The sequence below is a fragment of the Cannabis sativa genome, chromosome 5, assembly GCF_029168945.1.
Source record: "Cannabis sativa cultivar Pink pepper isolate KNU-18-1 chromosome 5, ASM2916894v1, whole genome shotgun sequence".
Classification (NCBI taxonomy): Eukaryota; Viridiplantae; Streptophyta; class Magnoliopsida; order Rosales; family Cannabaceae; genus Cannabis; species Cannabis sativa.
The window spans coordinates 48,195,148-48,266,350 of NC_083605.1; the positions used below are offsets into that span (position 1 = coordinate 48,195,148).

Consider the following 71,203-nt stretch of genomic DNA (forward strand, 5'->3'; position numbering starts at 1 on the left):
TGATAATTAAGTTTCCTGTTTACTTAATTATTTGTTTCTCGAATTTAATACATTTAATTAAATTGAAAATTTCAATATCTAAGTTGATTTTCATCATGATACTTAAATATTGTTATTTTCATGTTATTTAATTAAAGTTAAAAATTATTTTAAGTTTGGAATCTTATTTCAGAATAACTTAAGTTTGAATAATTTTCAAAATATATTTTATTTTATTTTATTAATCATTTCCCAAAATTTTGAAATTGCATCACCTTGATGCAGAAATTTTGAATTTTATTTGAAAAATAGATTAAAGTTGAAAATTATTTATTTAATTTTGGACCAACTTAAATCATTGATTTTTTCATTTAATGATTAATTAAAATAAATGAAATAAAATATATAATAATTAGAAATTGAATTAATTAGTCTATGAAAGTCTAGATAGATATTATCTGTTTTGCTTGAAGTATTTTTCTAGTGTATTTAATTAAATAGAAAATTAATATTTAAGTTGATTTTTTAATCATGATACTTAAATATTTGAAATTTTTCTTAGATATTTAATTAAATAGGAAAATTATATTTTTTGTTGAAAATTAATTTTTATTAATTTTGGGCCAACATAAAATTAGAGTAATTTTCCAGGATTTATTTTATTTTATTTTAAAGCATTTTCGAAATGCAATATATATTTATAGAAAATTAAATTTGAATTGTAAATTAATTTAAATTAATTTTGAAACAACTTAAATTGAATAATTTTCAAAATATTTATGGAAATTATTACTAAGATGGAAATAATTCACGTTATGTATCCATCTAAGTATAATTTATAAATATTAAATTAAAATTTATATTTAGAATTTTTCATTCTAAATTGGAAATTTTAATTAAATAAATATATATTTAAAATAAATGGATTAAAATAAATATTAGAAGAAAATACAACCCTTCATTAAAATAATGAGCTTTATTATAAGGATATTCGATCTCCATTGTTGGTTTTACATAGCTATTGTTTTAGTGAGTAATCCTCCCTAATGGAGGAACGTTCATTAGCAAGTTAGCACCGTTTAATCTCGAAAGATAAGTAATCTTGTAAGTTTTTTATATAGTTTATGCTCACCCTAATGGTGGCGACTATATAAGACTTGCAAGAATATGAAACAATGGTGGAAGCTCATAAGATAGAATAGCCTTGACTCTCGCCTAAACGGGACAACGCGGATTCACATCTTGATCGAATAAAATGTTGCTAGAATGTTTGACATTTTAGATGAGCTGACAACTCTATTCAATGAATGATAGCTTTGACTCTCGCCTAAACGGGACACTGATATCAGTTTGTTGAAAACCTTGGAAATTATTTAGGATTGTATGTTTTAGTATTTTCACTTGTCATTCCTACTTGCTATGTGCTTCATAATTTCTGAATTGTGTATGAATTTGTATTGAACCATGTTATTTTCTGTTATTAAATTGTAGTTTAATTTCGAATCTTCATTGTTGGTCTAACTTGATTTGTTTTTCTAATGAGATAAATCCCTAATGGATTTTCACCATTAGACTAACATAATAGTGTTAGATCTCGAAAGATATATATTGTATATGCAACATCAAAAAATGCATTCATCAATTGATGACACCCTAGACTAGTGTTTTACAATATGAAACAAGAAGATTGTATAAATAAGATTACTTTGACTCTCGCTAATCGGAGCATCGTTGGATTCTTATTTAAAACGAAATTATCCTAATTCCTCTTAGCTTATTCATTTCGAATTAGCTTAATGACATATCATTGGATGAATGGTCTATAAATCATATAAAGTCTTATTTTCTCTAAATTATTTTCTATAAATCATTGGATGACGCATATGATTATATTCCCGGAATTCTATCCCTAAATGATATAAATCCTCAATCTTAGATATCTCCTACTTGTATAGGCAAATCATAGAGTTAGACTAGTAGTGGTGGTCCAAGAAAGAATTACTAATTATACAGTTACACTTTCACAAGTGTTTAATAACCATTTTCTATCAATGGATTCAAACTGTATGAGTTTAGTATTCTGTGACCAGAATCCACTTGCACTATTCTAAGAACTCTTTGATGTAACTAACTTAAGTCATCAAAAGATACAACCACATATTTTATAAATCTATGGCATTTGTATCTTGTTCATAGTGGTTTTGACAAGATCATTCTCTGCAAAGAGTTAATATGCCAATATCCACTGAAAGTAATTTCATCTCATTCGCAGATGGATGTACATTCAGGGGTGGATATGAGTTTTCGTTGTATTCTTAAAACGATCACTCTAGATTTTACCTTATGCAAAAGAAATTTGAAATGTTTGAAAAATTTCATGAATTTCTAGCAATGGTGAAGGTAAGTAGTTAAGGTTGTTAAAGATCTTGCGAACTGATAGGGGTGGAGAAAAAGGTAGTAGATATGCAGTTCAAAGATCATTAATTTGATTTTGAATAATATCCAAACTTACCTCCCCAGAAATTCGAGTTGCATATTGATGATTAGTTACTAGTCGTTGCCTAAATCCTTCTATGGTAATATAATTTCAGGATGATGTAATGGTTGTATACTTAATGTAAATCATTACTAGATTCATGGATGACCTAATCGAAATCTTAAGAAAAGCTAGAATTGCTAACCTTGGTTTGCATGTTTGTTAGCTATTCTAAGTGATTAGGGGTGGAGCATCCCATAGTCATTAGATGAGAAAGTGTTTGTTTAAACAAATACTACTTTTCTAAGAAAATGACTAAGTCTGAAAATAAAGTAGCAAATAAAGGAGATATTTTTTTTCTTGATTCCAAAAGTGTTCTATCATCTTATTTTACAAGATGATCCCACTGCCTCTGTTGTCTTAACACAACTGAAGAGGTCTATACCATTTAGTTTTCTTTGACATAGTTCACGGTACCTTGTTGTAGTGGGAGAGTTTCTAGGAACTCACCTTCTTATAACTTGGAAGACACTAGTGATTAAAATCCATTGTGAGTTTAAACAAGTAATGGATTGTCAAGATAAGAAACTAAGAAGAAAGCCAATAGAACTATGGTTTGATCCATTCACATGGAGTAACCTAAAGTTTTCTATTACAAGGACATGAAAGGAAATTTTCGTTCATAAGTCTATTCAATGGACTTAACAAAACTTCCTGTTCCTAGTATAATAGGTTTGAGTTTATCTAAACCTATGGCTTGTGGTATACCTGGTAATTACTTACTCTAATGCAAGCAACTTACTTTAGTAAGATGCTGGAGCATTTTCTTTCCAATGGCAATCTATAGAAGCTTCACAACTTCTTAGACATAGATTTTATTTATCTAAGGAAAAGTCTCAACTATTCCAGAGAAGATAAAGCCATGAAAGAATTTCTTAAATCAACAGTGAGAGGTCTCAGATATGCTTTAGTATGCCGTAGACCAGACACCTGCTGTTGAGTGGGAGTAATGAGTAAGTATCAGATTAATCTAGGAGAAGAACATTGGAAGACAATCAAGTAAATTTTAAGATTAAGAAGAGGAACTATATGTTAGTCAATAAGGGTGGTTTTGAAACTCTTAGACTACACCACATCAGATTTCGAGACTTGCCTGTGTGCTAGAAAGTCTGCTGATGAGATGGTGATTACTTTGGGGGTGGAGTAGCGATTTTGGAGAAGTGTAAAAACCTATCTGAAATCTCTTGGTCTACCAGAGAGAGACTGAATGTTAAAAGTTGCAGGAAAGATACTTTTTCAGTCTAAGGAAAGTTCTATACATTTGTGGCAGTGTTCCAACTTGCCTTAACTACTAGGGTTACTTCCTGTATAACAAAAGAGTAGTTGCCCAAAAGTATAGAATCCAAAAGATCCCAAAAGAGTAGACATATAGAGAGGAATTTCACATTATCAAGTATTTTGTGATTAAGGAAGAGTAATGGTGGAGAAGAGGTTGTGTTTAATTCAACCTGTCAGATCCCATTACGAGGAGTTTACTACTATTACACTTGATTGGTATATCAAGGTGTTAATGATTATTTGAAATGCACTTTTTGTTTTATATTAGTGCAAGTGGGAGTTTGTTGGGTTTTATGCCCTAAATAAAACTCATTTCATATAATCAGATTTACTTATTAATAAAGATCAGAAATAACATTTTATGTTGCATGGTTCACATGATTTATTTCATGATTATATGTGTATATAATGTATGAATTCTTTTTAAGTCCAGAACATATGAGTTGGTTAAAGATTATAGTGTTGTCAGCACAGTGGAATATAATCTTTATTATATGTTCAAAAGTTGATTCCCTGATTTGTCAGAACACTGGATTTAGACTGACATGGTATAATCAGCGATAGGTATTCTTACACCTTGGAAAAGTGTTATGTCCTTTCCAGGACATTGGCAAAGTTTACCAGTATCGGATGCATGGAGTATGCATTGGAATGGACCGATATTGAACTTTGAATTAGATTTTGAAACTTACCGTAAACATCTATTCAATTCAATATCATAAGTTGATCCTAGATCACATGATCGAAATCCTGATATGGTTAGGCTCAATTTCAAGAGTATTATTCGTGTTCTTTGATTTGTTAGTTAAGCCTAATTTTTAGTCTGGACAATACATACATTTTGGGAACACGGTAATACAATTGAGTGGGGGAGCGCTAACATAAATATGGAATCTATAGCTTCTATTTGGCAAATAGAAGTAAAGGATGATTTCCTTTGAGCTTAGCCAAACGAAGATAAATGGTGGAGATCTCATTTCACTTAGGTGAAATATCATTTATACAGGGTTAAGTGTTTTAAGGATAAAATACATTGTAGGGTGTTACGGTAATTTAATCCCTGTACAATGTAAATCATCTATATAGAGGATCATTGATCACATTAGGGTTATAACAATGGATAACTAATGACGTGTCTATATCGTGGAACATATAGAGCGTTTCTATATGACTGAGAGTGCAATTCCAAGTTCTAAGTGTGGATTCAATGAGGAATTAATAAGTTAGGGAATTTACTTGGTAAATTCGGTTCGACTTATTGGAAGCTCGGTTATATAGACCCATGGTCCCCATACTAGTTGAGACCATACTGCTTGTAAGACTCAGTTAATTGATTTTAATTAATCAATTATAATTCTAAAAGTTAGACTATGTCTACTTTATGAATTCTCACAGTTTAAGGATGAAATCGTAAAGAAAAGGGTTTCTAGGTTTAATTATTAATTAAGAGACTTTGTATGTCTAATTAATAATTATTTTAAATGACAATATTATTTAATAATCTATTTTAGTTATTAAATAATTAGTTTTGGCATTTAAATGATTAGAATTGGAAAAATGGCATTTTTAGAGAAATAGAAATAAAATTGAGGAAACTGCAAAATCCAAGTGAGGCCCATTTCCATCTATGGCCGAGCACTCCCTTTGTGTTTCCCAATTATTATTTTTATTTTTTAATTGCTATGTAATTGCTAATCAAAGCCTAGCTATAATAGGAAAGTGGTGGATCACACTAAATAAGGCAGTTAATCAATTACACAGTAAAAGAGGAAACTGTTTATTTGGAAAGTTGTGCTCTCCCTTTTCCCTATATAAAGCAACCTTGTTCTCTTCTCTTGCACATCATATGGATGAAAACCCACGAAATTGAGAGAGAAAAATAGAGAGAAATTTCGAAATCCTTGTGAGATGAGTAGTGCCCACACACATCAAGTGGTATCTCAATCATAGTATGGAAGACTATGGAATTTCTGCATCAAAGGAGGAGAAAAGAAGATCCAGGTTCAGATCTTGGTGATGCTCTGCTACAGAAAGGAATCAAGGGCTAGAGATCTGAACGGAAGGAGTCATATTATTCCGCTGCACCCACTGTAAGGTTTTCTAACTTTATATGTGTTTATTTTCATTGTTTTAGAATTCATATTAGGTTGTTAATCCAACATACTTGTTAGTAAATCTAGATCCTGGTAAAATAATTTCCAACACTTAGACTACACCAAATCAGATTTCTAGACTTGCCTTAGTGCTAGAAGGTCTGCTGATGAGATGTTGATTACTCTGGGGGTGGAGTTGTAATTTTGGAGAAGTCTAAAAACCTATCTGAAGTCTCTAAGTCTACCAGAGAGAGACTGAATGTTAAAGTTACAGGAAATGTACTTATTCAGTATAAGGAAAGTTCTATACATTTTTGGCACTCTTCCAATATTTCTTAATTACTAGTGTTACTTCCTGACTAACACAAAAGTAGTTGCCAATAGTAAAGAATCTAGTATCCCAAGAGAGTAGACATACAGAGAGGAATTTCACAATATCAAGTTTTTGTGATTAAGGAAATGTAATGGTGGAGAAAAGGTTATGTTGAATACAACCTGTCAGATCCTATTACGGAGAGTATACTACATACTACACTTGATTTGTATATCAAGGTGTTGAGATTATTTGAAATGCACTTTTTGTTTTATATTAGTGCAAGTGGGAGTTTGTTGGGTTTTGTGCCCTAAATAAAACCTATTTCAATATAATCAGTGTTTAACGCCCAAAATGTGACTTCCACTAGCGGTGGTTGTAGTATAGATCGGGCGGTCCATTCCACAGGGAGGTGATTATGGACAAAAGCGTTAGTAGAAAAATAAAAACAAAAGGTTAATAATAAGTGATAATAGTAACAAATGATTTTGTGATTTTTGTTTTGGTAATAAATATTAAAGAAAAGCAAATAAAGGTGTAATCAATAATAAAAGAGAGAAAGGCTTCAAGAATCATCCATATGCTTGTTTAGCTATTTTGTACATTTGATTCACTAAGTTGACACAAATGATGTAACATTAAAGTTCATTATATTTTGAGTATACAAATTCTTAAAAATAAAAGAAATAATTTAATCTTATGTAAAACCTAGAAATGACATTATACATCAAGCAATAATGCAATAAAAGATTAAATATAAAACTAAACATCAATATCATTTTTACTAAATAGTAACACATTGAAAGAGCATGACTAATCCTATATATCTTTAGTAAAAATAATGACAAAGAGATAGAGATGGAGATGAAGGTGATAGTGAAGGAAATGAACATTAATATTACTTTTATTAATTTTTAGACACATAGGGAGAGCATGACTAAACCTATATATCATTTAACAAAAAGTAAATAAAAATAAACATAAAAGATAGAAATGAGCAATACTACCATTACTATAATCACTAAATAAAAATATATAGAAAGAGCATGACTAAGTCTATATATATATTTGGTATATAATAGCATAGATAGTATAGATGGAAGAAGAACATAAAAATAAAAGTGGAATATGAACTTGCATTACTCAAATAAATATTACAACAAAAAGTGAATCAAAGATACAAAATAACCTCACTTTGCATATGGAATCATCCCTAACCTTCCAAGGAAGATTAGGTCATTATGTTAATCATTCTCATAAAATTTCTAAAGAGAAAAGATGAGAAGAAAAGTTGAGAGAATTTTGCTATAGTTTTTCTACACTAAAAATTACTAAAATAAGCTCCTATTTATAAAGCCATAAAAGGACTAAAAAATAAATAAATAAAAATTTGGGATTATAAAATAAATATTAGGATTAAATTTGACATTTCAAATCAAAAATAAAATTAATATTATTTTTGTTATCATTGTGATTTTGTCTTCTACTCTTTGGATGAAGGTTGAGTGTGGAAGAGGAAAATAGGGTTGATGATGACCTAGACTTATCATCATTGCATCACATGCTTTGGAAGAGACAAAATTGATGATGAGCTTCATCGGCTAGGCTTGACCTTTTTGGGTTGGGTTGTTTTGGACTTCAACAAAAATGCCATTTTTTTTCTTCATTTCTTTTCAACTTTGCTCCTTCCTCTTTCTTTCAACAAAAATACACTTTAATTCCTACAAGAAAGACATAAATCAAATATTTTCATTTATAAAATATATGACAATAATTTCACGAAACATCAATTAAAATTCAATTTATTTTATCATTTAAAATAAATAAAAGTGTATTTTTAACCACTAATCAATCAGATTTACTATTTAATAAAGATCATAAATAACAATTTATGTTGCATGGTTCACATGATTTATTTCATGATTATAAATTCTTTTAAGTCCAGAACATATGTATTTGTTAATGATTATAGTGTTGTCAGCACAATGGAATATAATCTTGATTATTGGTTCGAAAGTTTCATTCCCTAATTTGTCAGTTCACTGGATTTAGACTGGCATGATAATCAGCGATAGGTATGCTTACACCTTGGATAAGTGTTATGTACTTTCTAGGGCATTGGAAAAGTTTATTAGTATCGGATGTATGGAGTATACATTGGAAGGGACCGATATTGAACTTTGATTAGATATGTTAAATTTACCGTAATATCTATTAAATTCAATATCACCTAGTTGATCCTAGATCAAATAATCTTAATCCTGATATGATTAGGTTCGATCTCAAGAGTAATATACATGTTCTTTGATTTGTTAGTTAAGCCTACTTATGGGTCAGGGTGATACGCACATTTTGGGAACATGGTAGTACAATTGAGTGGGAGCGCTAAACATAGATATGGAATCTATAACTTCTATAGGTATTTAGAAGTAAAACGATGATTTCCTTTGAGCTTGGCTAAACAGAGATAAATGGTTGAATACTCATTTCACTTCGCTGAAATATCATTTATACGAACCTAAGTGTTTTAAAGATAAAATACATTGAAAGAGTGTAACGGTAATTTTTCCCTATGCAATGTAGGTCATCTATTAGAGGATCATTGATCAAATTAGGATTATAACAATGGATAATTTATAGCGTATCTATATCGTGGAATATATAGAGCGTTCTATATGACTGAGAGTGCAATTCCAAGTTCTATGCGTGGATGCAACAAGGAATTAATAAGTCAGTGGATTTACTTGGTAAATTGTTGGTCTGCTTATTGGAAGCTCGGTTATATAGGTCCATGGTCCCCATACTAGTTGAGACCATACTGCTTGTAAGACTCAGTTAATTGATTTTGATTAATCAATTATAATTCTAAAATTAGACTATGTCTAGTTTATGAATTTTCACTAAGCAAGGGCAAAATTGTGAAGAAAAGAGATTCTAGGTTTTATTTGTTAATTAAGAGACTTTATATGTTTAATTAATAAATATATTAAATGAAAATATTATTTAATAATTAATTTTTAGTTATTAAATAATTAGAATTGGCATTTAAATGGTTGAATTTGAAAATTTGCGTTTTTGAGAAAATGAGATGCAGAAATGATAAAACAGTAAAATTGCATAAGTGAGGCCCAATATCCAAAGCCCAGGCCAGCCACTAGTGTAGGCTTTTATCATTTATTTTTTCATTATTTTAATGCCAAATAATTCTAAACTAAACCTAGGTGGTTACCTATAAATAGGTAATGATGGCTTCAGGAAAAAGATGATGCATCTCATTCCTTCAGAGAAAATTCTAAGCCGTCACTTCTCTTTTCTTCTTAAAATTTTCAAACCTTGAGTGAATGAGTGAGTGCCCACAAACATCAAGTGGTATCTCAATCATAGTGTGTAAGACTGTGAAGAGTCCAATCAACAAGAAGGAGAATCAACATCAAGGAAGGAGAGAAAGAGATCCAGGTTCAGATCTTGGTGATGCTCTGCTACAGAAAGGAATCAAGGGCTAGAGATCTAAGTGGAAGGAGTCATTATATTTCGCTGCACCCAATGTAAGGTTTCCTAAACTTTATATGTGTTTATTTCATTGTTTTAGAATTCATATTAGGATGTTAATGAAACATACTTGTTAGTAAATCTAGATCCTGGTAAAATAATTCCAACAGTAAGTATACCTATCGCAAATTATCATGCCAGTCTAAATCCAGTGAACTGACAAATCATGGGAATTAAACTTTTGAACATATAATCATGATTATATTCCACTGTGCTGACGACACTATAATCATGAACAAATACATATGTTCTGGACTTAATAGAATTTATACATTAAACAATCATGAAATAAATCATGTGAACCATGCAACATAAAATGCGATTTCTGATCTTTATTAATTAGTAAATATGATTATATTGAAATGTGTTTTATTTAGGACACAAAATCCAACAATACACCTATCTACAAGACTTAATAGATATAATCAAGAATGTTCTTGCCTTTGGTATGATAGATCATTATATCAGCCACTACCAGTACTATAATCATGATGCAAGCTCGGCACAATAATTGTACCGCTATGATAGCATTAGTCTATACTCAAAAGTATCATTAACCATAATATCACTCTTAACCAATACTATACTCGTACTGCCGACTCGGTACTATAGTTGGCACTGCTATAATAGCGTCAATTAATACTTTATGGAATTAAATATCAGTCACAACCAGTACTATACTCGCATTGTTGACCCGACACTATAATATGCATCGCCATGATACTAATTCATTCATTTTGGCCACTACCAGTACTATAATTGTGTTGCGGACTCGACACTATAGTTTGCTCCGCTATGATATCAATACATATATTCTAACAATATAATCATGTATATCACATGCATATCTATCTATATATACATTTTATACTATTCTTACCTTAACTCTGTAATCAAGTATGTCGGTTGATCAGAGTGAAAATATTGCTTGCTGAACGGAGGCCCTATGCCACATTTGCATAAAATAGGTAAGTGTTACTCTAAACACTTTCAGGGATTTAAAATCAAAACTAAAATACTCCCTACCTTTATTACCATGGTAATACCCTAAATATCGAGAAAATACTAAAAACGAGACCATAGAAAAATTCTCCGAAAAACAGTACGCCATTTTTGGAAAAATAGCAGATCATTTTTCTAGGTTGCTGTCAGTAAAAGCAGTAGATCGTTTCTAGAAACATGGTATGCCGTTTTCTACTGCAAATTTTCCAAACATCTCCTTTCGAACTCAAATCTACCCCAAACTTCATGAAATATTCAAGAACACCTAATAATCATCATATGAACATAATCCAAGCAGAAAATCCAACCATAATGCCCTGTAGAAGAAATCACCATTGTGGAGTTAAGCTTGAGCTTAAAAGCTCAAACCTAACTCAATCTAAGCTACAACCAGTAAAACCTCATCAAAATTATCCCAAACAAACCTAATTTAACCCAAAAAATACTCCCAAAACTTCTCAAGTTTGGACAGGACCCAATTCAGATAACATAAAACCAAACCTAACTTTTCTTTGAAAAAAAGAAAGAGAAAAGACAACTAAATCTTACCTTAGATATTGCTATCCAATTCCCTCCCATTTCTAGCTTAATTCCTCAAGAAAGAGATAAATTTAGATTTGAATCCCTTGGTTCAAAGAGAGGCTGAGAGAGAGAAAATTAAAGAGAGAAGACTGTATTTGTGTTTATCTAACTTAGAAAAATAAAAGAGTTTAATTAAATGTTTTATTCTTTAATAACTTAGCTATGAATACCTTAGAATCAACTACCAATTCCAGTAAAAAACAATAACGAACCTAAGTAAAATCCTAGCTAGTTTTTAAGGATTATTATGTCCACTTGAATTTATTTTATAAATTAATGTAGTTGTTCAATTTCTTCTTCTTCTTCTAATTAAATTTCATACAATCTGTTTTAATTTTGTAATTATTTACTGGCCATCTATAATTGTTATCTATGAATTTGAATTAGGCTGATTAGTAATTTTTCCCCCTGAACTTTGACATGTACTAAATCGTGCCCCCTGAACTTTTTTGGCCGTTAAAAATTCCCCTCGAACTATTGAGATTGTTAAATTTAAGGACTTTTGTCTAATTTTAGTAAAAAATTCTAACATGGATGAAAGTTCAAGGGGCGTGATTTAGTACATATCAAAGTTTGAGGAGCATGATTTGGTAGATATCAAAGTCTGGGGAGAATGGTTTAGTACATAAACAATTACTGAAACAGTAAAATTGAATGAAATTAGACAAAAGTCCTTAAATTTAACAATCTCAATAGTTCGAGGGGAATTTTTAACGGCCAAAATGTTGGAATTTATTTTACCAGGATCTTAGATCTACTCACAAGTATGTTTATTAACATCCTAAATATGAACTTTCTAAAACGATGAAATAAACACATATAAAGTTTAGTAAACCTTACATTGGGTGCAGCGGAACATAATGACTCCTTCCGTTCAGATATCTAGCCCTTGATTCCTTTCTGTAGCAGAGCATTATCAATATCTGAACCTGGATCTCTTTCTCTGAATCTTTGATGCTGAAACTCCTTTGCTGATGATCTTTCTTCACGATCTTCCTCACTATGATTGAGGTATCACTTGATGTGTGTGGGCACTACTCATACACTAAGGTAGTTCGAAATTCAAAGGAAGAGAAAGAAGAAGTGGCAGCTAAAGATAGGGAGAGAGAGAGGCTCAGTTTTTCTGAATCAGAAGAAGTCAGAAGAAAAGTGTTATTTTTCTGAAGCCTTCACTATCTATTTATAGCATTCCACTAGGGTTAGGTTTGAATTATATGGCATTAAAATAATGAAAAAATCAATTTAAAACACCCACAATAGGTGGCCGGCCATGCCTTAGTGGATTGGGCCTTGGGTTTTGCAATTTTGCAATTTTAACACCTTTTGTATCTGATTTTCTCAAAAATGCCAATTTCCTAATTCAACCATTTAAATGCCAATTCTAACTATTTAACAACTATAAATAATTATTAAATAATATTGTCATTTATCATATTTATTAATTGAACCATACAAAGTATCATAATTAACAAATATGCCCCTATAAACTCTTTCTTTACAATTTCGCCCTTACTTAGTGAAAAATTCACAAATACACATAGTCTAATTTGAGAATTATAATTGATTAATCAAAACCAATTACATGAGTCTTACAAGCAATATTATCTCAACTAGTGGGGGGGACCATGGGTCTATATAACCGAGCTTCCAATAAGTAGATCAAGAATTTACCACTAAAATTCACTAACTTATTAATTCTTCGTTGAATCCACGCATAGAACTTAGAATTGCACTCTCAGTATATAGAATGCTCTATATGTTCCACCATATAGACACATAATTAGTTATCCATTGTTATAATCCTAATGTGATCAATTATCCTCTATATGAATGATCTACACAGTAAAGGGATTAAATTACCGTAACACCCTACTATGTATTTTATCCTTAAAACACTTGACCCCGTATAAATGATATTTCAGCTTATGTGAAATGAGATCTCCACCATTTATTTTCGTTTGGTCAAGCTCGAAGGTGATCATCCTTTGCTTACTATTCGCCAGATAGAAGCTATAGATTCCATGTTTATGATAGCACTCCCACTCAATTGCACTACCGTGTTCCCAAAAAGTACGTATCACCCTGACCTAAAGGTAGGCTTAACTAACAATTCAAGGAACACGAATAGCCTTTCAAGATTGAGCCTAATCATAACAGGATTAAGATCATTTGATCTAGGATCAACTAGGCGATATTGACTTGAATAGATTTTACGGTAAGTTTAATTAAATCTAAGTCAAAATTCAATATCGGTCCCTTCCGATGCATACTCCATGCATCCAACCTGAGCTTTACTTTAACCAATGCTCTGGAAAGAACATAGCACTTTTCCAAATGCAAGTAAACTCTGTTGTAGATTATCATATCAGTAAAACCCTGTGTCTGATAAATCTAGGAAACTTTATTCACATAGTCATGTTTACTTTCCAATGTGTTGACGGCACAATAAACAGGATCAAGTATGTGAAAAGGGTTTCAGATGAATTTATACATTATGTACTCATGAAATAAATCATGTGAACCATGCAACATTAAATGTTATTTCTGATCTATATTAATAAGTAAATCTGATTATATTGAAATGAGTTTTATTTAGGGCATAAAACCCAACACAAAAAAATTCAGGGGGCACGATTTACTACATGTCAAAGTTTAGGGGGAAAAATTACTAATTAACCTTTGAATTAAAATTCTAAAAAGTAAAATTTGAATATGCTCTGATTGTTACAAATATAAATTAATTTAGGATGAAAGTACCTAGCTTGTTTGTATGATTTTATTAGTTGCTATGTTAATGATATCTTTGTGATTAAAATTTACCATAGGAATATATGAAATTTTCACATAAATTAGGTTTATAAGCCTTAATCAGATTATAAACTTTTCAACTCAACTTATCTATTGAATAGGAAGAAGAGAAATTGAGTAATTGCACTAGGAAGTAAAATAAAAGTTGGTTGGAAATCATACTAAACCTTTTTTTTATTATTGTTATTTCTTTAAATTTTAATCATTGTCTTGCTCATTTATTTTTTCTCTAATAATTTTTATTCATCAAATAGAATTAAAGAATTAATTGATTGGTAATTGATAATTAATCCTCATGGAACGATACTCTATTTATCATTATATTAATTGTTTCAATTACGTATACTTACGTATTAAGTTTACCGAACAATTTATTCCATCATAATCTTATATATATACGTGACATACAAAGTAATAAACTCACTTATTACATCATCATTTTATTTTATTTATTTATTTTATTAATTAATATTTAATTAATTAGGATTTTTGTTTCTCGAACTTTGACTTGTACTAAATCATGCCCCTGAATTAACTCCCTCGAACTATTAAAATTATTTGATTTAAGGACTTTTGTCCAGTTTCGTTCAATTTTACTAACAAAAATCTGATGTGAATTAAAGTTCAATGGATACGATTTGGTATATGTCAAAATTTAAGGGGCACATTTAGTACATATCAAAGCTTCGGAGTTGTGATTTGGTACAAGAACAACCATCACGTAAGTAAAATTGAACAAAATTGGACATAAATCCTTAAATTTAACAACCTCAATAGTTCAGAGACATGATTTGATACATGTCAAAATTTGGAGTACAAAAAATCTAATTAGCAGTAATCATTTATTTAAAAGGATAAAACCAATGCTTTGCTTATGCCAAAGCCAACCCAAAGTAATATTTTAACTAGTGATTGTCTAATCAATTTTTTGTTATATTATTTTGAGTAATTTGCGGCATAAATACCTAAGTTTAACTTTTAGTTGCACTTAAATACCTAAGTTAATTTTTTGGCGGCAAAAATACCTTCTGTTAACATTTTAGAATTTCTGTAGGTACCTCACTGTTTACAGCCACATAATATGCCACATGTCACCTTATAACTGAACCCCATCATTTAAAAAAAATCACAATCAACAATTCATTAAAAAAATTGCCAACTCACTTAAATATTGGCACGTCAGCTGTCATATATATCATAAATTAAAGAAAAAAAAAGCATTTAAATTAAAACAAAAAAAAAGACTAAATTAAAATAAAAAAGAATTAAAAACAATAGTAACCAATCGTGCTAATAACAAAAAGAATTAAAGACTAAACAATTCATTGATTTTGATATGGGAAATCTCCTCCATTTTTTCGTTCTTTCTTGTACCTGTAGCACCTGTAGCAGATAGTTCAATCAAAAAAATATTAATGAACCATTTTATAACCAATTTATCACATATGATTACCAAAACTAAAACACACCATTTTTATATCTCTAAAACCAATTAAAAATTATTTTGCAGAATATGAACAGTTAAGCTTGCTGCTAAAAACCAGATGAATATAAATGAAACCCACACAATCAAACACATTACTGCCCCTTGGAGACTCAATGCCTTGAAGCTTTAAACATGTTCTCCGACACCGAAATCGCAATTGGCAAACGTGTTTAGGCCTCATCGTAGTGAGGGATGCCATTTCGGTGAGAGTTGAGGAGCAGAGCGAGTCAATGGTTGTTGATAATCTCGACATGGAGTGTATCGAAAAAATCAACTCCTTCTCCTCAGGCGATGGCGAGCCTTTGATTTAAAATTACAAGATGCCCAAATTTAACTCAAGAACCCTAGTAACTCCTCTGTTTGTTTCTATATTTACCCCCAAAACCCAAATCGTTACCTAAGAAAATTAAAATAAAGGTTTCAGTAAAATAACCTTGGAGGGAGGAAAATGGCGAGTGAAAACCAGCGTGCAGGAGCGGAGATCGTCAGCGACGCGAAGGAGTTCTAGCGTAGATCGATTGAGCCTCTTCAGTAATTAAGGTTTCTGAAGGGGGTTCTACCGTTGTAGGATCTAGAAGAGTATGGAAGAGTGAAAGAGACTAATTTAGTGTGCCCGAACGATGCAAAGAAGATGAAGAGAATAACATGGTTCTTGAAAAAAAAAAAGAAGAAGAAGATTAAGAAGAAGACGAAGAAGAAGAAGATGTGATTTATTTTATTTTAATTAGTTTTTTTTTTATTATTATTGTTAATTTTAACTAATTTGAGTTTTTTGATTAGTGATGTGGCAATATTTAGGTGAGTTGGCAATTTTTAAATGAATTGTTGACTGTGATTTTTTTAGATGATGTGGTTCAGTTATAAGGTGACATGTGGCATATTATGTGGCTGTAAACAGGGAGGTACCTACGGAAGTTCCAAAATGCTAACAAAAGGTATTTTTGCCGCCAAAAAATTAACTTAGGTATTTAAGTGCAACTAAAAGTTAAACTTAGGTATTTATGCCGCAAATTACTCTATTATTTTATATAATATAATATTTAGATTAAATAATTAAGTTATACATAATTAAGTGTGACAAAGTATTAATTTTGTCAAATTGTAACATACATTATGGAGTTACAAAATGTGTAGAATGATCACAAAATAGGAGTTGAAAATCCTTTAAATTTGATGATCACTTGAATATGTAACTCTCATCTCTTTTTCACTCTTAAATTAGTAAAAGATGTTACTAATTGTTTATGAATGTGAATGAATGATAGCTATTAAAAATATAGTTGTTGGAGAGTTGATTTATTCATTTATAAGGTGTATAAATGGTTCAAAATCAAGTGTAAGTGATTTGGAACACTTTGGAGAAGAATTGGCTAAAGCTGGAAAAAAATGGTAACTAGTAACTAGTTACTGTTTTTTCAGCATACAAGCACAAACGTTTTTGAGTCTTTCTAACATTCCAAAACTCCTCAAAATCACCCATTTAATACTATAAATGCCCAATTTATAACTGGTAACATCTAAGGGCTTTATGGTGGTCATTCATGTTCATATGGGAGTGAAAAACTCTATAAATAGAGGCCATATTGTTCACTTGTTAGAGAAGTAGTTGTGGTTAGAACCTTGTGAGGATATGCTCATCCTTAGACACTAGGCTGAGCATATGAGGCTTGATAAATCCTTAAGAGCATTTCTAGAGTTTCCTTGAGTGTCCATATGAGGGAGGAAATGACTTTTAGGACTAAGGTCCTTAAGCCTTGGTCAAGCTTTTTGTGTGTTATTCTTCTTCTTCTTCTCTAGCTTTCTTGTAATTTTGATGAAATACTTTTATTTGTATTTTGAGTATTTTGATTGCAATTCTTCTATTCTCTCTTGTAATGAGAATTTTCCAACAATCTAAAAGTCATTTCGATGGCATATTCTTCTTTCTAAAAGACTTGCCATGGAGGTCATACAATCAAAGAAAATTATCCATGGGGGAGAGCATCAAACAATATCATTAAAAGAAAAACATGTGGTAAGAGATTCAAGCCATCCATGGGTAAGCATGGTGGATTTATTTTGTGATATACTATTTATTTGATAATAATATATTAACATATTCATATATTCATATGATAAGATATGATATTTTGGTATAAATTTTTTACATGTTAATATATATGATATGTGTGTATATTATATTATTATATTTAGTGATATATAACATTATAATTGAGATTATAACATATTATTATGTGTATATATGTGAGAGATATATATATATCATATAATATGTGATATATATGAGTTATATGTACATTATATGATGAGCATAAGATATATTTACATATATATATTTGTGAGAATAAATATGTAGAAATAGTGATTTCTATATACATGCATATATAATATATATTATGTGTATATGATATATATATTGTGCATATGCATATATTAATGTATTTGTATGTTATATATAGGATATGTAACATATATGTATTTAATTGTAAAATTAATATTAATATTTTGTGTATGTTATTTATGATAGTATGGTAACATATATGCAATATTAATTAGCATAAAATTATTTGAGAGTTATAATTTTATGGGAGTTATATATTTATTTTGTGTATTAATATATGTATATAAATTCTCATATTAATATATGTACTATATGGTATGATAATAGAGATGATGATAAGAAAAATGTGTTCATTCTATCATTATTATTATGAGACTACATTGTGATTAAAGATAATTACTTGGAAATAAAGTTCTATTTTGGTGATAATCATCTCATTTTATGAGATAAGAAAAGTGAACTATGCGAGTTACACTTTTTGTATTTTTTTCTTGTCATAGCAAGAGCAAAGTGATCAAAGTGGATCTAAATTGTGAAATGAGCTCATAAAATTAGAAGGACAATTTTAGACTCAAAGAAAGTAGATCATTGTGGATTCAAATAATGAGATAAAAGATTATAAAATTGGAGAAGCAATTTTGAATCTTAAAAAGTAAAGTGGTGAAACAAAATTGATGAGAAGTAATTTTGTTAATTTTGGACTAATCTCAATGAGGAGATAACTATAAAATTGAAGAAGCAATTTTATTATTATGAGAATTTTGTGTTATCTATTAACAAATTTTAAGTATAATTTTGTTAATAAAGGACAAATAATGAATAAAATAATTCTATTAATTTGTAAGTGGTATTTTGAGAGATTATCATGTGATATCTAAAGGTTCATGATAATTTTGAGTGCACATTATTTTGAAAGATAATGTGTAGAGAACAAAATAAAATAAAGAGGTTTATTTTAAAGTGATATGGTATTTTCACTTTATGGTAAAATGTGGGGGTGAGATTTGAGTTTAATCAAATTTGTTGAGAAATTATTGATTATATATGTGGTTTGAATTTAATATTCTAAATTAATATTTTGCTATGTGCATATGAAAATTTAGATATATTTGGTGTCAAAATTTAGTGGTAATAATTTCAAGAAGGAAATTAAATCTAAAATGGTAGAGGTGCATACTCCAATATGAGAAGTTTAGACATGTTTGGTGTCTAAAACTAAAAATATGTATATTAGAGACATGCTTGGTGTCTTAAATAAAGTGTAACTTTGACATGTTTGATGTCTAAAGTTAAGTGTGTAATTTATACATGTTTGGTGTCTAAATTAATGTTTAATTTTGATATGCTTGATATCAAAATTATTGAGAATTTAAATTGTGTGAAAATTAATCTTTTATGATTGAATTTTCAAAGCTTAAGTACTTAAGGAGAAAAGTGGTCACAAAGTGAACACTATATATTTGGCTAGCATAATTCGTTTGGAATCAAAAGTGTGAGGTTAACAAATTGCTTAATCTTCATACAAGATTAAAGCATGAATTTTGAGGGATGGGACCTAAACTCCCTTAGCATTTTGCTCATTGATGGTAACCTATCTTAACACTAGTTAAAGTCTAGTCTTAAGTTCAATAGGTAATAACAAGTCAATAGAGTGAATGTGGTACTCAATCGTCCCATCTATGGATGAGTACATGCGGTGAAAATTGAGGGTTAAAACTTAAAAGGTTTTTTAATGGAGTTTAAGCTTAAGAAAACTCACTTAAGCTTAAGAAAGTGTCTAAAGTGTTGTGAGACACTAAAACTCCACCTATATGGACTAGGGGTGGTGCCGCCTCTTATGAGAATTGGGAGTTATTCTCTAAAAAGTCCATGAATTGAATTTGTGTACATGGCCATTAACGGTGCAAAAGCAATCCATAAGGTTCTTGAGTGAACATAGCAAATGTGTGTGTGTTATCACCGGTTTGTTATCAAGAAATAGTGGTTCAATGCTACGGCAACTAAAATTTCGATAAACTTTGTGGTAATTACACTAAGGTAAAATTCAAGTTGAAAGACATTTTACACTATGCACAAATGCAATGGTTTCTATTAGAGTAAAGTTATTTAATCAAGTGGGAAAATATTATATTACTCCGTAATATAATATTTGATTGATTAAATAAAATATTGTGTTACAAAATTATTTGCTATAAATGAGATATTATTTAATCTAGTGGGAGAATGTTATATTATTTTATATAATATAATATTTAGATTAAATAATTAAGTTATACATAATTAAGTGTGACAAAGTATTAATTTTGTCAAATTGTAACATACATTATGGAGTTACAAAATGTGTAGAATGATCACAAAATAGGAGTTGCAAATCCTTTAAATTTGATGATCACTTGAATATGTAACTCTCATCTCTTTTTCACTCTTAAATTAGTAAAAGATGTTACTAATTGTTTATGAATGTGAATGAATGATAGCTATTAAAAATATAGCTGTTGGAGACTTGATTTATTCATTTATAAGGTGTATAAATGGTTCAAAATCAAGTGTAAGTGATTTGGAACACTTTGGAGAAGAATTGGCTAAAGCTGAAAAAAATGGTAACTAGTAACTAGTTACTGTTTTTTCAGCATACAAGCACAAACGTTTTTGAGTCTTTCTAACATTCCAAAACTCCTCAAAATCACCCATTTAATACTATAAATGCCCAATTTATAATTAGTAACATTTAAGGGCTTTATGGTGGTCATTCATGTTCATATGGGAGTGAAAAACTCTATAAACAGAGGTCATATTGTTCACTTGTTAGAGAAGTAGTTGTGGTTAGAACCTTGTGAGTATATGCTCATCCTTAGACACTAGGCTGAGCATATGAGGCTTGATAAATCCTTAAGAGCATTTCTAGAGTTTCCTTGAGTGTCCATATGAGGGAGGAAATGACATTTAGGACTAAGGTCCTTAAGCCTTGGTCAAGCTTTTTGTGTGTTATTCTTCTTTTTTTTCTCTAACTTTCTTGTAATTTTGATGAAATACTTTTATTTGCATTTTGAGTATTTTGATTGTAATTCTCCTATTCTCTCTTGTAATGATAATTTTTCAACATTTTTTTCATTATTTTCTTTTGAAAATTTTCTGTAATCTAATCAAAACAATAGAAAATTAATTTGCAACAATAACCCTTAAGTATAAGATAAAGTGGCCCCTGACTTTAGTGATTAGCCATTCATAAATATATTTGAATTGTAGAACAATTGATGCTTTACTCTAGTAATAGTAATAAAGAAAGAAGCCAAAACAATCAATTTGAAATTAATAAAAACGAAGACTATAACCTTTTCTTTAGGTGCATGTGTCTCATAATTTTTAGTATATAATAGTAGCATTTAGCATAGTCCCCTCCCTGCTCTATTTTATCTCCTTTAATTAATTGTATTTTAATTAACAGCTAAAGGAACCTAGGCAGCTTCCTCATTATGGGCCTCATTATGAGTAGTGAGTGAGTACTGAGTACTACGCATTTATCCAAACTTCTAAGACCAACACTTTCCAGGTGTAGTCCAGTCCATTTTTGGTGCCCCAAAATACACAAATATAAATATAACTATAAGCAAATTATGGGTGATGTTTTGGTCCTACACCAACACAACCAATCAGATTGATTTCTTATTTATTTATTTATTTAAAACTAAAATGTTGTCAAGTGAATTGGTTGTGTTGCTTAAAAGAGGACAAGTGTGCTTTACTTGGAGTTGAGTTGAGCTTGATTGGATTGGATTAACTTAGGATGGTGATGGGTATGGTAAGGTGACACTATTCCATGTCCCATGCCCCCACCACACCTTTTGGATAGAACCCAATAACCATGCAACTTGCAAGATTGACCAAAAAAAAAAAAAAATGGACCCATCGAGTAGACATTTCAAATTATTTGTTTTTCATAACGAATTTGTGAAATGTAAAATCACAATAATATTTTATAATATGATAATGTTATTGATATTATAACAAGTATTTTGTCCTAAAAGTAGCTACCAAACACTAGAAGTGTTTTTTTTTTTTTTTTTTTTGACAAACAACACTAGAAGTGTTATTATTATTATTATTATTATTATTATGAAATAAATGCAATGAAATGTACTCCTAAGTTGTCCACCATTTGTGGGGCAATAAATTTGTTGGTAGCTATGGATTTTGTACTCAACACAATTCCAAACTCATGAAAAGAAATAAATAAAGAAAAATCTTCCTCTTCCTCTTCCCTTCTCTATTCCAAGTGTCAAAAATCTAAGCCATTGAATAAATGGAGAAATTATGTGCATGAATGGATCATAGCTCTCCATTTTGTGTATGTTTTCACATGGAAGCATGTGCTCATTAGTAATACCAAAAGAGTGTTTTGGACTGATGTTGAAAGAGCCAAATCCAAATACAATTTTAAGTCAACTTAACAGTGTTTTGGTAGATAAAGAAGTTTAAATATGTATATATAAATCTAATCATATGTATATGTTGCTGCATCAATGAATCATAGTTTAAAAATAGATGAAATATATTGTGTGAACACATTGATATAAACTAGTCTAGTGGTGTGTATGCTTAAATGAAAGCCAATGACTTTTTATTGGTTATTGTGTTGAAATAACCTTTCGTAAGTACCCCCAAGAAAATATGATTATAATCAAACAAAAACATAATATATTTATATCTAAAAATAGAATATTAGTACATGTCTTTTTCATGGGACAATTGAATGATTAGTACATTGTATTTTGCATACTCAATATTCCAAAATTGAATTAAGGCTTTGCTGGTCATTTTATTGTTTATTACAAAGAAAAACAACAATTTATTATTAATATATATTCAAATTTGAATCAAGCTTAGGCTTTTTTTATTATTAATATATATTCAAATTTGCCTTTTTTTTGGGGGGGATAGTATTGTAAAATCACTATAGCATAGAGTACTAAAGATATGGGAGGAAAAGACTTTTCTATACTATATCCTTATTTAGGTTTTAGGTTTTAATTAATAATTTATTTTATTATAATTTAATGAAAATATAAATATTAAATATTTATTATTTTATTTTAATTTTAAACTGTTTTTTGTTTTATTTTTAATTTTTAAATTAATTTTTTAAATAAAATATATAGATTAAATGACGTGGACTAATCAAAAAATAACACGTGAACACTAACCTGGCACATAATGGTCAGGTACCTACGGAAGTTCCACACTAGTGACGGAAGGTATTTTTACCGCCAAAAATAGGACTTAGGTATTTATCGGCTACTCGGCATAAAACTTAAGTATTTATGCCGCAAATTACTCCAAAAAAAAAAAAAAAGTTGCACTTTTCAACAAAGGGAGAATGAATGAAGCATTATGGTGCAAAAGAACCTTTCTCAATGGCTCAATCTGCATAGTGCATATGATGATGCATAACTAATACAAATTAAGTCAAACAATTATTACCACTACAAAATGTAGGAAATATTCTGCAAAGTTGCATATGAAATGTTGGCAAAGACCATCACATTCACAATCACACCCTTCTTCTCAACTTAATAAGCTTGATGAAAATGAATGTATCAAACCAATATATATTTCATTTGAACTTTTTATATTGTATTACATGTACATTTTGTTTCCTTCTTCTCAAAGAAGAATAATCGATTGTAACAAAAGATAATGATGTAGAGCATAATATACTACACTTGCTACCAAATTTATCACAGGTATAGACAATACTAAATTTAGCTTCTTTTTTTTTCTTCCATAAATTTGGTTCGATTGAATTGACTTTTCACATGACAGTTTACAACTGTTTTTATTTATTTATTTATTTTAGTAAAGCAACAATAAATTACATTTAAACATTACAAATTTTGAATCAAACGGCCATAAATCATCCGACTGTATAGCTTGACTAGGTCTGTATAGCACAACAAACAGAAGGATGACTAAAACACAAAACGTCAGTTTTAGTTAGTGAGGAAACATTAAAAGGTAAAACAACCACAGCAAAGCAGAGAGAGAGAGAGAGAATACACAAAAAAAAACTGCGAAAATCCAGAAGGCGAAACCACAGTGATTGGTGTTATCCAAAAAAAAAAAAAAAACCAGAGTGATTGGTTTTACTTAGTGAGAATTGAGAAACTCGCAGCAATAAAAGGAGGGTATGACTAGGTGGGGGCAATGGAGCCTACCAACCATACTTGGTCAGATCCGTTGTTTGGGCCCAGTTCTTTTTTTTCCTCCTCCTCCAAATGTGTTCCTTCCTCTTCAGACCAAAACTCAGCCTCTTCAGACATATTATGACTTTTGAAGAGTGAGAAAGTCTAAAACTTTGAAAGAGAGAGAGAGAGAGAGAGAGAGAGAGAGAGAGAGAGAGAGAGAGAGAGAGTGGTGGGATTCATTTAGTTTAGTGATAGACTGACTGATAGTCATAGAAAGGAGTGAGCTTAACAGCTCGAGGATCTGAAAGAAAGCTTCACTCTTTATAATATTTTTCTCACATATAACATATATAATTTAAAAAGGGTACGCTTTTTTTTTTTTTTGTTTCATTTTTGGTGTTCATTCATTCTTTTGCTATCTCATCTTTTTTCACATTGGTTAACTCCAACCCTCCTTTCCTGAAAATGGGGTTTTTACCTTTTTGGGGTGGGAATATATATATATAAATATTTTCCATTTCTTTCTTAAATCTCTTTTCAGAATAATACTCTCTGGATTGAATTAGATAGTTAAAGTCTGAGACTAAAGTTTCTATCTTTGTCAACTTTTTTATTTTGTCTTGGTGAAAATCCTTGACCCTTTGGATTGAAGACATTTCTGCTTTCTCTATTCGTGTCTTATTTTTAATTAATTTTCTTACCCTTATATGCAGGTTTGGTGTTTACTTCATTTGACTGATTATAGATAGCACCAAGAACAAGATTTGGGCTGCCCAGAACTCAAATATTAAGAACTGGGTTGTTTGATTTGAAGCCTACAGATGAGTTCTGTTGATACCATGGTTGAGATTTGAATCCCAGTAAGTACCAGATCTAAACTATAATTGAAATACTATTCTATTATGTTTGTTTCTGTGATGTGGAGTGGGGCCTCTATTCGATGCTTATTTATATATTAAAGAGATGCCTTTTAGATCTATTATGTTTTAAAGTTCATGCTTTCCATGTCTTTGCAATTTCCTTTTCTCCATTCATGAAGTTTATTTGTGTTAGGATAACTTGTATATTTCATTTTAGTTAACGTGAATAATGCAAGCTTAAATATTTGAAAACTTTCAAATGCTGCCATCTCCACCCATTTTAGGCAGTTAGTTTTTTTTTCGTATTTGGTGAGTTTTTGACCATTTCTTTAAGAATCTTCCCGAAGCATATGGGAATATCATATGCAGCTAGGTTTTGGTACTTGGTTGTTTTGCATTCCATTTCTAAAACATGGTTTGTTCTTTTACTGTAGATGTATGTGAAGTGTTTGTGCTATTTATCAAGTATTGACCATTGAAATCAGCTACATGAATATAAGCATTAACTTCTTTGTACAGGGTCTTATAGTTATGTTACTTACTCAAGATTTTTTCCCATTTCAGAGTAGTTCTTGGTAGTTGGAGATTGTGTGTATATAATTTGGTAGGTGAAAAAACTAGAAAATTTTGTATAGATGGATCTGGGAGAAGATAGCGGCAGGATTGGCTCAGTACCAGTCACCACTTCAAGAAATATGTCATCATCATCCTCACAATTCTTTTCAGCAAACCAGTCACCCTTCTTTTCTCCAAGATTATCTTCATGTCAGTTATCTGAATCAACAAGGTCTGATGCTCAATGTGATGGTATTCTTTTAAGTGCTGATCCCCTTAGTTCAAGCTCTGGAATTCCAGACCCCGAAACTCTAGCAAATGTTGGGTATCTGTTGTCAGACATGTCACCAGCTCCTCCAGCTGCTTGTGGTTCTAGTAGTTTTCAAAAGTTTGATCGAATATCTTCGTCAACTGGTATCTCTAATACAGCAGCCTCTAGTTACAGCAATGCTCAGGACAACAGTTATTCTGGGCACAGAGAAAGACTGAAAAAGTACGGGAGGCACTATGGAGTTACATCTACGCCTGGGCCTGTTTCACTCTCCTTTAACAGAATGAGAAGCTATGATATCTTCATAGGTTTTCATGGACGCAAGCAATCTTTGATGAGATTTGTTAATTGGCTTCAGGCAGAGTTGGAGGTTCAAGGGATGAGTTGCTTCCTCTCTGATAGAGCTCGCCTTAAAAGCTCCCATAAACATGGAGTTGTTGAGAGGGCTATGGATGTTTCTTCTTTTGGAGTGGTTATCATCACGAACAAGTCATTCAGAAATCCATATACCATTGAGGAGCTGCAGTTCTTTTCAGACAAAAAGAACTTGGTCCCAATATTTTTTGATCTAAATCCTAGTGATTGTCTGGTCAGGGATATAATTGAGAAGAGAGGAGAGTTATGGGAAAAGCATGGAGGAGAGTTATGGGTTTTGTATGGAGGATTGGAGAAAGAGTGGACAGAAGCCGTTCATGGCCTTTCTCGAGTTGATGAATGGAAGCTCGAAGCTCAGGATGGTAATTGGAGAGATTGCATACTAAAGGCTGTCGCATTGTTAGCAATGAAATTAGGGAGACGAAGTGTTGTAGAGCGGTTATCAAAGTGGCGAGAGAAAGTGGAGAAAGAGGAGTTCCCTTTTCCTCGAAATGAAAATTTCATTGGTAGGAAAAAAGAACTATCTGAATTAGAATTTATACTTTTTGGTGATGTAACTGGAGATTCAGAACGAGATTACTTTGAGCTTAAGGCTCGGCCTAGGAGGAAAAACTTGACGATTGGATGGGGTAAGAGCAGTACATTTGACGAAAGGCGAAGGGAGCGACAACACGAGAGTAGAAGGAAGGGAAAAGAGCCTGTTGTGTGGAAGGAATCAGAAAAGGAGATTGAGATGCAAAGCACTGATGCTCCTCATAAACCGCAACTGCCCAGGTCAAAAAGTAGTGGAAAGTACCCAAGGCGAAAAAGATCAACAAAGATTCTTTATGGGAAAGGGATTGCTTGCGTGTCTGGAGATGCAGGCATTGGCAAGACAGAGCTACTTCTTGAATTTGCTTACAGATATCACCAGAGATACAAGATGGTGTTATGGGTGGGAGGTGAGAGCAGGTACATTAGGCAAAACTATTTGAATCTCTGGTCATTTTTAGAAGTTGATGTGGGGCTTGAAAATTGCACAGAGAAAAGCAGAATTAGAAGTTTTGAAGAGCAGGAAGAGGCGGCTGTTTCAAGAATTCGGAAAGAACTTATGAGGAACATTCCATTTTTGATTGTGATTGATAACTTGGAAAGTGAAAAAGATTGGTGGGATCACAAACTGGTAATGGATCTTCTCCCTCGCTTTGGTGGAGAGACTCACATATTAATATCAACACGCCTTTCTCGTGCGATAAATTTGGAACCTTTGAAACTCTCATACTTGTCTGGAGTTGAGGCAATGGTGTTGATGCAAGGAGCTGTGAAAGACTATTCAATTAGAGAAATTGATGTTCTGAGGCATATAGAGGAGAAATTAGGCAGGTCAACATTGGGGCTGGCGATTGTTGGCGCAATATTATCAGAGCTCCCAATAACTCCTAGTAGATTACTGGAGACCACTAACAGAATGCCCTTGAAGGACTTTTCTTGGAGCGGTAGAGAAGCTCATCCTTTGAGGCGAAACACTTTCCTTTTACAACTTTTCAAGGTGTGCTTTTCAATATTCGATCATGCTGATGGACCAAGGAGCTTGGCTACCAGAATGATCCAGGCAAGTGGTTGGTTTGCACCTTGTGCAATTCCAGTATCCCTGTTAGCCCAAGCTGCAAACAAAATCCCCGAAAAGCATAGGAGAACACTGCTATGGAGAAAACTGCTGCACTCTTTAACATGTGGCCTTGCTTCATCATACACTAAAAGATCAGAAGCAGAGGCTTCTTCCATGTTGATAAGGTTCAACATTGCAAGAAGCAGTACCAAGCAAGGTTGTATACAAGTCAACGAGCTAATCAAACTATATGCCAGAAAAAGAGCAGTAATAGGCGCTCCACAAGCTATGGTTCAAGCTGTAATCAGCCGTGGATCGATATCCAAACACCCTGAACATATATGGGCAGCATGTTTCCTCTTATTTGGATTCGGTCGCGACCCTGTGATTGTTGATCTCAAGGTGTCAGACTTATTGTACCTCGTCAAAGAAGTGGTATTGCCTCTAGCCATTCGAACTTTCTTCATGTTTTCTCGTTGCAGCGCTGCACTTGAGCTCTTGCGCTTGTGCACCAGCGCCTTGGAAGCAGCCGAGCAAGCTTTTGTTGCCCCAGTTGAGAAATGGTTGGATAAATCACTTTGTTGGAGACCAATCCAAACTAATGCTCAGTTAAATCCATGCCTTTGGCAGGAGCTGGCACTGTCAAGGGCCATAGTGTTAGAAACTAGAGCCAAACTAATGCTAAGAGGAGGACAGTTTGATATTAGCGATGATTTGATTAGAAAGACAATCTTTATTAGAAATTCAGTCTGTGGTGAAGATCATCCAACCACCATATCTGCTCGAGAAACTCTCAGCAAAATCACAAGGCTCCTTGCTAATGTTCAAAACCATACTTCAATATAGATTTCCAATATTATTTTTTATTGATCTTTTTTTGTAACCAAAGTTTTACTCAGAAATCATACAAATGTCTCAAATAAAACTATTGATTATACCATTTCCAGAGGGGCCTATTTATTTCAATGCCACATACTTCGAAATAATTTTCTTCATTGAATGATTTTTCCTTTCTTTTATTTAATCTCATTTTAATCCCTCAGAAGTCGTAAACGTATGGAGTACTAAATTTTAAATGTTGACTTAACTGGTTAAAAAATAAATTTGTATGTTTATTTTTTTCTTTACACTTCAGAAGTATTACAATTTATAAGACAATTTCTTTTTTTTTTTTAATAATAAATTTATATAAAAATGAAATTAAATTTATGACTCCTCGTACCAAACAGGCTGATATTTATTTCGAGATATACTGCACAAAAAATTATGACATCTTATCTTACTGCTGATAATAATATGTAACAGTAATCAAGTCTTGACACGTGTAAAGTTGACTGAAGAAAAGTCAAGATTCTCGGCTAGGCAGTAAGCAGTGATTGTTTCAATGATGACTGCTGTTCTTACTTTCTTGTCCCAATAAGGACAAAATATAAAAATACAATTGATAACAAAAAGATGTGCCCTCACGCAGGATCGAACTACGGACCTTCAGTTTACAAGACTGACGCTCTACCACTGAGCTATAAGGGCTTCTTGCTTACATTATTCTATTTATTATATATAATTTTGTTGAACTCTATTTAGCAATGCACATTGTATATTTAACTTGATTTGGTTCTAGTTTGACTCTCCATTCTGGTGTGTGAAAACTGAAATTGGTGCAAAGAAAAAGAGGAAAAAAACACAATTAGGTGAATTATTTCACTCAGAAATATAACTGTCACTAATTTACAGAAAAGGGGCAAATCCCCCAAGTGGGGCATTCATATTTTTGCTAAAATTCTCTATTTATTTATTTATTTATTTATTTGCATTTTCCAGGAGTAGGAGAATATTATAATAATGTACAGATAGACACCCTGTTAAAAAAAATTGTAAATTGAACATTTGTATTGCCACTAAGGATCAGCTTTTCCAACCACTGCATCATCATCACTAGAAGCATATTCATCTTCACTCAGATCATCTTCCTCATCACTAGATTTCTCCTCAACAGCTCCTATGTCTTCAGACTTCGCATATTTCTCACAATATTCTGTTTTTTTTTTCAAGTATTGACACAGATGTTATTATACAGCTTCAAAAAGAGAAGTGCTGATATTTGAAGCCAAACCAAAATCCAGACAAAACTTGAACCATTTGAGTTTTATCTATTCTAAACATGAAATTTTTTACTCAGCTAGTGATAGCCCAATTTAGTGCCAATGATTCTAAATTCTAGTGTTCAAAAAACATAAATAATTGTAATAATATGATTAAATGAATAAAGCAAAAAACTTTAAGGTCTTATTTGAAAATTTCTAATGGATGACTGCCCATGACATTGGTCATCGTGGAAAAGGCAACTCTACTGCAAATCAAGTTATTTATAAAACCAATCTTTCCAACGATGAACAAGCAAAGATGGATTGATCCTATAAGGCAGAGGAGAATCAAACTAAAAAATTTGTGTTTTATTGAGTTATTATGGTGAGGTTCAAAACTATTTGAAATTTTTACACAGAAAAGAAGTCCATACACTAGAGAACATAAAACAAAACATCAAATGAATAGGGAAGTCACATAATACCACATTGCATAGACTTCAAATAAAAAAAGTTGCTTAGACAACAAAAGAGTTAAGAAAACAATCTAACAAGACATGCAACAAAAAAGTTGTGAAAGAAAAATGGGAATTGAAGAAAGTTGCGCGTATGCTAATCAGAATTAAAGGTCACAAAAGTTTTAAAAAGATTTTACCTTTAACTCTTTGATCATAGGCAGCACGATCACGCATCATAAGGGCAGCAGCGTCTCCATTCAAGGGATCTGATGGATTTGGATACAAAAGGAGCTGAGGAAGAAATACTTCAAACACATTGACCAGGTCTGAAACAAAATTAAGAAGGTAAAACTTAAAACTGTCTTGAGTTCATAATGTAGGAACAGAATATCATAGTAGCATATCACAGCCTCCTAAAAAACCAAATAGAAAATTCAAACACAGCAGAGAATTCAAAATAAAATAGCCTACCAAACATGGGACTCCAAGTCTGGTTGATGACATCTAAACAAACTGAGCCAGACCTGAAATTCGAATGATACCAAAGTAGCCAAACATGAAGATTTGGAGTTTATATTAAAAATAAATTCATACACAAAAAATTACACTATTTTCTTTCTCAAAAAATAAAATAAAAAAGTTATAAAAAGCAAAAATGGTGAATGTTCAACACTCATGAACTTATTACATTTCATCAACATTTGGATGATAGATTTTGTTGACAAAGCCAACTGAAGGAGATTTATAAGGATATGCATCTGGCAGCTCCACCTTAATCCTCCACACACCTTTCTCATAAGGACCTGAAACAGGTTTCATTTAAGAAAGAGAAGGTAAGTAGAGAAAAAAATTAAGGCATTCAAAGTCTAAAATATAACAAGCCAAACCCAGTTATGACCACAATTGCTAAAGTGCTAGCTAAAAGAAGTTAAGAGTGTGAGCTACAAGGTTTTTCACATAGTACTAGCAAAAGTAATATGAACTGAAATTTCAAAAACAAAAACAAAACAAAACATACATAAGAGTGATATACATATACGAATGAACAAAACCCAGAAAGGAAATATCAGGATAAAGCTGAAATATGAATACTTGGTTTTTAATCCCAAATTCTAATACAGAAAGAAAGAGAAAAATCGAAAGAAAGCGATGAAAATTGGAGACGGGTATGGACGATTACTCTCTTTAGGACCATGAAAATCCACAAAGAACTCTTGTATTCCATCGCTGATCATCTCAACCTTGTAATCACTCATCATCCTAATTTTGAACCAACCAAACATAAATAAAAATAATAATAATAAATTACAAAAAGAAAAAGAAAATAAATAATATATTTTTTTACAGTTTCATCAAATCCATCTCTCTGCGTTTGCTTGGAGAAGACATCTCTAGTCTTTATTATGACGAAAGGAAGAAGCTTGAAGCTCTGAAGAAAAAGAAAAGAAAGATTAAAACTATATATAGCCGGCTTCCCACAACTTCAACTTTTTTTTTTGGCTAACTTCCCACAATTTTAATAGAATTATTTGTATACTTAAAAATATACTCTATATTAAAATTTAGACTTCCTTCTTTCCTACAAAATTATTATTTTGCTTACATGTTTTCTCCTTTTTATCCTTATTTAATAAAAAAATAAAACAAAACAAAAATCAGAAATCTCTCTCTCTCTCTCTCTCTCTCTCTCTCTCTCTCTCTCTCTCTCTCTCTCTCTCTCTCTCTCTCTCTCTCTCTCTCTCTCTCTCTCTCTCTCTCTCTCTCTCTCTCTCTCGTTGGACAATCGGACGACAACTTAACGAATCACTTGACGAATCACGAATCATTCACACCAATAATGAATAAGTATTTTTTAAATAATTTCTTAAATATTGGAAATAGTATGTAGTTTTTTTTTTGTTAGATTTGTGTAGTTCTTGTTTGCACTGGTATTATTTTGTTATTTTTTTTTGTCTAAAAGAGCGAGATTTAGTTTTCTCGCGGTTGGGTGATTTTATAGTTTATCGATAGTTTTTCGATAATATATCGATATATTATCGATAATAAGAAAGTTAAAATCAGGGAAGACCATTATCGATAGTATGTCGATAGTTTCTAGCTAATTTATCGATAATTTGGTAGAATTAGGTTTGCTCATTATTTTTCGATGGCATATCGATAGTATGTCGATTGAATATTGATAATTTTGTCAAATTTTCCATTGCTTAACTTCACGATTGTTTGTTGATGGGATGTCGACAATAGTCAGAAAATTATATTCTGACTATATCACGATAGTTTATTGATATTTTGTCGATATATTTTCGACTAGCACATATTAAATATTGAAAAAAAAAATTCTATTAAAACAAGTAAAAATTTTAAAACATAAATAAAGACAAAAAGATCACGATAACACATAAACATAAAATTTAAAAGTCTTCAGAGCTAGGGTGATACATGCAATACATGCACAACGACCAGGCGCCACCGGTTCGTCTCTAACCATGGTCATTTTGCTACGATGGCACCCTTCGAAAAACCCTGCAAGAGAAAAGAGAACACCATTCCATCGATTGCGTTCCAACCTCTTCTCGTTTTCCACCCTTTCATATTTAAATTGTTCCTTATATTTTCTTTGCTCTCTTTCATGAATGTGATGATATTGTCGCTTACGTTTTTCTCTCAATTGGATGGTTTGGCATTCAACATCGATAAGAATAGGTTAGGGGATGTTATGTCCTTCATTAGCATATAAGTCTTGCAGCTAGTCTTCGTTAGATAGTGAACCACACACCGGCTTAGCCCAATAATAGCGTATTATTCTACGAACATGCTCGTCATGGCTTGATCTGTTACGCATAGTGAAAGTACGAGGACAGTTTGGAGTCGAGTTCCTACATCAAAATCAAATTCATTTCCATTGGAGGAAAAGAGGAGTGGAGAACTAGAATCACTAGACATATATAACTTAGAGGAGAAGAATAATCTAAGGCTAAAGAAGAAGAAATATATACAACTTAGGAAATAGAAGTTTGCTTTTATAGAGTAGAAAAGTTGTTGAAATGGTAGAGTAATATATGCCTAACATTAATGAGCATTAAATGTCCAATTAAAAATATGTTCTTGGCATGTAAAATGTATTTATCGATGGTATGTCGATAGTATGTCGACAGTTTGTTGATACTTTTTCAGTACGTATTCTGAGGAATGTTGTTTGTCATCATGTCAACATGTTATCGATAGTTTGGAGATAGTTTCTTGATAATTTGCCATGAGTGGATTTTTCTTGTTATTTTTCATTTTTGTTATCTTTTTATCGATAGTATGTTGATTGTTTGTCGACATGCTAACGATGATTTTGTGAAAATGAAAAGAAAAGAAAAATAAGAAAAGAAAGGTATAAATGAAATGGGTTAACAAAAAAAAATATAGGGTGCAATTTCTACTTTTCTTTTTTCTAGAGATTTTAGGCCCAAAGGCACAAGGGAGAACCAATTTTCCACATGATGCGTCCAAGTCAATACACCGAATTTGAAGCTAAAGAAAAGTCTTTCATAGAGAAACAATCATTTCTCCATTATTGGGGGGCTTTTGAGAAACCAATGATATCATATCAAATGGAATGTTCTCATCTCCAATATCTATCGTTTTAGATACAAACAAGTAATGTTATATAGCATTTGGCTATTTTGATGTGAACTTAAGGAGAAGAAGGTGTTATCTTTTACAAGAAAGTTTATAGACAGAGTATGTGGTTGATAAAGAATCTTACTCATCAGTCATAACCTAAAATGTAAAAGCTATTATGCATTAGCCAACATTGAAGCCAGCTCACAAAAGCCCACTTGTGTCTCATGATTTTCACATCTACTACAATTGATCACATCTTATCTATACAGGTGTGGATGATAACCTCTGCTGTAACTCTGTCTACAGAGTTTGACAATTGATACCTCCATCCACATATGAGAGAGAGAGAGAGAGAGAGAGAGAGAGAGAGAGAGAGAGAGAGACATTTTGTTTGAAACATGTTCAATGAACAAAGAAAAAATAAATGAAAAAGTAACTCAAACGATTGTGAATATCTTAAATCTTTTTATCTAACAACATGGGTAAAGTCCAAAGTGATGAAAATTGGTATTAGACAATGTATTTACATGTGCAGCATTATCTAGGCAATTTGTATGGCTTTTCTAAAAATACGATTACTATGCCAAACAAATTTTGATGAGCGCCATCATGTGAATTCTCCACAACACATTCTATAATATGGGGGTCTACAACAAAATAAACAAGGTCTGCATCAAACACCTAGGGACCAGCCTCAAAATTTGCATCAACATCATAAGAAATTGACAAAGTTGTTCCTCACTGCATTTGATCTAAATCCAAATCAGTACACTGCCTATTTTGGATACATTTTGGTAACTTGGATCCTGAAACATTAACTGCATTATTACCAAAAACATCACCTATCATTCCAAATTCAGTTTCGTCATCATCACTATCGATATTTATTGGAGTTACACGATTCTGATAACTTCTTTTCAGGACAAGGAACACGTTGAAGTAGTAACTCACTACCTGTTCTCTTTTTTTCCTGATAAACCACCTGGCTTTCTTCTCATTAAAGTGCATACTTGACCTTACTATATCCTTGAATTTCTTTTCCTCTTCAGTTGTCCACTGAAGACAAATTTCCTCGCCCATACGATCAATTTTCCAACGATAAAATGCCAAACCAAGTTCGCGTTTAAGCTTCATCCTTGCTTCGGCGATGTGAAATCTTACACATCCAACAGATCCTGGAAGAGGACAGTTACAGAATTCTTGTCTTCCCTTGCCAATAGTATCAGTAGTTTCAATGGAGACCTTTTGGTCTCCACATTCCAATGGCCAGACCCTTGTTCCTAACCATTTGGAATCACTCTCAAAAATCACACCAGTCCACTCGGGGACATCAGCTTGAAAGAGGGGTCCAACAGAAACTTGTTTCTGTATGGTGTCATCCTCTGAAGAGTAAACTTCTTTAACCAAAACTGGTAAATCATCAACTACAGATGCTTCCTCCTTCGGTTCACTTTCCAACTCCACTTTATGAGTACTAATCAATTTAGTTGGACTGGATGAACATGGCTTGCAACAAGGGCAACTACGAGATTTCACTACACTTGGAATTCTTGTTCTGGATCTCAACCTGTCTGAAGAAGGGTAAATTACTGCATTGTTATCCTCATACATTGAGGGGTGCATCTTTAACTTCTTCTGCAAATGAAACCACGATTTGTTATGAAATTGTACAGTTACAAAGAGCACAAGTTTCAGACTTCAGCTTTCAGCCCCTAAATTGTCAAGAAGCCAACTAGTCCAACTTTTCGACCAACTGTCACAATCACTGGTTATTGCTTCAACAGCTAAGGAACAACGAACTGTATATATCTTCAAATGAGACATTAACAAGTGTGAAACTAAGACATACCTCAGTGCTTTCGTTCATTTTATATTAATTTCTATACTTGTTTAGTCCTCAAGAAAAACACACTATAATTTTATTTTATAAGGATGAATGAAAGAGTGAAGGGTGCTAATTCAAGGAGGTGTAAAGACAAGGTCACTGAAAAAACCTTTGCAAATTTAAGGGTATCAGCTATATTTTTATTTCACCTAGAAAATTGAGAAAAAAAGAAAGAAGAAGAAAATCTGCCGATTAAGAATTCAACTTGAATAAACAAAATAGTACAGATGACAGACTGGAGTTCTTGGTAGCCACATTAATAAAGATTCAATTTCACTACCATTAGAGACTGCCCTCATACCTACATTGGATCCTAATTTCATCCAGAGTCCATGAAAGCGTTGAAATAAGCTCTAGGCTGATCAAGTGAGAAATGCAAGCATTAAACCATGACCATTACACAAATTTAAGGTGCCAATCTCGTGAAACTCAGTCGTTGGCCGTGGCCTGACAGCAAAAGAAGAACCAGAACATATACAAAATGGATTTACATACATAAATAACATAAAATTGTTACCTGCACTAAAGATTCTTCCTTTCTGGAATCAAGATGCCTTGTTTGTAACAAAACCTCTCTTGCTCTCATTGCCTGGACCCATAAAGTTTTCTCCCCATGCTCCATTAACTTAGATGGCCCTGCTATAATTCCAATAGAAGGATCACCCGAGTGCTTAGCAATATCGGTTAGCCAATTCAGCAACCCTGACAAAGATTCTCTCTTTCTCTTATTGCATGTCTTCTCTTTCTTATTAATAAGAGAGCTCAACAAAAGATCATCGCCTTCTTGATCTTTATGAACAATTTTTTCGTCATTGTCTCTTTTGCATTGTATGGTATCTGACAAACACAACTTTTTCTTGTTGCACTCACCACCATTTTGGGAGTCAAATTTTAATTTAACTACTTTACTATTATTACTACCATCCCACTCAACCCTGTCTGGAAACAAATCTCTAAACTCTGACTCCGACTCCATGGACAACAACCTAAAATTTCCATTTTCCGAGGTCTGATCCGTAAACCTCTTTTCACCAAGCCATTTTTCTAATTCACTCAAATACTTTAAATAAACCAATTTTACAGAAGCAGTAGCACCAACACCCAAACCCGATTCCTTGGCCACCTTAGCCCACAAACGCTTCTTCGACACAAATTCAAAACCCCCTTTGTTTCTCACAAGAAGAAAAAGTTTGAACAAATCCACAGGCGGTTTACTGTAATCAACCACAACCGGAACAGGCCTAAAGACTCCATCTTTACTAACTGCCTTGAGAAAAGCCGCTAAAACCTTATCAAACAAACTTCGTACCTCAGGACCACCATTATCATCCGAGCCATTCTCAACAACGGCGACGCCGGCGGCGGCGGAGCCACCATCTTCTTCCCCGCGTAGAACATCGTTGCCCTGATGAGCTCCGATATTTTGCAGGGAATCCAAAGCAGATCCATTTTCCAACATCGACCATCCCGCCATGAAAGGTGTCGTAAAAAACGCAGACAATTTCTACCTTGAGAGATCGACGGTTCAAGAACGATAAAAAAAGACCAAAAAAGGTATCAACAGAATGGGGTCGATTTGATCTGTGGAACGGAGTTAGAGGTGACCCTTCCGCCGTCGCCGGAGTTTGTGACGGTTTTTCAGTTCATTTTCATTTCTGGGTTTGAATGGAAAACGACAACGGGACAGGAGAGCTCTGAGATGGGACAAAGCCCCAAAACCTACAAAACAGTGTGTGGGTAGAGCTTTTTATTACAAACACCATTATAATAATTAAATAATTAATATTTTATAATTTAATAGAACCAAAGGTTATATAAATAGTAGTTTTTTTTAAAATATATATCAATAAAAAAATTTAGGGAAATTGCCATTATATTGATTTTTTTTTTTTTTTCATTTTTTCATTTTCTAAATTTTATTTTTATTTTTATAAATCAGCTTTATTTCGAGATTATATTGTTTTATTTTATAAAAGTCATTTTTATTTTAAAATTATGCTATTTTCATTTTAAAATTATGTTGTTTCCATATTTATAAATAAATAGAAAGTTAATTATAAAAATATAAATAAAAAAATTACTTATATAATTGTGAAACTTAGAAGGGTAATGTAGAATTATAATAATACATCTTTCAATATTTTGTTGAGAAATTTTATTTACACCCAAAAATTTTTAAAGACACTTCATTTTAAAAATTTTTATTTTATATAAAATTTATATCTTTAATTGTATTAAGTTATTTTAACTTTTTTCTTCTAATTCATGTTCTTAAAAAAATTATATACCTATTAAATAAAAATAAATTATATTTTAAATATTATGATAAAAAAATTAAATTAAAAAATTATATGAATTTTTTTTAGAAAAAAATAAAAAATATATCTATACATGAGTTAGAAACAATTATGAAAATGAACAAAATAAGTATTGAAATTAATATAAAATAATGTGAGGAAAAAAATTAAAAAAATATATTAAGAGTATTTTTTAAAAAAATTATTTAAATTTATATCTTTTTTAATAATGCGATGTATTAATCATTTTATGGGGTGCAAAGAGAACCCCTATTTTTTTTTCTTCAAAATCTATCTATATCTATAAAGGAGAAGTATGAGACGGTAAAGTGACGGTCTAAAATCTCTCTAAAGTTATTTTTTTTTCTCCTTAATTTTCTCACTTTTTTAATATTTTATTAGAGCATAAATTTACAAATTAATATTTTACTATTAATTTAATAAATTTTTTATAAAAATATCTATCTTAATTTATTATTTTTTAAAAAAATACATAATAATAATTATAAACTAAATTAATAATATTAAATTAAATAATTATTCAATTATTTATATATATATATATATGTATTCATAACTATATCGATGTGTGAAGTTTTTTTTTACTTTGCAGAATATAGAAAAAATATTTTTTTTTATAGAAAAAATCTATTGTTAATAAAACATTATGAATTGAACAAAAAAAAAAAGTGCTACATGTAAATATAAAGTTAGGGTGTTCGCAGTGCAGGTGGTGCGGTTTTTGACCATTTTTTCAAACCAACCCACACATGCAGTTTTTCCAATTTCCCAAACCGCACCCGCACCGCAAAACTAAAAAACTGCAAAAAACCACACTGTAAAAAATGGTGCGGTGCGGTGCGGTTTTGCGATTTCTGCAGACTATTACCAATAATTAAAGTATCACAAATACAACAAAACTGACTTAAAAAATAAAAAGAAAAAAAAGAACTAAAATTGACAAAAAAATATATAAAAAAGACAAAAAAAAGTTTTTTTTTGAAGCTTTAATAAGTAAAAGACTGTAAGAAAGAAAAAAAATTAAGAAAAGTATAAATGTAAAAATTTCTTTATCAAATTATAAATGTAATGTTTGAAAAAAATTAAGTATTTAGTGTTAATTTTCTTAATAGAAGAAACTTTAAAATGCAAATGTAAAATAAACTAAAGAAAAAAAAAATAAAAGGATAATTAGATAAGGCATTATTTTTTGTAAAAAAGAAATTACATTTTTATGTTTGCATATATATATATATATATATATATATATATATATTTTACATTTTTACGGTTTTCCATAGAAACAACACGAAAACAACAAGAAAACTACAACAAGTAACATGAAAATAACATTAAAACAACAACAAAAAATAACATACAGATAACAAAAAATCAACAACAAATTAACAAGAGTACAACATAAAAAGATCGTATTTTCTGTAAATAAAATAAAAAAAAAATCATAAAAATGTTTAAAATTCCGTGAAATCGTATTTTTGTAATTTTGTGTGTTGTTTTTGTCCCAAAAATAAAATTAATTAAGCAAGAAACAAAAACATGAAATATGAGTTTAGATATTGGGTTTACAAAAATATAGCATATCAAATACCATAAAAAATCTTAAATGTGAAAAAATACCATAGAAGAGTGGCAAACTTAAAAATACTATATTTTTGTAACTTTTTTTTTTTAATTTTTTTTTTTATGAAATCTCATATTTCATGTAATTTTCACTTATAAAAATTTCTACTCTACTTGAATATGCTGTATTACATCAAATATCTAGTTACCTTGCACTTTGATAAGATCAGTTTTGAATAATTGTGCAATAATTTTTTAAAACCCAATACATACATTAATGATGAAATATGAAATTCTCTCTCGTGGATGCCTATCGCCATCGGTTCCACAATCATCATAGCGGCCTGATTGTGAGAGGCCAAAGAAGCAAATATGAAGCAAACAAAACGTCTATACAAAAGTATATGTGTTCTGGTGAAAGCAGTTCTTTTGCATATTATTGATACAATTTTAATAAAGCTAGGAAACTAAGAAGGAAGATAGCTCACCTTAAATATATACATTAATAGAGTTTTACGAGATATAATACGTAGAAGAAATATGTCGATTCCATTTGATTTGAGATTTGTAATGGCTATTGATAATATGCTTGAACAAGGTAAGTATTGAAGTTATGGGTTCTATATGTCACACACTTCAACGATGTTTTTTTTTTGTTGTTGAAAATAATTGGTTTCGCATTTGATAGCAAGAGAAGAAGAGAATGAATAATGTAATTGCATTCTACCATAATATTTGGGAAGTTAGATTAATTTTTTAAAATATCTCTATTCAAAACTATTTAGAAAAATAGGGATTTAGTTCAACCACTTGGCCAGTATTTTTATTTATTTATTCTTTTAAAATTTTTAAAAGTTATTGTTTAATGTTAAATTAACTGGAAGAAAAAAAAAATCTGTTAAACAAGAAATATGGTTAAATAAGTACTTTTAATATGTAAAGATAAAGATACTAGATAATATACACTAATATTTAATTTTATATTAGGTTATAATAATTAAATAATGTTATAAATACATAAGTTACTATTTGGGCACAAATTAATCTACCTTTTAATGATAAAAAATCTCTAACTTTTGATTAAATTTATTTTAATGATATCAGCTCAAAGAAAAATTTATTTTAATTAAATTTTAAAAAATATTTTTTGAATTAATTAAAATTAAATAATGAATTTATTAAAGAGCAAAGTAAGAACTTCAAACTACATCTATTTAGTTGTGTATAATGAAACTGAATTAAAATATTGACTTTATATCATTCATATGGTAAAGACAAATTTAAAAAAACTTAAATAAAATAATATTAATATTTACATATTTATAAAACAAATAGTAGTAACAACATTTGTTAAATTTAATAGAATATTGTTTTATTTTTATAATATATTCTGTTAAACTAATAAAAATAGTTAGATAACTATTTTTCTTTATATATATATTATATATAAAAGTGCAGGATCAATAGTTATATAAAATATGTAATCATTATGATTATATTTACTTTTAATCATATTACGATTAATTTAAAAATTAAAATAAATATAAATAATAAATAACTTATAACTTGATATTTTATTTTCTTATAAAAATTTAATTAAAATTAATTATATTTAAAATAAAATTACTAATAATTACCAATTAATTTTATGCAATTTATTAAGTACAAATATTTTAACAATTAATTTTGATTGAACTTAAATAATTAAAATATTTGTAGCAAAACTCCATATAATTTAAAATTATTACATGCATAACCTTATTTAATAAAATATAATAAAAATGACTTCTAAGTAGAAATAATTTTACACCCAATCTTCTTATTAAAAATACCTTTAAATAAGTGTGTCAGTCCCAAATTAATTTAAATTATTTTTTTAAAAAAAATAATTTAAAATGTAATAATAATTATAAAATTAAATATTAGTTAATTAGTTTTGTTCTTCATTTAAATCTTCATCAAAACAAAAATTATCGAAATATATTATTATTATAACTAAGATTGTTACTTCTTTTTCACACATAAGCATAATTGTAAAAAAAATAGTTGGCAAATCACTAAAAATCAAAGTAGAACATCAACCTAGAGATTGCACAAACAAATTACCGAACCAAAGTAGACTATCATTATAACTGAGATTGTTGTTACTTTTTTTCACAAATAAGCTTAATAATAGAAAAATAGCAATCAAATCACTGAAAATCAAAGAGATATCGAACTGTAGTTAGTAAATTAAAAAATAGTTTGTGACAGAAATATAAGAAATTTCATATGATGTTAACTTAGATCAAACTAAAATTCTAATTTTTGAAATTATATATATATATATATATTATAAAGAATAAAGATGAGCAAACAGTTGAAAAAAATAATTAGAATTGAAAAAATTATAATAAAAATTTAAATATAAAAATAAAATTATTTATAAATATTAATTGCTAATTTTTTTTGTTAAATATTTAAATTTAAAATTAATTATTTTAAAAAATTAATTAATTATAATTAATTTAATTCTAAAAAAAATTAACCTAAAAAACAGAATATAATCAATGATTATAATAAATATATAAGCCTTGGTTGACTACTCAATGCAAAAGATACAAAAGGTAATATAAAAGATAATAATTATCTTTACCTTCTTCTCTGCCCAAAATTACACCTGCAATGCTTGCCCACATTAGCGACTCTAGCTTAATTCTTAGTTGTTGATTGTTTACTGAGTTATTTTCATTCAATTTTTTTATCTTCTTTGAAACCATTTTGTGAAGTAATTGGCTTTCCAACTTAATTGTACTGAAATCACAAGGTTTAACATTGAGACATTTTTCATGTGATTTGCACCCCACGAAAGAGGTAAGGGAGAGAAACAAAAACAATGAAACAAAAAAACAAGAAGAACAAGACATATTTACATCAATAATCTGAAAATACAGCCAATGTACTTTGTCATACCAACCTTTCATTTTCCAATACTCTCATCAAAATCTCTACCCACCTTCAAAGAACCCAGTGTAAACTATATGCCATTTACAGGACCAACCAATTCAAGCAAGAAGCCAAAAAAAAAAAAAAAACACTAGTATCCAAACAGACTCACGAAACACTATACCCACATTAAGAGAAAACATATATTGGAAAAAGAAGAAGATATGGTTTTTCACTTTTCAGTTTTCACCTCCTATATGCTTGAACAACTAAACCTTTCACTTTGGACAATAACTATGACTTAATAGAAAATGAAACTCAAGAATGGCCTCACGCCTTTCTCAAAATTTCCCATTTCCTCCCTCCTACCCACCAAAAAACAAAAACAAAGACCCCCCGAAAAAATACCCAACCTTCTTTTGTTGCCTTGTCATTTTTTTTCTGCTTCAAAGTTAAAAAGAAATGAATGCACAGTGATCTGACCAACAAAACCAATCAATAACCATGTATGTGGCTGCCACTTCTAAATGCGTACATAAAAAGAAAGTGTAAGACCTTCGAGAAATGAAGTTGACTTATTTATATGCTGTTCACCGCTAGGAATCAATAGGAGGATCAAATATCATTTCCTGCATCAGAAAGAAAACAGCTAATGAGCATTATGGAGCTCACTGGATTTATCACCTTATACATTTGTCATTTGCTATTCAAAACAACATGGTATGGCTAACCTGATCACACACAGGACAGGTCTCACTTCTTTCCATCCATTCCAGAATGCATGCGAGGTGAAAATGATGCTCGCATTTTGTGTTAAGTTTTGGATTCTCTTTGTCATACTCTGCAATGTAGAAGAAAGAACAGAATAATGAAAATGATATATCTCTGATTAACTAAAATCTGAGTATTATTCACAGATAGAAAGACCATCATAGATTATGATAGAAAAAAAAGTTGCTGGGTTTTAACAGGAAAAGAAATAAGTATGCAGTTTACCCTCCAAACAGATTGGACAACCATCTTCTTCTTCAGCTGTCAAAACAACAGATTCCACTGATTTTGAAAGTTCAACTTCCAAGTCCTTTGCTGTCTCAACTTCAAAAACACTTTGCGCCTTGCCGTCTGAATCTTTCAAGTCTTCACACTTGGGAGAACGATCCTGCCCATTTCCACCAGCTGCTTCTTGGAAAGAATCCGAGTTTGTTGACTGTGCCACTGCTCCATTCTTATCACTACAAATTTCTTGAGCACCTGGTGGGGAATTAGAGCGTCCAAGTGGCACATCATATGGAACTGGTGCAGGAGGTGGTCTGTAAGTATCTGGGCTGGATGTATCCAAATTAGTATCCACCAAGAGACCAGTAGAGAGTGTAGATGTCGGGTTACGATGTGATGACAGAGGCAAGTGCTCTTCTGATGTCCTTGGATACTGTATAAAGATTCAAATTGAATGAATTGATGATAATGGTAATGCATAATCATTTTGAATTGATCATGAGATCAAATTATCTGAATGACACAAACAAGATAAAGAAAGGCAGTCATCTAATCCAAGCGAAGTATTATACTGACATAATAGTATGTAGGTGCACTAGTGAGTTCAGTTCCTTTAGAGGAACAACAGCAACAACCTCCCATTTTCTTTTACTTATCTCTGCTTCGCAACTAAAACTTTTGTCACTTGATCATGCAGCATGTCCTCTTCAGCACAAGAAAGAAGAAAATAATTCGAACAAATTCCGTCAAAAAATCACTAAGATAGGCCAATTGAAACTTTATAATATAAGACAGCAATAGAATATCCTTGAAAAAATCTGCACTTTTTAGAAGCAAATTCTCAATCAAGTAAGACACCACAAGAGCTTCTGCAAATAAACAACAATGAGTCTTCACTCCTAAAAGGTTTATCATATACGAAATCTACAAAAACTAAAATTTGACAATATGTACACAAATATAACTATATATTATTAAATAATTGATATGAAAGGTGAATTTAATCTCAACACACACACACATCAACCAAATTTTATAATCTGAAGCAGCCACTGACAGCGTATTACAGAAAACCCAGCAAAACTAGCAAATCTGAAACAGCCGTTTTGAGTAAAAGGCAACACGAATTTAAAATATTGGTACGAGAATTGCAAACAAAATCCAAATTCGAGTAAAACCATAATCCCTTAATATCATCATAAAATCACCAGTCATCATGAGATGAATCAAAGTAATAATAAATTTATAACCTATAACGATTCATAATTGTAGCTTCATTTCCAGCACACAATTTAGAAGCAATCGAGCCATAGAATTATAAGCTCTTTCAGGTTAATTTTCACTAGCTCTAACAACCACTTCACATAAAGAGTAAAGACGTATATATATACAAGGCATACATACATACATATAAGGAGTCCGATAAAGATAATATCATATATAGAAATAAAACTCAATATCTAAAAAAGGAAAACCTAGACAGTGAAGAACAATTTCGGAAATTTAGAAACACGAAACGATCAATTCGATTTTCTATTAATATATATAAATATAAAAATTTCAATCCTCCGGAATAAATCATATTAAAAACAATGAAATTGAAAGAAACAAAGTGAATTGGGGATTAGAGATTTAGATTACCTGCCGAAGAAAGGAAGAAAGAAAGAAAAATGGGGGAGGAATCGGAATTGGGAATTTTCAAGGAATAGGTGGTGGACTCGTCTGAGTAGGAGGCCAATAAAAGCCTGTTTTTTCTTTCCTTTTTCTATTCTTTTGTTATCTTTTTAGAGAGAGAAAGTGAGAAAAGAAAACTAAAGAGAAGACAAGAGGGTTTTCATTTTGGGAAATTTTCATATCTATACGTAATATACAATCTATTAACGTAAATCACGTTAATTAAACTAATGCACTCCTAATAACGTGCCACCTCATCACCATCTACCGTAAACCCAAAAAAAACCCAGACTGCCAACGTCATCAAAGGCGCTGCAATCATCCGAAAATCAAGGGATTTTAATTCCTAAAAAGCGCGTGATCTATAATCAAAAAGGAAACCTATAAATCTATAATTCAAAATCTGAGAATTCAAATCAAAACTTGAAAAATAAAAAAAAACCATTCACGAACAAAAAAAAATAAAAAATCGTTCGACAACCGATCGAACATCCTAAAAACAGTTTTCGATTCTGCAAACTGCAATAACGATTTGCAAAATCGCTTCCCTGCGATTATACAAATCAATATCACAACTGCAAAACTTCTCTCCAAAAAAAAAAAAAAACTCCATTGACGAACAAAAAAAAGCTTCAGAAACAAAAAAGTCACAGCTAGCTGAATCAGAATCAACGACAGATCAACCAAATAGTCAACAGAGCAAATGCGATCAAGAATCAAAGCTTAAGAAAAAATTACCTTCTGCAGAGTACTCGACGACATGTACATCTTCATCGTCTTCCTCTGCCTTTCCTAGAAGCACCACCAAAAGCTATCAAAAATAGGTAATTATAAAAGTTAAAAATACATAACTGATTATTATACAAACAATACTTTCAAATACTTATGTGAGAAAATCGTTTTTTATACGTACATTTGTCAATAAAAAAAAATACTTAGAATAATCAAAACTGTTTATAATAAAAGTTACATTTGCATTGATTAATGACAGTTTGATATGGAAGATCCAAGAACAGTTATGATATTTTATAATGGACAATGGGTGGACAAAACAAACTACACAGATTTTGAAGTGACAGGGATATTGATACCATCAAAATGTTCTTACAACCTACTTGCACAAACAATATGTTCTACTTTGGGTTTGGACAGAAGTAAACAAAACATTGATGTTCAATTCCAAATTAAATCAGGAATACCACCCATGAAGATTACAGATGACAATGGCTGCAGATTTTATGAACAAATCAGAAAAAAAGATGATGATGAGACCAAATACCCTATGATGGTAAACCTTTCAGCAGCCATTCCACCAGAAAACATTGGTAGCAGCTCCATCAATCATGACTACTCTGAACATACAATGCAAATCACACAGCCTATACCTACAAGGACAGAGTATGCACAAAACATGGCAGACTTTGTAATCAATCAAGTTGAAAATGCAATTGAAACAAGCCAGCAAGCAACAAGTCAAGTGATCTCAGATCCTCATGTTGATAACATATTTGTTGGACAAGTTTTTTCAAACAAGGAAACACTACAAAATGCTGTCAGCCTATACTCAATAAGAAGAAATCAGCCCTTCAAGGTAAAAAGATCCTCCAAACTTGACTACAAGCTAGTTTGCATCGATGAAAATTGTAAATGGAGTTTCTTGGCATCAAAACATGGAAAAACAAACATGTTCAAAATCAGAAAGATTCAGCATTCTCATACATGCTCATTAGATGTCACATCTGTAGACCACCCTAATGCAACAAGCAACCTGATTGGTAGTGTAATAAGAACCAAATTTGTAAACCCAAAGAGAGACTACACACCAAATGAAATAGTGGATGACATGGCAGATGACTATAGTGTCTCCATATCTTACCAAAAAGCATGGAGGGCTAGAGAAAAGGCTATTGTAGATGCAAGACGCTGTCCACACGAATCGTACTCTGAAATACCAAGAATCTTGTACATGATGGAAAAATGCAACCCAGGTACTACTTCATAACCCTAAAACCAATTTTTCCAAACAAAACTATAAAAAATATAGTATACTAAATAGTTTCTTGAATTACAGGAACAATCACAGACCTTGTCACAGACGAGAATGGCCACTTCAAATACCTATACTTCGCAATAGGTGCTTCCATCAAAGGTTGGCAACACTGCAATCCAATAATAGTCACGGATGGTACTTTCTTAAAAAATCAACATGGTGGAACATTGTTAATAGCTAGTGCACAAAATGCAAATAGACACATATTTCCACTAGCATTTGCAATAGTAGACTCTGAGAATGACACTTCATGGAACTGGTTCTTCAAAGAAACTAAAAGAATCATACAATGAGAGGGAAGTGGCGGGCATTATTTCGTATAGACATGAAAGTATTGCGAAAGCGGAAATACAAACTTCCCAAACCTCATGCATGGAGTTTGTTGCTACCACTTGCTAAAGAATATCAAGACCAAGTTCAAAAAAGGGGGAGATGAACTCAGAAATGCATTCAATGGTGCTTCCAAAGCTTACAATGCTGCTGAATATGAAAAAAATATGAGAGATCTAGACAATATTCATAGCGGCATAAGAGACTATCTGGTAAACGAAGTTGGAAACAGTAAGTGGACAAGGTTATACAGCCAAAACAGGCGATACAAAACAATGACATCGAACATCGCAGAATCTGTGAATGCAAAGACTCAAAGAAGTAAGAGAGTTACCAATAGCAACTTTACTAGAATGTCTTCACTCTTTGGTCCAAAAATGGTATTGGGACAACAAAAATAGAGCATTGTCTACATTCACATACTTGGCACAAAAACCAGAGAAAAGTCTACGAAAAGAGCGAGATATGAGCTTAAAGTACAAGGTAACATATCTGCCTTATAAAAATTATTCCATAATTATATAAAATATACATATTGGTTTATTTTTGCACTTTATTACACTCATACAGTTATTAAATAAACTTATTAGTCTATTGCTGCATAACAAAAATCAAACTCGTTTGTATACCAATAAACATGCTTAATTTTTTTTTTTTTATATGCAATCAATAATGTAACTAAAATATAACTACTTTCACATGTGGAAACATCAAACCTGATTGTATACAAAGTACATGATTGTACCGACTCATACATAGTAAACCTGGAAAAAAAAACATGCGACATCGAAATTTGAATATGATGAAATGCCTTGCTCACATGCAATGGCCGTGTTAACCAAAAGGAATCTATCATGCTACAACTACGCTCTTACTACTACACAAAAAAGGCTTTTTGTCAACATATGAAGATAATATCTTCCCACTAGCAGATTCTACAACTTGGGATATACCGATCATATAAAAGATATGATTGTTCTACCCCCAACACACAAGAGGCCGCAGTGGCGGCCAAAAACAAAGGTACAAAGGTGTGCTAGAAACAAAAACACAGGTCAAATGTGGATCATGCAACCAAAAAGGACACAACAAAAGATCGTGCAAAAATGAACCAGTTCCAAAGCCAACCCGAAAGAGAAAGAACATCAGTACTTAAAAAAAAAATAGCATTTTTTCACAACATTTGATACTTAAAGTAATAAGTACTACATTAGTACTATGTCTTGGACTATTATGAACATAATGGTTCCTCTGATTTTACAAAAACAAGAACATGTCAAAAAAATAAACAAACATGTTACCCATATCCATCCATTTCAGGTTTTATATTTTCTTATAATGATCTTCAAATGAAAATTAATATGCAATTTTTTAAAAAATAAAATAAAAAAAAAATTAATATATCTATTACCTATTCGTATCCTCACACTAATTATAAAATAAAATGTACCTGTTACCCTCTCATATCGATATGTAAACAAGAAAAATATCTGATGATAGTGATTTGTTTCCTGAAAAAAAAAATCCATTTTAATTAGATTGATCATCAATTGAAAAAGTAAACTAATCATCAATTGAAAAAAGTAAACTAATTAGTTTCTTAAGTACACAAAAGTTTCATTTACACAAAATAATGTTCCACAACATACAAGGTCCGTATACCACCTAATTAAGTGTTCCACACCACACAACAAAGCTTACATAAAACCAAAAACTACATGTTAAAGTTTGCAAAATACTACAAGTGCTAATTACATAACATCAGGAAACCACAAAATAACAGTCTAAACTAAACGATAGTAATTGTAACACTAATCATCCAATCTTCAAAGCTCCCCTAGTAGCTTTGGGCATCTTCCCGCAAACTCGAACCGCATTCATATCCATTCAACTCCTTCTTCATAGCATGCACAAAAAGCTCAACGCACATCTTCTTTCTGGACGAAATCCATATTCAAAGTTTTGGGGACATTGTTGATCATTTCATGTATAAAGTATTCAGCATACTTTATAACGAATACACCGCAAATACTACAAAATAAAGAATAAAAATAACAAAGAACCATCGTAAACTAAAATGTTAATAAAAAATAAAAAATATACAATATAGTTACCACCGATCTTGTTGAGGCAATTTATCTATAAAAACAATTTCCAATGGATCCGTATCCTTCACTCCCCGAAAATACCGAGTGCTCTTGTCAATATCGACCTCCAGACCACAGAAATCCACATGAGACAATAAAATCGGCAAAATAACAGCAAATGCATTCACAAAACTGCGACTGTCCTTAAACTTTCCACGCCTCAAAGAATTGCACACCTTAAGACATCTCATCTTGATGTCAAAGACGCACAAAATCCAATGTGCCAAAGCCATTACATTGACCGGAAATAGCATGAAATCTAAAACGAACCATGGTTTACCACACAACAAGCCAAATCCCGCAATATACGCAGCTGCCTTAGTGTCCCGAGGAACAGAATTAATATCCTCATCATTTGCACAAAACTTGTTGTACAAATCAAATATATGGGCTGCAAAAAAACAATCAGTGGTGCTGGCAAAGAACCCTCACACTTTTGTCATACTTAATTTGCTTCCTCAAGTAATAAAAGCACACATCAATATGCTGCATAACGTATAACATAAAAAAAAAACATAAATTATAAACAAATAAATGAAAACTCAAACACAAACATAAAAAAACAAAACTCCCATCAATATATCATAAGAAAAAAATACTAACCGAACATGATAAATTTCTCCCCGGGGTTCTCAGATCGTAAAACCACATTTTATCGTTAACCTTCACAACAACAAAATCTAATGGCACCTTCAATACTCGATCCTCTTGTTTGAACTTCTTCAATTTGTTTTTATCATTGAAACCAGCCTTGAACCATTGCTCAAATGATTTAACTTGAAGCTCATCTGGCATGGCCATCAATCCATTTGAAAATGGAAACAATCCATACACTTCACCAGTTGGTTTACCACTGCTGGCCGAACCAAAATTTGTTGTGTAAGGACTCTTCATTACAGATGCAGGCTTCGCAGCCCTTTTAACAACCTTGGGCGTAAACTCTACATTCAAATCCTACCAACAAACACAACAAACACAAATTTTAAAAAATAAAAATAGTAATAATAAAAATAAATTAAAAAGTTTCAATAATAAGTACATAAAAAAAATTAAAAAATAAATGTTGGTAGATAATAATTAAACATTTAAAACATGGAACCTTTGCAATATTCCTCTGATTAGAAGCCTTTACTTCATTGTGCAACACCTTACCCTACAAAAAAAAAAAAAAAAAAAAAAAAACAGTTAAAAAAAAAAACAACCTAATAATCCATAACAATTACCAAACACGAACATAAAAATACCTTTGCAATTGTTTCCTCAATATCATTGATCTTCTCTAAAGCAGATAGTGTTATACTATCCTCTGTACCTTGACTATCACCCAACTTTTCAGTTGCACCAGTAAACTCTTTGGTTTCTTCATAAATCATCTCATCATCAGCAACCTTCTCATTTACACTAACTACCTCCTTGCCTTCTTTGACAGCTGACTCCCCAGCACTCACTCCACCACTAGATCCACCAACATTACCTCCACCTTTAACTTCCTTGGCACCAACCCCATCACCACCAATACCCTGCAAAAAACAAAATAAAAAAATAAAAAAATAATTATCAACATGCAAATATATATAACTCACATACCAAAATATATAAATAAAACATAAAATATAACCTTGTCATCGCCATCATTATCATCTTCCCTTAACTTGTTAGATCCGTTCTTGAACATCTCATGATCATCATCAACCACTTCTTTCTTGTCATCATCCCCTTTCTCATCACCAGGTTGGGATGTAATAAAACACATTATATCAAAAGTAGGCTGACTACCACCATCATTCTACAATAAAAAACAAATCATAAACCAAAAATGTTACTGATTTCTAAATATAACAAGTAAACTACAATAAAAACTACAATAAAAAAAAAAGTTACCTTATTCTCTATATTCGTAACATCTAAAACTTCCTCAACCTGTATATAATTTCACATTACACTACAAAAATAATAAAAATAATCCTAATAATTTACACCAATATTAAAATTTAAAAAAGTTACCTTATTATCTACCAACATTTCATCCCCAGCTTTTTCAACCTAAACAAAAGTTTAACTTTATATTACAAATATTATCAAAAATAAACAAAACAGTTTACACAAAAACAGTTTACATAAAAAAAAACAGTTTACATAAAACCCAATAATTAATCTAACAACTAATTAAAAAACAGTAAACATAATAGTTTCTTAATTAACTAAAATTACCTCCACAACTGGCTCTTCTTCATTTGTCAAAACAAGGTCATCATCATTCTGAAAATAAAATACAATACACACAATAAAAACACAGCATTATAACTAATCACATACTCAATAAATAAAAAATACACACTATCAAATAAAAATAATCTTAAACACATACCATATTAAAAGTATCCTCATCGCTCACTACAACATTTCCACCATCATTTCCACTTAAAAAGCAATTTCTCAACTCATTGAACTTCATGTCCAAATAAAACTTCAAACTTCCATCAATTTTTGCATCGATATAAGACTTCATATTCAACTCACATTCCTTAACACTACACTTCATCTCAGTACTCAACAAACTCAAAGACTCATCAATTTTTGTTTGATTACCAACAAGCATCTTCACATTGTTCTTTAACTCTACTAGATCAGATTTCCCCACACCATAACTTCTCTGTATACCAGATGGGTCACCTTTCTCATAATGCTTCCTTTGTAATGGCTCATCATCAAAATCATCTTCAGAAGTTTCCAACAAGGGGAAATCAAAACCTTCAAGTTTCATCATCTTCCTTTCAACATCAGTGGGGAGAATAGCTTGAGCTTTCAGCTACAAAAAAAAAAAGTAAAAAAACGAGAAAAAGTAAGCATATAAGTTTACAAAAAATATATCACACCAGTAAACAGAAACAACTACATAATTTTAATAAATACTTATTTACCTTTGATGACATGAAAATTTTCCTATCCAGCTCCCCAGAGTTAGGATTTCCAGTACTTGACCACCTACAAATCCTATACTCTTGCGAAGCATCATATTGGCATATAGATGCCTTAAGACATAACGGAATAGTTTCATACAACCAGACCATAAATGCATAAGGGAAACCAGGTAACTTGTATGTTTTACTATTTTCTTTCGTCTGTTTGCGTTTCACCTTAGCTTTTCCCTTACCACATGAATCATCAGACAAATCTGTTCTTTTTCTGCCCCTCAAAGCAATCATCAAATTGTGCAATGTAAGATCAAAAACAATTTTCCCCCAAGGGAAACTATCATATTCACCAAGCCCCACAATATTCATCAACTCATCAGAAACTTTTTTTACAGCAGGACTACAAATCAACCCATTGGTAAGAAGGTACAAAATTGCCATTTTAACAGCATACTCATCACTCTTGAACTCACTAAACATAAATCTTTGTTCAACCGCACCATGAGTGACTTGCTGCTCGAAAAAATACTTATCAACAAATGCATTCTCCCTTTTTGCATACTTTTTCATATCATTATCACCATTACACAGTAAACCAGTTATGACCGCAAACTCAGCCAAACTAAACCTAAAATTTTCACACCCAAACTTAAACCACATCTCCTTCTCATTTTTTTGATGTACCTCCCTAAGCAGAGCATTATGTATTAACTGAGGTTGATATAAAATTGGTTTCATGTCTAACAAATGACCAAAACATGATTTACGAAAAAGCCTAATTTGTTCAGGGCTCAACTTAGCATTGATATTTGCAATCACTTTGTTCTCCAATGTATTAGGGAAGAAAATCATCTTACCCTTAACACGACTCTCAGGTTTAAAATATTGCTCCCACTCCTACAAAAATAAATAAACACATAAATCAACATAAAGATACTGTAAACTAAACTATAACAAAAATAACACTAAAAAAGCATTTTTTTGACTATAAACTAACACGTATATACATTCTACTAGAAATAAAACACCCAAAAATCCCAAATAAAAAGCAACATAAAGATTCTGTAAAACTAAACTATAACAGAAATAACACTAAAAAAGCACTTTTTTGACTATAAACTAAAACGTATATACATTCTACCACAACTACAAAACACAAACAAAATAGTCCAAAACATTTCAAAATGGGAAAATCAAACTTATAAAGTGAATACACCAATACATATTTAACTCTGAGAAGAAAAAACAAAAACTCGTGGGTCTTGATCCCAATATTGATTATCATGGTCATCACATTCAAAACAAGTTCCTAACAATGCAATTAGTTGCACAATCTACACAAAATTTCTGAGTCCTTTTTTTAAAGATAAATATATGTAATGTCTTAACAACTTGATAATTAGTTAATTACAACACTTAAACAGTATACATGATTAGAAATACTAGCAACACTCTTCTTATGGCTCTATTTCACTCACTGTCTACTCACTATTCTCATTGTTTATCAACATGTACGATAAGGGGAGAAAAATATAACATTTTGGGTCAAGCTATAATTTGACATATTTTATCAACTGAACAACAGAATTGCTCAAAAAGCCTTTCAATTAATCTTTGGTGTTTAAACTTTCCGATAAACCCTTTTTGTTACAATAGAAACTGTCATAATATTAGAAGTTCTTGTTTAACAATCGTTTCGGTTTCATAAACAACTAAGTTATTAAGACCCAAGAAAATATTCCTTCCGCCAAAACAAAAAACAAGAAAAGATACAAACACAGTTCATGATATTCCTTTCGCCAAAACAAAACTCATGGCCATCACAGTTCATGATATTTTTTCAAAAAATTAGTTTCGTTAGATATGATCGAATTTCAAGAAATCAAATTAATCATAACTTTCATCGACAAACACTTCCACTCAACGGTTACGTTTACCAAAAAAGAGTACATACATTTCTAATAAAAACCGTAACCAATAAATCCATCAAAACAAAATTTAAAAACAACAAAATAGACTAAAAAAATTACAATAAAATAAAAATTATATATACAAACTGTAAACCCTAAAATAACCGAAAACATAATAATCACTAAAAATAAATTAATATTTGAAATGTATATACTAAAATTTATTGAACAATAAAAAAACAATAAAAAAACCATAGAAAACCCTAAACACAACTAAAAAACATCAAAAGGAAAAAAATAACACACATGCAATAACTTAAATTGAAAACCGAAAAAAAAGAACAAAAATCCAAAAACAAATCCGTAAACCATAAAATCCATCAAAACCAGAATATTAAATCAGACAATAAACCAAAAAAATTACAACAAAATATAAAATATATATACCTTAATACTATCTGGAACTCCAATCTCCAAATCGTCACTATCATATTCAACATCCTCTTCTTCAATCACTTGCTTCATCTTTTTCAACGGACGATCTGCATGTTTCCCCTTCTTAGACCCGACATTGTTCCTCTTCCTCTTCGAAGAAAGCTCAGACTCTCCACTATCACTACCCTCGGACATTGTTTCTTTCGATTTGTTCTTCGGATTCATAGCCTTGGAGGACGCAGATGGAGATGTAGACGAACGTGTTTTCACCATTACTAAACGTTTAGAGAAAAGAAATGAAGTTGGGAAAAAATGGAAATAACACTTATATTGATAGGTATATAGGCGGTTTGGGTTTACAACCCACCTTTTGGGTGAAAATTTTAAAAAAATTCAAAAACTGAAACGTGCCCACGCGCCCACACTGATAAGACGCCTATCACATTTCAACTGACACTTACGTCAGCCCCTCTCATCCACTAAGCGTGTTGAAGAAGCCAAAAAGTAAAAAAATTGTATAAAAATCAAAAACGGTAAAACTGACGGTAAACTTAATAATTTAAAGAGAAACGGTATTATTAGAAATAAATGGGAAAAAACGTGTCCCAATGTAATTTTCCCTTTCATTTTAGTGGCAAAATGGACTTTGCCGATTATTTATTATTTATTTAATTATTATTATTTTATCAATCAATGAATTAAGGCCAACTTTGTCCGGGTTCGTTCCCACCCTATTTGCTGGTTGCTGCACCAAACGGCACGTGGAGTATGCGCTCATCAAACCCAACCCACTCCAATTAAGCTGGGCTTTCCGAGCCTGGGCTGAAAAACCCAACTTGGCCCATCAAATTTGGTCTAAAAAGCCTTCAAAACTACAGTAATCATTCTAACTTTTAACAAAAGTAAATAATAAAATAGGTAAAATTCTTTCATGCACTTTAGGAGGGTAACCGATGCCGATATGTACATATTTTTATGGGAAATTTATAAAAATATTGGAATTTGAGATATTTTTTACAAAAATACTGTCACACGAAAAAATTTTCAAAAATACTGTATTTTTATAAAATACTAGTAAAACACAAAACAGTTTTACTCAAAACAACAGTAGAACAACTAAAAAACACCAGTGAAAACTTAACACAGTATATTGCAGTATGAAACTTATAAAAAATACGGTAAAAAAGTAAAAAATACCGACTGGCAGTATTTTTGTAAAAAATTGACAAAAGTTAGTATACTATGTAAATTTCCCTATTTATTTTTTTTTGAAAAGAAACTTTTATTAAACAACACCAGCAAACTTACAAAGAATGGGAGAGGCCAGCCTTACAAACAATGGCTAACCAATCCGGAAAAGAATTGTAAAAAGAATGGGTTAATTTTGTTTCCAGGCTTCTCTTAGCTAAGCTATGAGCACCTACATTATGGACTCTTTTTACATGAATTAACTTTGTACAGTAGGAAAACCCAGGGTGTCTCTTAATTTGATTAACAACCGGCTGTATATCACCAAGGGAGCTGTCATTTGCTGAGATTCCATCAACCAGCAGCTTGCAATCTGATCTGATCTCATAAGGATTGTGCAAGTCCTTCGGCTTATCTTGCAAAGCAGCAACAACTGCTTTTGCTTCAGCTACAGGCACAGTGCAGCAAACAAGGAGATAGTGCATACCAGTAGAGACAATGTTGCCCGACCAATCCCGCCAAATATAGCCCAGCCCCACCCCTACTTGGTTTGGTTGGATGGCTGCATCACAGTGAACACAATAAGTGCCAACAGGAGGGGCCTGCCACTTATCTTTAGGAGCAGCAGGATGCACAGTAGGGAGACTTTCTTTCCCACTGATCTCTCTCGGGTAGCTACTGAAAACCCATTCCAGCAAACGAGCCCCATTCATATAATGTTGATTGTTCCATTGTCTATTTCGATTCTCCCAAATTGCCTAAAGAACCTTGATCACATCTTCAAACTCCTCCCTAGCTAGCTTATGTCTGAATTCCACTAGCAAATCCATCATTGAATGCCCTCTACTTTCCTTGATTAACTTGTAATAAGGCAAAAGTTTCCAAACTTTTTTAACCTTTTCACAAGTCCAAAGAGCATGGGGAAGTGATGTTGGGTTTTATGCCCTAAATAAAACTCATTTCAATATAATCAGATTTACTTATTAATATAGATCAGAAATAACATTTAATGTTGCATGGTTCACATGATTTATTTCATGATTATATGTATGTAATGTATAAATTCATATGAAACCCTTTTCACATACTTGATCCTGTTTATTGTGTCGTCAACACATTGGAAAGTAAACATGACTATGTGAATAAAGTTTCCTAGATTTATCAGACATAGGGTTTTACTGATATGATAATCTACAACAGAGTTTACTTGCATTTGGAGAAATGCTATGTTCTTTCCAGAGCATTGGTTAAAGTAAAGCTCAGGTTGGATGCATGGAGTATGCATCGGAAGGGACAGATATTGAACTTTGACTTAGATTCATTAAACTTACCGTAATATCTATTCAAGTCAATATCGCCTAGTTGATCCTAGATCAAATGATCTTAATCCTATTATGATTAGGCTCAATCTCGAAAGGCTATTCGTGTTCTTTGATTTGTTAGTTAAGCCTACTTTTAGGTCAGGGTGATACGTACATTTTGGGAACACGGTAGTGCAATTGAGTGGGAGCGCTAATATAAACATGGAATCTATAGCTTCTATCTGGCGAATAGTAAGTAAAGGATGATCTCCTTCGAGCTTGACCAAACGAAAATAAATGGTGGAGATCTCATTTCACATAAGCTGAAATATCATTTATACGGGGTTAAGTGTTTTAAGGATTAAATACATTGTAGGGTGTAACGGTAATCTAATCCCTTTACAGTGTAGATCATTCATATAGAGGATCATTGATCAAATTAGGATTATAACAATGGATAACTAATGATGTGTCTATATGGTGGAACATATAGAGCATTCTATATACTGAGAGTGCAATTCTAAGTTCTATGCGTGGATTCAACGAAGAATTAATAAGTCAGTGAATTTAGGCGATAAATTCTTGATGTGCTTATTGGGAGCTCGGTTATATAGACCCATGGTCCCTGCACTAGTTGAGATAATATTGCTTGTAAGACTCATATAATTGGTTTTGATTAATCAATTATAATTCTCAAATTAGACTATGTCTATTTGTGAATTTTTCACTAAGTAAGGGCGAAATTGTAAAGAAAGAGTTTTAGGGGCATATTTGTTAATTATGATACTTTGTGTGGTTCAATTAATAAATATGATAAATGACAATATTATTTAATAATTATTTATAGTTATTAAATAGTTAGAATTGGCATTTAAATGGTTGAATTAGAAAATTGGCGTTTTTGAGAAAATCAGATACAGAAAAGATAAAACTGCAAAATTGCAAAAAGTGAGGCCCAAATCTACTATGCATGGCCGACCACTTTTGTAGGGAATTTAAACTGATATTTTCATTATTTTAATGCCAAATATTTCAAACCTAACCCTAGTGGAATGCTATAAATAGATAGTGAAGGCTTCAGGAAAATTACACTTCTGATTCAGAAAAAACTGAGCCTCTCTCTCTCCCTATCTTTAGCCGCCACCTTGCTCTCATCCTTCTCTCTTCAATTTCGAAATTCTTAGTGTGAGAGTAGTGCCCACACACAGCAAGTGATACCTCAATCATAGTGAGGAAGATCGTGAAGAAAGACTTTTAGCAAGAAGGAGTTTCAGCACCAAAGAATCAGAGAAAGAGATCCAGGTTCAGATATTGATAATGCTCTGCTACAGAAAGGAATCAAGGGCTAGATATCTGAACGGAAGGAGTCATTATATTCCGCTGCACCCAATGTAAGGTTTACTAAACTTTATATGTGTTTATTTCATCGTTTTAGAAAGTTCATATTTAGGGTGTTAATGAAACATACTTGTGAGTAGATCTAAGATCCTGGTAAAATAATTTCCAACAAGTGATTCCTCAAACCGGCCACAGTTATTGCAGGTAGGGTCGATTTTCATACCTCTATGACAAAGATTGGACTTTGCTGGGAGCCAATTTCGACACATTTTCCATCCAAAAAGCTTCATCCGTGGAGGCACATTCAGATTCCACCACATCTTCCACCAAGCATGAGTTTGGTCCATATCAGAGCAGCGGGTAGGAGCAAGATTTATCTCCCTAGCTACTTTATATCCACTCTTCACAATGTAGTGACCATCCTTAGTAAAAGGCCAAATTAGAATGTCCTCCGAGTGAATGTCTATTGGGATCCCTAATATCAAAGGAACATCCTCCTTATGAAATGTTTATAATATCCTCATTCCAATCTTCCTTAGTATTAAGCAGGCTGCTCACTGTGGTATTGGGATTTGCATCCAACGACCGGTGTATAATTGTGCCATTAGGCCGTGGCAGCCACTTATCTTGCCAAACTCGAATGGTTCTACCATTCCCAACTCTCCACCAGGCACCTTCATATATAATCTCCCTTCCCCAAACGATTCCTTTCCATATGCAAGATGCGTTTTGGGGAAATTTTGCATTAAGAAAGGAGGTGTTAGGGTAGTAGCTATTTTTCAAAACTCTTGCTAATAAAGAGTGAGGCTTATGTATGAGGCGCCACCCTTGTTTGGGTAAAAGAGCTTGATTGAATTCAGAGAGACTACAGAAACCCAAGCCTCCCTCTTCCTTTGGTTTACACATCTTGTCCCAAGTGCTCCAATGGAGTTTTTTATTTTCCTTTGTGTCTCCCCACCAAAAATTGGCTACCAAAGAGTGGAGATTTTTGATCAACTTCTTTGGAAGACGAAAGCAACTCATGAAATAGCTAGGAAGAGCCTAGATCACCGCTTTTATAAGAATTTCTTTCCCCGCTTGGGAGAACATTGAAGCTTTCCAACCTTTGAGTTTACTCCAAACTTTATCTTTGATGACCTCAAAAACCTCTTTCTTTTTCCTTCCTAGGTAGCTTGGCAACCCAAATAGATGGCATGATTAGGGACCAACCGAACCCCAAGTGTATTCGCAAGATGTTGGCCCACTTGTTTAGATATACTGCTGCCCGTACTCACTTCTGACTTCTCAAGATTTATTTTTTGGCCCGAAAGCTTTGCATACTGCTGGAAAATTAGTGTCATTGTAACACCCTAACTAACATAGGCGTATTACGTGATTTTTTTAAACATGCTGTGCAGCTCGTTGCTAATCAACGAGGTTTATGGAAAACGTGATTAATTAAAATTTTTGCTTTTTAATTAAACTTATAAAATAATATTACAAAAGACTCGGGATCCCGATTACAAAATCATTTACAAAAAGATTTAACTGTTTATACAAAATAATGTCGCCTAGCGACTAGTTACAAAATCAGCCTCGCTGTCCCGAGGATCGTACTCTCCAGGCCTAACCGCCCCGACATGTACAACCTTCATAAGCTTGCTCACGGTCCATCAGCTTTAGCCTTGCCTTTACCTACACATAAACGTAGAACTGTGAGTCGACAGACTCAGTAAGAAAAGCATAATAATACTCATACATAATTCTCGGTCATGATCAGACGCCCATACCCCTGATCATAACCCTAACTGCCGTGTCCAACACGATACTGAGTCCCGCTACTGCCGTGTCCAACACGGTACTGAGCCACTACTGCCGTGTCCAACACGGTACTGAGTTCTGAACGTTCATAGGGACGGTACTATTGACACGTAACAGCCTGATCGGTCGAACCGGTCATACTCCGGCTGCTGGTCATACTCCAGCCTGTACCGACGTGTTACTATATCCACCTGATCGGTCGAACCGGTCATACTCCGGCTGCTGGTCATACTCCAGCCTGTACCGACGGGATACGTCAATAGTACGGAACCACCAACCAAGTGTCAGCCTGATCGGTCGAACCGGTCATACTCCGGCTGCTGGTCATACTCCAGCCTGTACCGACGTGACAGGGTTGGATGGTTCGAAGCCAACATACATAACTAATGTAATCTAACAGGCTTCCTACATGCTCGCTAAACATGTAATCTACATATGCATACTGTTATACTAATCTTACCTGGATTCCGAATTCAGGTGTGCCGGTCAACCTGACTGGAACTTTAACTGCGCGGCGGATTACAGGCTCCTAAACCATAAAAATCACAACACTATAAGTGACACGCTAAATCACTTCCCGGGGACTTAAACTAGGAACTAAAAGTTTCCCTATCGATAAAAAGCATGGCAATACCCCCTAAAACATAAAAATAAGGAAAACTAGGGTCCCTGAATTTTCCCCAACCGGTAGACCGGTTGCCCAACCGGAATTCCGGTTCTGGGAAAATTCAGAACCCTCATCCGGAATTCCGGATGCACAACCGGAATTCCGGTTCCTCGCAGGCAGCAACAATCAAAAATTCATATCTTGCTCAAATCAACTCCAAATCAACTCAAACCTTCCAGACCTATTCCATATGACCCAAAGAACATTTCTAAGGCACCAAAACCACCCAGATTGCACCAAAGCAAAAAGTGCCATTAAAGCTCAAGCTTTGAGTTCTAAACTCAAACTTGAGTAAAGTCACCTAACATGCATACAAACCAACTCAAATCCTCTTAAACAAGCATAATATAACCTCTGGAAACAATTAGAAATATCAACAATATCACAGCAACAGATTCAAGGCATTTCTCTTTGAAAACCATATTTTAACATAGAAAAATCATAGCTTTACTCAACCTAACTATCATGCTTCAAAACAACTTAAATAACCCTAATCTAACAAGCTTTAAACCTCTGAAATTAAGAACAAATTCACAGCAGCAACAACATCTAACAATCATGCATGCATCAACTATATTCATCATTTTTTTTCCAAGAAACAAAGGAAGAAAGTTAGGGAGCACATACCACAACAAGAGATCACTAAAATTTTGTAAACAAAGCTTGAATCACCAAGCAAAGGGGCTGGTTCTTGAAGCTTCAAGAGAGCCGAAAAAGAGAGAGAGAATTGAGAGCTTTTGAAAATTTTCTTCTTTTCCTTAACTTTGCAATTTTTTGATAAAATGAAATATAAGCTTTTACACACATATATCAATTCATTTCAGCCAAAAACAATTAAATAAACATTTATTTTCCATTTAATAAAATCACAAAAAGACAAAATACTAATGGGGCAAAAAGACCATTTTGCCCCTCCACACTAAAATCACATAAATCACACTAAAGGGGTATTTTTGGAAAATTCTAAATTCCCGGCCATTCCCGACATTCCCAATGTCTAAAAAAAACCGCCCCAAACTACTAACATACTAAGTTGTGATTTCTACTGAGCCAAACACCGAGTTCCAAAATACCGGGCACCGGAAATGCAAAATATGAAAACTACTGAATGACATAGCAATGCATTTCTGAATTCCATAAATAACAGTATAATAAATTATTTAAATAGCTATAAATAATTTTCATAATTAATCATAATTAACTGCTAATTTCCAAATTAAACTAAGCGGGCTTTACAGTCATTGTCTCACATTCTGTCTCATTCCCTTCAAAAAATACAAAGCTATCGTCCGCAAAGAAAAGATGAGACACTTTAAAATCATTCTTTCCAAACCGAACCCCTATTATTTTCCCAGCCCTCTCGGCTTCTTGAATTAGGCATGAAAGGCCCTCCGAACAAATAAGGAAGAGGTATGGGGATAAAGAATCACCTTGGCGAAGACCCCGGGATGGATGATAGTTCCCAAATCTTTCCCCATTGATTAAAACCGAAAAGGAGACACTAGTTACACACCTCATGATTTTCTCAATCCAAATCTCATCATATCCCAACCCTCGCATCATAGTCATAAGGAAGCTCCACTCAACCCGATCATAAGCTTTGGACATGTCTAACTTTAAGGCCATTTTCTTCCCATTACCAAATCTTTTCATCTTCACACTATGGAGGCTTTCATACCCGATGATAGCATTGTCTTGGATCAGCCTTCCTCCTACAAATGCACTTTGAACCTCGGATATGGCTTGATGAAGACTATGTTTCATACGATCTGCTAAGCACTTCCCTACTATCTTGTAGACCACATTGCATAAGCTAATGGGACGAAATTCTGACATTTGGATTGGTTTTGGTAAGTTCGGGATAAGACAAATAAGGGTATCATTAATAGCTTCAACACTCTTTCCCTCATTGAGAATTCCCAAACAAACCGTAGTGACTTCTTCTCCAATGATCGGCCAAAATTTCCTATAAAATAGGCCCGACATTCCATCATTGCCCGGGGCTTTGTGTGGATGAATATCTCTCATAGCTTGTAACACATCGTCCTTTGTAAAAGGAGCAATAAGGTACTCATTGATTTCCCGGGAAATTTTGTTTGGCAGTATCCTTTGAAACTCTTTTAACTCCGCTGCAGAAGCCGACTGTGCAGTAAACAATTGTTGGAAGTAGTTACAAGCCACCCGTCCCACCATTCTATTTCCATGAACCCATCGAGCATTTTGATCAAGCAATCCCGTAATTGAGTTCTTCTTCTTCCTTGAATTCGCTTTCCTGTGGAAAAACTTTGTATTTCAGTCCCCTTCCTTCAGCCATAAAGCTTGACTTCTTTGTTTCCAAAATTTCTCCTCTTTGTCCAAATACACATTGTAGGATCGCTCCAATTCCTTCAATTGATTCCAGCCCGTGTGATTTGTTTGTGTAGATAAGGTAGCAATTTTATCTTCATATTCCTTTATCCTCATATTCATTTCCTTTTTGCGAGACTTATTCCATTGATTAAGAGCTGCTCCACATTTATCTAATTGGTCTTTGAGCTCCCTAGCCGTGGTGCTTATAGTGCCAGCCCTCCATGATTTCGTAACTAACTCCAAACAAGTTTCTTCCTCAGCCCAGACATGTTCAAAATGAAAGCGAGAGTGCCATCGAACCCCCTTAACTCCATCCAGTTGTTGTTTAGCACAAGTGAGTAATAACGGGAAATGATCGGAACTGATTCGTTCAAGATGAAAAACTTTTGCAGCAGGAAACATATCAAACCATTCAGAATTTCCACAAGCTCTATCTAATCTCTCAAAGATAAGGTTGTCTGGTCTCCTGTTTCACCAAGTAAACAAATTTCCTTCAAACTCCACTTCCTGAAGATAACAATCATCTAGAGCTTTTCGGAAATTGTTCATGAGATATCTCGGTTTCGGTTGTCCTCCCTTCTTCTCTTTTTTCCTTAGAATCTCATTAAAGTCTCCCCCAATCAGCCACAGTCCCGTATACATTCTGCCGACTCTATTGAGAAGTGTCCAAGAATCGCCTCGTTTACTTGGATCCGGGTCTCCATAGAAGCCTGTAAACCGCCACCCTTGGTCCTCCTCTTTCCGAATGAAAGAATCAATACGGAAAGAGGAAAACGAAAGAATAGTGCAAGTTATCTTGTGTGAACACATCAGCACAAGCCCGACACTTTTTCCTTTAGCCTCCACAACAAAGCAACCAACAAAACCCAAAGCAACACGCAAACTCTCAGCACGCATCTTATTCAGTCTAGATTCCGATATGAAAACCAACTCCGGACACCAACGCTGCACTAGGGACTGTTGGAATTTATTTTACCAGGATCTATTACTATCATGTATGTTTGATTAACATCCTAATATGAATTCTAAAACAATGAAAATAAACACATATAAAGTTAGAAAACCTTATAGTGGGTGACGCGGAATATTATGACTCCTTCCGTTCATATCTCTAGCCCTTGATTCCTTTCTGTAGCAGAGCATCACCAAGATCTGAACCTAGATCTTCTTTTCTCCTTCTTTGATGCAGAAATTCCACAGTCTTACATACTATGATTGAGGTACCATTTGATGTGTGTGGGCACTACTCATCTCACAAGGATTTCAAAATTTTCTCTCTTTTTCTCTCTTAATTTCGTGGGTTTGATGCATGCTAGAGAAGAGAACAAGGGTTGCTTTATATAGGGAAAAAGGAGAGCACAACTTTCCAAATAAGGAGTTTCCTCTTTTACTGTGTAATTGATTAACTGCCTTATTTAGTGTGATCCACCACTTTCCTATTATTGCTAGGCTTTGATTAGCAATTACATGGCAATTAAAATTGAAAATAATAATTGGGAAACAAGCAAAGGGAGTGGCCGACCATAGAGTTTCATGGGCCTCACTTGGATTTTGCAGTTTCCTCAATTTTATTTCTATTTCTCCAAAAATGCCATTTTTCCAATTCTAATCATTTAAATGCCAAAACTAATTATTTAATAACTAAAATAGATTATTAAATAATATTGTCATTTAAAATAATTATTAATTAGACATGCAAAGTCTCTCAATTAATAATTAAACCTAGAAACCCTTTTATTTACGATTTCATCCTTACTTAGTGAGAATTCATAAAGTAGACATAGTCTAACTTTTAGAATTATAATTGATTAATTAAAATCAATTAACTGAGTCTTACAAGCAGTATGGTCTCAACTAGTATGGGGACCATGGGTCTATATAACCGAGCTTCCAATAAGTTGAACCGAATTTACCAAGTAAATTCCCTAACTTATTAATTTCTCATTGAATCCACACTTAGAACTTGGAATTGCACTCTCAGTCATATATAACGCTCTATATGTTCCATGATATAGACACGTCATTAGTTATCCATTGTTATAACCCTAATGTGATCAATGATCTTCTATATAGATGATTTACACTATAAAGGGATTGAATTACCGTAACACCCTACAATGTATTTTATCCTTAAAACACTTAACCCTGTATAAATGATATTTCAGCTAAGTGAAATGAGATCTCCACCATTTATTTTTGTTTGGTTAAGCTCGAAGGAAATCATCCTTTACTTTCTATTTGCCAGATAGAAGCTATAGATTCCATATTTATGTTAGCGCTCCCACTCAATTGCACTACCGTGTTCCCAAAATGTACGTATCACCCTGACCCAAAAGTAGGCTTAACTAACAAATCAAAGAACACGGATAACACTCTTGAGATTGAACCTAACCATATCAGGATTGAGATCATTTGATCTAGGATCAACATGTGATATTGAATTGAATAGATATTATGGTAAGTTTTAATATATCTAATCAAAGTTCAATATCGGTCCCTTCCGATGTATACTCCATACATCCGATACTGGTAAACTTTGCCAATGTCCTGGAAAGGACATAACACTTTTCCAAGGTGTAAGAATACCTATCGCTGATTATACCATGTCAGTCTAAATCCAGTGTTCTGACAAATCAGGGAATAAACTTTTGAACATATAATTAAGATTATATTCCACTGTGCTGACAACACTATAATCTTTAACAAACTCATATGTTCTGGACTTAAAAAGAATTCATACATTATATACATATAATCATGAAATAAATCATGTGAACCATGCAACATAAAATGTTATTTCTGATCTTCATTAATAAGTAAATCTGATTATATTGAAATGAGTTTTATTTAGGGCACAAAACCCAACAGGGACTTCAAAGTACGGATCGTCCAAGGATTCCCCATCCCTTGACCGTTCCACAATAAGGCCTTCATGGCTGTAGGCGACCCTGACTCGCAGGGTTTGCCTCTTCCACATTTTGAGCGATTGTCAAATCTCCATTCTGAGAAATTTCAATCGGTTTGTCAACTTTCCCACCCTTTCTTTTCTTTGCATCTTTCTTCACCGCCACTTTCCTTGTCTGCTCTTTGGGGATTGAATTGTTACCCGAGCCAAAGGCAAAGGGGAGACTTTCCTTTAACCTGGGTATGTCCATTGAGAAACCAATCGGAACATCAATTAGAGTTTGGCTTTCATTCATCACCATAGGATTGTTTGCTGTCCTTTGAAGTTTACCAGCCCCCACTACCTCTCAATCCTCCACCAATCTTCGTTTCCCACGCCCATCTTGTGCCATATCATTTATTTCCACCCCAGTTTCCTCCTGCTGAAGCTTCTCCGTTGTATTTTGCAGCTTGCTTATCTCCTTGTTACCTTGGTGTGGTTCTGTCCCTTTTGTTACTTCACTCCTCACCTGTACATGCTCTTCCTCTTCATTCAACAATGGTTCAAAGGAGTTACCCATATAGAGATTAAGACTTTGCCTAATTCCACCTTGTATGTTCTGTTCTGTAAAATTACATTCTCATTGTTGCCACCTTTCCCCCCTTGAAATCCATCTCTAACCCCGTTGTCAACTTTCAGCCATGTCCCATACGCCATTGCCGTCATTCCATTCTCCCCTATGATCTCCTTTATGTCAAGAGAACATCTTTTTGACTATGACCAATCCATCCACATCGAAAACACATGAATGGGAGATCATCATACTTGAATGCCACCCACTTCTTGGAGCCACTACACGGTAATAAATATCCTGGGCATACCGATTTGTTTATTGACATCCATACTTGAAATTGAAAGAACCCATCCGCCACAATTTGAGAAACATCAGAGTTCTGAACTGTAATAACCGAACCAGCCATAGATGCCAGTCTTAAAGTGTTTTTCTCTGTCAAATAATCAATTGGAACCCCCAAAGCTCTACCCCAAATTGGAAAGACAGTCAGATCATTCTTCCAAGATTCACTAGAGTTCCCCATCTTACCCAAAATCAGCACCCCATTCAATAAATACCACGACATTCTTGCTAAGATTCGGGATTGAGTTTGTTCTGAATTGAAAGAAAAGGTAAGGAACATACTGTTGGAAATTATTTTACCAGGATCTTAGATCTACTCACAAGTATGTTGATTAACACCCTAAATATGAACTTTCTAAAACGATGAAATAAACACATATAAAGTTTAGGAAACCTTACATTGGGTGCAACAGAATTAAATGACTCCTTCCGTTCAGATCTCTAACCCTTGTATCCTTTCTGTCGCAGAGTATTATCAAGATCTGAACCTGGATCTCTTTCTCTGAATCTTTGATGCTGAAACTCCTTTTGCTGAAAATCTTTCTTCACGATCTTCCTCACTATGATTGAGGTATTGCTTGCTGTGTGTGGGCACTACTCTAATCACTAAGGGGTTTCGAAATATGAAGGAAGAAGAGAGAGAGAGAGTGGCGGCCAAAGGTAGAGAGAGAGGCTCAGGTTTTTTCTGAATGAAAAGTGTAATTTTCCTGAAGCCTTCACTACCTATTTATAACATTCCACTAGGGTTAGGTTTGAATTATTTGGCATTTGAATAATGAAAATATCAGAGGTAAAACTCCTATAAAAGGGGCCGGCCAAGGCTTATTGGATTTGGGCCTCACTTTTTGTAATTTTGCTGTTTTATCACTTTTGTATCTGATTTTCTCAAAAACGCCTATTTTCTAATTCAACCATTTAAATGCCAATTCTAACTATTTAATAACTATAAATAATTATTAAATAATATTTTCATTTATCATATTTATTAATTGAACATACAAAGTATCATAATTCACAAATATGCCCCTAATAACTTTTTCTTTACAATTTCGCCCTTACTTAGTGAAAATTTCACAAATAGACATAGTCTAATTTGAGAATTATAATCGATTAATCAAAACCAATTACATGAGTCTTACAAGCAATATTATCTCAACTAGTGCGGGGACCATTGGTCTATATAACCGAGCTTCCAATAAGTAGATCAAGAATTTATCACTAAAATTCACTAACTTATTAATTCTTCGTTGAATCCACGCATAGAACTTAGAATTGCACTCTCAGTATATAGAATGCTCTATATGTTCCACCATATAGACGCATCATTAGTTATCCATTGTTATAATCCTAATTTGATCAATGATCCTCTATATGAATGATCTACACTGTAAAGGGATTAGATTACCGTTACACCCTACTATGTATTTTATCCTTAAAACACTTGACCCCGTATAAATGATATTTCAGCTTATGTGAAATGAGTACTCCACCATTTATGTTCGTTTGGTCAAGCTCGAAGGAGATCATCCTTTGCTTACTATTCGCCAGATAGAAGCTATAGATTCCTTGTTTATGTTAGCGCTCCCACTCAATTGCACTACCGTGTTCCCAAAATGTACGTATCACCCTGACCTAAAAGTAGGCTTAACTAACAAATCAAAGAACACGAATAGCCTTTCAAGATTGAGCCTAATCATAACAGGATTAAGAACATTTGATCTAGGATCAACTAGGCGATATTGACTTGAATAGATTTTACGGTAAGTTTAATAAATCTAAGTCAAAGTTCAATATCGGTCCCTTCCGATGCATACTCCATGCATCCAACCTGAGCTTTACTTTAACCAATGTTCTGGAAAGAACATAGCATTTCTCCAAATGCAAGTAAACTCTTGTTGTAGATTATCATATCAGTAAAACCCTGTGTCTGATAAATCTAGGAAACTTTATTCACATAGTCATGTTTACTTTCCAAAGTGATGACAACACAATAAACAGGATCAAGTATGTGAAAAGGGTTTAAGATGAATTTATAAATCAAATAGACAAGAAATTGATAAAGTGAACCAAAACATACACAAATGAATGAAAAATACTTATGTTTCTTTATTGATGTTAAATAAAATAGATTACATTGAAATGGAGTTTTATTTAGGCCATAAAACCCAATAAACTCCCACTTGCACTAATATAAAACTAATTAGTACATATTAATTAATCCTAAACTCTGACGGTGCTTTTCAAAAGCTGTCACGGCCAAGACTTTGGTAAATGGATCAGCTAGGTTGTCCTCTGTGTCAACTTTCTCAACTAGTACATCCCCTCTTTCCACGTATTCTCTGATAATGTGATACTTCCTTTCAATGTGTTTGGTTCTCTTGTGGCTTTGACGTTCTTTATTGTTTGCTATTGCTCCATTGTTATCACAAAGTAGGACCAGAGGTTTTTCCATTCCAGGAACGACACCTATACTGGTGAAGAACTTTCTTAGCCCGACAAGTTGTTTAGCAAATTTTCCGGTTGCGGCATGTATTCAAATTTCAGCTTCCATAGTCGAGTCCGATATCGCGGTTTGTTTTGCACTTCTCTAAACCACTGCTCCACCCCCAAGAGTAAACACCATCCCAGATGTAGATTTCCTGTCTTCAAGACTTGCCTGGAAATTTGAATCAGTGTAGCCTATGGGATTTAAAGCACCACCCTTGTAGACTAACACAAGATTCCTTGTACTCTTTAAGTATTTCAGAATATACTTAACTGCATTCCAATGTTCATGTCCTGGATTAGACTGATACCTGCTAAAAATTCCAACTGCATAGCAGATGTCAGGTCTAGTGCATAACATTGCATACATTAGACTTCCAACTGCAGAAGCATAGGGAATTTTCGCCATGTCCTCTATCTCTTGAGGATCAGTCGGAGACTGTTCCTTAGATAGACGAATACCAAATCTAGAAGGCATGTTTGCCCCATTGGTGTTGTTCATGGAGAATCTCTCTAAGACTTTGTCTATGTAGGTTATTTGAGAGAGAGCAAGAGATCTGTTCTTCCGGTTTCTGATAATCTGAATACCAAGAACATAGGATGCTTCACCCAAATCTTTCATATCGAATTGAGTGTTGAGCCATTCCTTGATGTGAGTCATTTTCTTGACATTGTTTCCAATAATCAGAATGTCATCAACATAAAGGAGCAGGAATACTACTACTTGGTCTTCCTTGAGTTGGTAAACACAAGGTTCATCTTCATTCTGAAGAAAGCCGTAGGTCTTGATGATCTCATCAAACCTTTTGTTCCATGAGCGAGAAGCTTGCTTATGTCCATAGATAGACCTATTTAATTTGCAAACTTTCTTTTCCTGCCCAGGAAGAACATAACCTTCTGGTTGCTCCATATAGATGGTTTCTTCAAGTACCCCATTAAGGAAGGCAGTCTTGACATCCATTTGCCAGATTTCATAATCGAAAGCAGCAGCTATGGAGAGAAGAATTCAGATGGATTTGAGCATGGCAACAGGACTAAAAGTTTCCTCATAGTCCACACCTTCTCTTTGGGTATAACCCTTGGCTACAAGTCTAGCTTTAAAAGTTTCAACTTCGCCTCCAGCTCCTCTTTTCTTCTTGTAAACCCACTTGCATCCTATCGGATGATAGTCGTCAGGTG

General features: G+C 32.6%; 6 protein-coding genes, 1 long non-coding RNA gene and 1 other non-coding gene across 13 annotated transcripts; 2 read left to right on the forward strand and 6 right to left on the reverse strand.

Annotated features, from left to right (window-relative positions):
* Positions 1–7,311: 7,311 nt before the first annotated feature.
* Positions 7,312–11,426, reverse strand: LOC133037651 (uncharacterized). Its single transcript, XR_009687713.1, has 3 exons — positions 11,300–11,426; positions 10,629–10,692; positions 7,312–7,920 (listed from the first exon to the last, which is right to left on the reverse strand). It is a non-coding gene; the product is annotated as an uncharacterized LOC133037651 (long non-coding RNA).
* Positions 11,427–23,853: 12,427 nt separating this feature from the next.
* Positions 23,854–28,738, forward strand: LOC115716922 (uncharacterized). 2 transcript variants are annotated; one of them, XM_030645842.2, is made up of 3 exons: positions 23,854–24,513; positions 24,863–25,009; positions 25,574–28,738. In XM_030645842.2, the coding sequence occupies exon 3, from the start codon at positions 25,645–25,647 to the stop codon at positions 28,642–28,644; it is 3,000 nt and encodes a 999-aa protein (XP_030501702.2). In that variant the 5' UTR covers positions 23,854–24,513; positions 24,863–25,009; positions 25,574–25,644; the 3' UTR covers positions 28,645–28,738. The 2 variants fall into 2 exon arrangements, with proteins under 2 accessions (XP_030501702.2, XP_030501703.2); XM_030645843.2 differs by having other exon boundaries at positions 24,512–24,772.
* A 518-nt stretch (positions 28,739–29,256) lies between these two features.
* Positions 29,257–29,328, reverse strand: TRNAT-UGU (transfer RNA threonine (anticodon UGU)). The gene has a single exon. It is a non-coding gene; the product is annotated as a tRNA-Thr (tRNA).
* Positions 29,329–29,469: 141 nt separating this feature from the next.
* On the reverse strand, positions 29,470–32,031 carry LOC115717426 (ubiquitin-conjugating enzyme E2 5). The gene is made up of 6 exons (XM_030646412.2): positions 31,686–32,031; positions 31,521–31,600; positions 31,029–31,143; positions 30,812–30,864; positions 30,538–30,666; positions 29,470–29,833 (listed from the first exon to the last, which is right to left on the reverse strand). Exons 1-6 carry the CDS (start codon positions 31,727–31,729, stop codon positions 29,697–29,699), a joined length of 558 nt encoding a protein of 185 aa, XP_030502272.2. The 5' UTR covers positions 31,730–32,031; the 3' UTR covers positions 29,470–29,696.
* A 2,404-nt stretch (positions 32,032–34,435) lies between these two features.
* LOC133037930 (AT-rich interactive domain-containing protein 2) lies at positions 34,436–37,626 on the reverse strand. The gene is made up of 2 exons (XM_061115724.1): positions 36,355–37,626; positions 34,436–35,587 (listed from the first exon to the last, which is right to left on the reverse strand). The coding sequence occupies exons 1-2, from the start codon at positions 37,309–37,311 to the stop codon at positions 34,691–34,693; spliced, it is 1,854 nt and encodes a 617-aa protein (XP_060971707.1). The 5' UTR covers positions 37,312–37,626; the 3' UTR covers positions 34,436–34,690.
* A 4,965-nt stretch (positions 37,627–42,591) lies between these two features.
* On the reverse strand, positions 42,592–45,479 carry LOC115716499 (probable E3 ubiquitin-protein ligase RHB1A). Of its 2 annotated transcripts, none has more exons than XM_030645311.2 (5): positions 45,278–45,479; positions 44,213–44,341; positions 43,637–44,069; positions 43,372–43,481; positions 42,592–43,269 (listed from the first exon to the last, which is right to left on the reverse strand). In XM_030645311.2, exons 2-5 carry the CDS (start codon positions 44,276–44,278, stop codon positions 43,237–43,239), a joined length of 642 nt encoding a protein of 213 aa, XP_030501171.1. In that variant the 5' UTR covers positions 44,279–44,341; positions 45,278–45,479; the 3' UTR covers positions 42,592–43,236. The 2 variants fall into 2 exon arrangements, with proteins under 2 accessions (XP_030501171.1, XP_030501170.1); XM_030645310.2 differs by having other exon boundaries at positions 44,213–44,505; positions 45,278–45,473.
* Positions 45,480–45,575: 96 nt separating this feature from the next.
* Positions 45,576–47,653, forward strand: LOC133038373 (uncharacterized). The gene is made up of 2 exons (XM_061116498.1): positions 45,576–47,298; positions 47,382–47,653. Exons 1-2 carry the CDS (start codon positions 46,308–46,310, stop codon positions 47,651–47,653), a joined length of 1,263 nt encoding a protein of 420 aa, XP_060972481.1. The 5' UTR covers positions 45,576–46,307.
* A 2,607-nt stretch (positions 47,654–50,260) lies between these two features.
* On the reverse strand, positions 50,261–55,583 carry LOC133037931 (uncharacterized). 4 transcript variants are annotated; one of them, XR_009687912.1, is made up of 5 exons: positions 55,110–55,583; positions 52,759–53,649; positions 52,206–52,646; positions 50,441–52,096; positions 50,261–50,323 (listed from the first exon to the last, which is right to left on the reverse strand). XR_009687912.1 is itself a non-coding variant. In XM_061115725.1 (4 exons), exons 1-4 carry the CDS (start codon positions 55,368–55,370, stop codon positions 52,031–52,033), a joined length of 1,659 nt encoding a protein of 552 aa, XP_060971708.1. In that variant the 5' UTR covers positions 55,371–55,583; the 3' UTR covers positions 50,269–52,030. The 4 variants fall into 4 exon arrangements, 1 of the variants encoding a protein (XP_060971708.1); XR_009687913.1 differs by having other exon boundaries at positions 50,269–51,623; positions 51,719–52,096; XR_009687911.1 differs by having other exon boundaries at positions 50,269–51,357; positions 51,456–52,096.
* Positions 55,584–71,203: the final 15,620 nt, after the last annotated feature.

Excerpts from the sequence above, each read along its gene's own strand:
- LOC115716922 (XM_030645842.2), top strand. The coding sequence starts at position 25,645 with ATGGATCTGGGAGAAGATAGCGGCAGGATTGGCTCAGTACCAGTCACC.
- LOC133037931 (XM_061115725.1), bottom strand. The coding sequence starts at position 55,370 with ATGGTGAAAACACGTTCGTCTACATCTCCATCTGCGTCCTCCAAGGCT. Across the intron at positions 53,650-55,109 it reads GAGTTCCAGATAGTATTAAG|GAGTGGGAGCAATATTTTAA; the intron begins GTATATATATTT and ends TTATTTTTGTAG. Across the intron at positions 52,097-52,205 it reads ATGAGGATACTTTTAATATG|AATGATGATGACCTTGTTTT; the intron begins GTATGTGTTTAA and ends TTTTATTTTCAG.
- LOC115716499 (XM_030645311.2), bottom strand. The coding sequence starts at position 44,278 with ATGGGAGGTTGTTGCTGTTGTTCCTCTAAAGGAACTGAACTCACTAGT. Across the intron at positions 44,070-44,212 it reads GTGCACCTACATACTATTAT|TATCCAAGGACATCAGAAGA; the intron begins GTCAGTATAATA and ends ATCTTTATACAG. Across the intron at positions 43,482-43,636 it reads TTGTCCAATCTGTTTGGAGG|AGTATGACAAAGAGAATCCA; the intron begins GTAAACTGCATA and ends TCTACATTGCAG.
- LOC133037930 (XM_061115724.1), bottom strand. The coding sequence starts at position 37,311 with ATGGCGGGATGGTCGATGTTGGAAAATGGATCTGCTTTGGATTCCCTG. Across the intron at positions 35,588-36,354 it reads AGGAAGAATCTTTAGTGCAG|AAGAAGTTAAAGATGCACCC; the intron begins GTAACAATTTTA and ends TTTCATTTGCAG.
- LOC133038373 (XM_061116498.1), top strand. The coding sequence starts at position 46,308 with ATGGAAGATCCAAGAACAGTTATGATATTTTATAATGGACAATGGGTG. Across the intron at positions 47,299-47,381 it reads GATGGAAAAATGCAACCCAG|GAACAATCACAGACCTTGTC; the intron begins GTACTACTTCAT and ends CTTGAATTACAG.
- LOC115717426 (XM_030646412.2), bottom strand. The coding sequence starts at position 31,729 with ATGTCTTCTCCAAGCAAACGCAGAGAGATGGATTTGATGAAACT. Across the intron at positions 31,601-31,685 it reads GAGATGGATTTGATGAAACT|GATGATGAGTGATTACAAGG; the intron begins GTAAAAAAATAT and ends GTTCAAAATTAG. Across the intron at positions 30,667-30,811 it reads GACTTGGAGTCCCATGTTTG|ACCTGGTCAATGTGTTTGAA; the intron begins GTAGGCTATTTT and ends ATTTTGTTTCAG.